The sequence below is a fragment of the Eleginops maclovinus genome, chromosome 13 (genome assembly GCF_036324505.1).
Source record: "Eleginops maclovinus isolate JMC-PN-2008 ecotype Puerto Natales chromosome 13, JC_Emac_rtc_rv5, whole genome shotgun sequence".
Classification (NCBI taxonomy): Eukaryota; Metazoa; Chordata; class Actinopteri; order Perciformes; family Eleginopidae; genus Eleginops; species Eleginops maclovinus.
The window spans coordinates 10,884,394-10,944,353 of NC_086361.1; the positions used below are offsets into that span (position 1 = coordinate 10,884,394).

The 59,960-nt window shown below is 39.7% G+C and overlaps 4 protein-coding genes across 7 annotated transcripts; all 4 read left to right on the plus strand.

The window, feature by feature from the left end:
* Positions 1 to 274: 274 nt before the first annotated feature.
* ciarta (circadian associated repressor of transcription a) lies at positions 275 to 4,745 on the plus strand. Its single transcript, XM_063899620.1, has 6 exons — positions 275 to 531; positions 1,722 to 1,991; positions 2,084 to 2,159; positions 2,269 to 2,347; positions 2,460 to 2,613; positions 2,853 to 4,745. The coding sequence occupies exons 2-6, from the start codon at positions 1,722 to 1,724 to the stop codon at positions 3,198 to 3,200; spliced, it is 927 nt and encodes a 308-aa protein (XP_063755690.1). The 5' UTR covers positions 275 to 531; the 3' UTR covers positions 3,201 to 4,745.
* An 824-nt stretch (positions 4,746 to 5,569) lies between these two features.
* rprd2a (regulation of nuclear pre-mRNA domain containing 2a) lies at positions 5,570 to 17,978 on the plus strand. 3 transcript variants are annotated; one of them, XR_010167125.1, is made up of 12 exons: positions 5,570 to 6,041; positions 8,762 to 8,891; positions 9,219 to 9,370; positions 9,811 to 9,863; positions 9,978 to 10,104; positions 10,246 to 10,421; positions 10,619 to 10,961; positions 11,824 to 12,081; positions 12,575 to 12,757; positions 12,877 to 14,863; positions 17,557 to 17,715; positions 17,830 to 17,978. XR_010167125.1 is itself a non-coding variant. In XM_063898986.1 (10 exons), the coding sequence occupies exons 1-10, from the start codon at positions 5,867 to 5,869 to the stop codon at positions 14,619 to 14,621; spliced, it is 3,342 nt and encodes a 1,113-aa protein (XP_063755056.1). In that variant the 5' UTR covers positions 5,570 to 5,866; the 3' UTR covers positions 14,622 to 15,510. The 3 variants fall into 3 exon arrangements, 1 of the variants encoding a protein (XP_063755056.1); XR_010167124.1 differs by having other exon boundaries at positions 17,813 to 17,972; XM_063898986.1 differs by lacking the exons at positions 17,557 to 17,715; positions 17,830 to 17,978 and having other exon boundaries at positions 12,877 to 15,510.
* Positions 17,979 to 20,103: 2,125 nt separating this feature from the next.
* Positions 20,104 to 46,333, plus strand: celf3a (cugbp, Elav-like family member 3a). 2 transcript variants are annotated; one of them, XM_063898989.1, is made up of 14 exons: positions 20,104 to 20,757; positions 21,580 to 21,732; positions 23,553 to 23,635; positions 32,847 to 32,895; positions 34,614 to 34,739; positions 35,985 to 36,064; positions 36,666 to 36,809; positions 38,003 to 38,147; positions 40,062 to 40,211; positions 40,454 to 40,513; positions 41,483 to 41,587; positions 42,254 to 42,397; positions 42,706 to 42,838; positions 45,245 to 46,333. In XM_063898989.1, exons 2-13 carry the CDS (start codon positions 21,588 to 21,590, stop codon positions 42,831 to 42,833), a joined length of 1,359 nt encoding a protein of 452 aa, XP_063755059.1. In that variant the 5' UTR covers positions 20,104 to 20,757; positions 21,580 to 21,587; the 3' UTR covers positions 42,834 to 42,838; positions 45,245 to 46,333. The 2 variants fall into 2 exon arrangements, with proteins under 2 accessions (XP_063755059.1, XP_063755057.1); XM_063898987.1 differs by having other exon boundaries at positions 34,611 to 34,739; positions 45,245 to 46,331.
* A 2,359-nt stretch (positions 46,334 to 48,692) lies between these two features.
* On the plus strand, positions 48,693 to 59,689 carry cers2a (ceramide synthase 2a). Its single transcript, XM_063898576.1, has 11 exons — positions 48,693 to 49,062; positions 52,853 to 53,026; positions 53,124 to 53,241; positions 53,457 to 53,575; positions 54,670 to 54,727; positions 55,039 to 55,089; positions 55,275 to 55,367; positions 56,184 to 56,312; positions 56,785 to 56,891; positions 57,733 to 57,886; positions 57,980 to 59,689. Exons 2-11 carry the CDS (start codon positions 52,854 to 52,856, stop codon positions 58,115 to 58,117), a joined length of 1,140 nt encoding a protein of 379 aa, XP_063754646.1. The 5' UTR covers positions 48,693 to 49,062; position 52,853; the 3' UTR covers positions 58,118 to 59,689.
* The last annotated feature ends 271 nt before the right edge of the window (positions 59,690 to 59,960 follow it).

Below are 59,960 nucleotides of genomic sequence, written 5' to 3' on the forward strand. Positions count from 1 at the left end.
ATGCAGGCCAAATGCTTTTGATTTGCATACTAAAAATTTCGTGCACATGCTGTATCTGCCGCGTGCTGGCTGTTTCGCTTGATTTCACCAGCAGCCACACCACCAACACGTGCGGCAGAGAGAAATACGGTGGGATCTACGCATATACCATCCAATCAGCACTGTGGATGCTGCTGATTGGTAAACCCCCTGAGCCGATGAGTGACAAGCGCGAGTCCCCTTCAGCCAATCGCGGCTCTCTGCGTGCCCTGCACGTGTAGCGTCCGTGTTGTTGTCCTCCGTGGCTACATTTTCTAACAGGTTGGGTATCTGACAAAGTAGACAGACAGGACCAAAGAGAAGAAGGAGCAGGTTGCAACTCACTGCGTGTAAACTGTATACGCATCTATCTCAACGAAGCTTTGACTTTGTTAAGGTTACATCGAAAAGGATTGGAATTGTTCAATTTGGACAAATCGCTAAACGTGCCTTCTCCAACGGAGCTGAATTATATTTATCGTTTTTTGAATCAACTTCTGCTCCGACCTTAAGGTAATTATTTGTTCTCACCGCAGCTGTTTTACAGAACATACTTTGTTTGTGAACAATCCATTCATATATTGGTAGACGTTAAAATATGATACTTTGCCACGTTTTTGTTGTAAAACATTTTTTCCAGAATCGAAGTACTTCTAAATTGTTATACGTTGTTATATAGGATAGGTAGCCACTTGGGTGTGTAATTAATAATATCTAGTTTCTAAATAGATAAGGATGTAAATGTTATACCATATATTCTTTAGTCCGTGTTGTTCGACGTTATACTTATGTTGTCTTAAATCATAAAATGAAATGAAGTCATGTCCTTAGACATTTTACAGTCATGACAAACATTCTGAAATCAAGACTAACAGTCATCTCAAACCATGTATCAGGCTCATATATCAGGCTATAGTTGTGTTATTGATTTTAAGGTTACATGAGGTAATCAGTGGAGGTAAGCATCTGTCCTCCGATGACAAGTGTGTCCTGAAACATAGAGTACGTGCACAGACACGGACACACGCCTATTTATTTAATTGGAGTGAATACCAGATTCAAATGGTGAAACTGCAAGCGTGGACAGGCTTAGTCCTACAGGATCACATCTGAAATCTGCCTTCTTTCTATATGATAATCCAACCAAATGCATCGTTCTCATCTCGATTATATTGTACTGAGACTTGGTGGGGAGACATCACAGCTCTTGGCAACAAACACCGTTTCTAAACAGTGATCCATGATACTGACAAAAGGCTTATGTTTGGGTTCCTTTTTTGGGATATCGAGATGGCAATAAAAATAACAACGTTATTATATTCCTATTATTGTGTATGGTTAATCTATTGTCAATAATGTAATTTCAGGATTTTAACAGATATTTCTACAGTGGTTTAGATTGGATTTTCCTTGTTTATCAGTAAATGTTTTAACATATTCTCAAAAGAACAAATACTAAGATATTTGTTACCTTTTATTTAGACAGTAGCACATTGTACACACATATTTGACAGAATAGTCACCATAAGGATGGACATTTCATAAAACATATTTTATTTGTTTCATTGGAAGACATCAACATGTTTCCTTCAGTATGAAGTTAACTGATAATGTAAAACTGTAACCCTATTTGATTTAGGCCAGTGCTAAAATTTTAACTGAATGAGTTTAATGTTGACATTGTTATCTTTCTGTCTCCACAGATGAATTCCTTGGGTAGTTCTTCCAAATGGCCATCTTATGATTCGCTGTCCTCTACCTCGAGCATGCTCTTCAGTGAGAGTGAGCAGACTGAAGATGAAGCAGATGTCTTTTCAGAGGGAGAAGGGGACAGTGGTGGAACAAAGTCCCTCTCAGGGGATGAAGGAATCCCACGCTGCCCCGATGAAACTAAGCACCCTGTCTCTTCTCCTGCTGATGCCATGTTAGGCTCATCTTCCGCAACACCAGGGGACTTGGCCTTCGCTCAGAAAGTGAGAACGCTTCAAATGATTTAAATTTCTTTTTTTCATTGTTTTTTCATCAACTGGAGTAGTAAAGCTAATCTTTCTTCTTATTCTTTCAGGTCGCGGATTTGCAGAGGTTTATCTGTCCTTTGCTTGAGCTTCTGCATGGACTTAAAACTGGAAGATTTGACAAAGGTATGTGTTTGTGCAGTATTACACTTCATGACCATAACCTCCAAGTTTTATTGTTATTACAGTTCCATATATGTTTTGACATTTGGATGTACTATTTTTATTGTGGCAGGTCTTTCAAGTTTCCAGCAGAGTGTTGCAATAGACAGGTTGCAGAGAATACTTGGAATTCTACAGAGGCCAGAAATGGGGTAAGACTAGCCGCAAGTCTAATATCATCATTGTAATAACAATCGGGACACTGTCATCCTCATACGGAAAGAGTCTTTTCATTAATGTTCCCGAACTATTTTTGTCCTGCAGTGAGAAATACCTACAAAACCTGCTGCAGATAGAGATGATGCTGAAAATATGGTTCCCTCGGGTGAAATTTCAGTCCACAGTTATACCGAGCCATACCACCACGCCCACGGTCCGACCACACTGGCGACAGAATCAGCTCCACATGCCCGTTAAGGTGAGCTTCACATTAGATGTCACCTTTTGTTACCATATGACAGTGCATATTGAAATATATTACAACCCAAAGAATAAAGCAAGTAATAAATGAAAAAACAATTAATGGTTTGTTAAATATTAGGTTTTATATCGTACCTCAAAGAACTCAGCCAAACTTGAGGTTAAATGATCTGTAGTTTTCCTTTGAGACTTCGGTTTATAATGGTTCTTATTTTTGGTTTTCCTTTTCTGTTCCAGAAGAGAAAGCTGAGCTGGTCAGACCCCGAAGACTGCAGCGAATTCCCAACTAAGCGCATGCACATTCAACATGAGAGCTGCCTGGCTGCGACCCCACTTAACACCGCTTCCATGTGCCTTCCTGGATCACCCAAAAAACAGAGAGGTCCAGAGGACGCAACACATGAACCCTGTGATGAACAACAGTGTACATTCAACAGTTGCAATTTAAGCAGAATAAGAGTAAACGAAAATCCAAGGCAGTCTGAGGTTTCTCTTCCCTCCTCTTGTGAAAGCCCTGCTACGCAGGACAGCTCCGTGTCCTCAAGCGACATCTTGACCACAGCTGACTCTACTTGGCTAGCCTGAGCTGACCTTGCTGCCACATGGAGGTGCAAATGCATGCCAGCCAGGGTGACAGCATAGGGTGGACTTCATTACATTAGGATAAAGTTTGGCACAGAGCCAGTGTTTAATGGCTGTAAGACATGTAAACACAGAAGAGGAGGAATAGAAATGCACTTATTAACCACTGAATGTGTCCAGTGCAATTTTGGAATTAATGCACTCTAATCTCTAATCCAAGCAAATGTGTATCTTCTGTCTGTGAAGAGTATCATTTTTGTATTCATGTACCTTTACTAATATGTTGGAAACGCTTTAAACACTGGTTAAAAACAGGAATAACTTATCACTTTGCGTAAGTGTATAAATACAGAGGATTATTGCAGGTAAAGTTTAAAGCTGAATTTTTCTTAAGGGACTTGTGATGTTCATCATTCACTTGTTTCTGACATTTTATAGACTAAGTTAATCAACAGTCAATTTAGAAAAATAATTGGCAGCTTAATTTGTCATTTAAAATAGTGCAATTTAAACTAAATTAATAAAGAATTTAGGAAGGTTAAAAATATAATTTGCCAGTTTATTGAATGTAACATGTGGTGGAGCAAAGACATGTAGCCGCTCCAAAAAACGTGCCAAACCAAACCATTTTGCGTCATCATATCATATCATATCATCGTATCGCACCTTACTTCACTACTTTATTTATTAGCTGTAAACACACATACATTTAAAAATATATATATTTCTTTGTCAATATAAAGATATTGAAAACATGGTAAAAGATTAAAATACTGCTGAGGAAATACCAAAACGATAATAAATACTACTACTCATAATTTGTTTTGTTAAAATGTTGAAAACATTTTGTTACATGAATTTTAAGCCATCTTTTTTATATTATAAAGCAGAGGTAATATATTTGATCCTGTGTACATTTGGAATAAATGTAATTGCATCTTGGATGATAAAGAGGAAATGTAGACCTTTCTTCAAATCAAATAGTTGCCGTCATGTTTATACAACAAAACAACTTCCATTCCTGAACTCTTTCTTTGTTTGAAAGCATTTGGCCATTTGCAGCCCCATATTATAAATCAGATATCATTCATGTTGAATGGTGTTTCATTTCTGGTGGTTTGACACCAGTCAGCCTTACTTATGTGATAGACACAAACATAACAAGACATTTGCCTGACATTTCATTATCAATCCTACAAAGAGTCAAATGTGGTGCTGTGTAGATGCAAAGATTATTTTCTGAGTTATGTTATTTAAAATTGAAATGCTGTGGAGAGTTTCAGTCCAGTGATAGGGTCTTTGTTTTTCTAAATAGTAGAAAAAAGTAAAAAATGTATTTTCTCAGTTGTATGTCTTCAAGTTATCTTTGTTTTGGGTGTTTCTTTGTTTAAAAAAATAAATAAACTGACATTATTGATGATTGATTGATAAATGCACACCTTTTTATATATTAAATTAATGATAATCATCAAAATTCAGTGTCTGTGGATTTTTGGGAATTACCCAAGATTTTTTGATGTCAGTTGAAATAAATGTGTCATGCTTTAACATTGATTCATTATTTGCCAGCTGTTGTGTTGGCAGGTGTTTTTTATTTTGTAATTTCCTTTTCTTATATTGCATGAGTTAGATGCAAATTTATTCAAACAGTTAATAATACGTTTTTCTAATTTATCAGTTCATTGATTTTGGTAAACTCTATAATTATTTTTGGTGGAACACACTGAAAATCTTGAAACGGTATCCTGCAAATAAAGATTTATACACAGGATAAATTCATCGTATAAAGTCGTCTTGTAAAATATGATGCATTTGTACAGATTCAAATACCCAATAGCATTTAAATATTTAAAATAAGTTTCCTATTTCGGCACAATTATCAATAAATCAGAACTATACATAATAAAATGTTATACTTTGATAGGATAATCCTCCATGCTAAGTGATATTACTTTTGTTTTTTTGTACATTTTTGTAAAAAGCAATACATAATTGGTGAGTGGGTATATTATCATTAATATAGCTAGTTTTAAAGTAAAAGTGTAGAAATCGTGCTCATGCATTTAGTTTTTTTTTTACACATTCTACACATATTTCTCATACTTTCTCTTGTTAAAGTCTCTGACTGGAGTAAATTGTTGCATCAAGACCATCCATCCACAGCTTGAGACAAGGCATTTTTAATACCTCACTATTCACTCTTTTAACAACTACAGGAAATTAAGATACACACAGAAAACAAACATATTTTATGACACATTACGCACAAACAATATCTTACGAACGTGTATTCAGCAGGTGGCGCTATCAGATATTACCTTCCGTGGCACTTGGTGGCGCCATAATGATATGGTGTTTGCGGAAGTGTCCTTCATCCCTCCACCAGCGAGGAGTAAACAGAGCTCCAGGATGTTTCAGCCTTAAATGTTAGGTTTTATAAACTAATAACGCGTATACAGAGACGCACAAAGATAAAACATATATTCAGAAGTTCTCTGGAAACAGCATACCGAGCATTTAGTGTTCTATAACATTTCAGAAGCAGCTAATAATGTTCTGAAAGCGATGTTGTGTGCTACGTTAAGATAGCATGCTAAGCTAAGTGCTAGCCCCGGCTAAAGTCAGTTGGCTTTTTGGAATGGTAGTGAGCAGCGCGAGCTCCTCCAGACATGGCAGCGGGCGCACGAGCCTCTTCTGGCGGCTCTTTCGAGTCCACGATGGGGAAGAGGTTTCAGAGCGTGTCCAACACCATGGACTCAATCCAGGGACTGTCAACGTGGTGCATCGACAACAAGAAGTATCACAGCCTGATTGTGCGACACTGGATGAAGTGTTTGAAGAAATGTGAGTAGCTATTCTATGTTGTACTGTGATGTTGATGTGTTGTTGTTATTGTTGTTGTTTACTGTCCGCAACATTGATATGGAAACTTTCATCAACGGTGGAGGAAGTACTCGGTTCTCATACTTAAGTTAAAGTAGAAGTACCAGCGTGTAGGAATACTCTGTAAAAGTCCTGAAATCAAAATGTTAATGAAGTAAAAGTACAAACGTATTAGCATCAGAATATACTTAAGGTACCAAATGTGAAAGTACTCATTCTGCACATTGGCCGATTTCAGAATAATACATATGACATGTTTTTATCACGATTATAGATGCATTAAAGTTTTATTAAAGCTGGTAAATGTGCAGCTAATTTTAATTTCCTTGTATGCTGCAGAGTAGCTTGTTCCAGGTGTAACTATAGTCTTATTGAAGTTTTCATTTTACATCATTTATTTAAAATCTGTAAGTAAAATACATGTGCAGACTAGACCTGTGTGCTCAAAACATTTGCACACGTTTCACACATTCTTATTTCAGTGTTTTACTGTGGTCCTTCATAGATATTTTCCCAAACAAAGTCATGACTCTTTAAGTAAACTTAAATTCACTTTGGTTAGTCAGCCCTTTTTTCTTTGGTTCAATGATCACCTCTTTTGAAAATGTGGATAAATAGCTTTGTAGGGAATTGACGTGCAATGTTATAGTCGGGGGTAAAAAAACAAATGAAACCCCTCTTCTGATGTTTGATTTATGTGACAGTTGCACAGGGAGTGATGGATTTTGTAAATCTGTTAATTATACACAGTATTCACTAATCCACTCAAATGTAAAGATTGTATAGTATAAAAATGCACTTTCTGTTTCTTCAGCGGGGGGAAATATGATTTTCATAGTCACTAATAGAGCAGTCAAAATGGCCAGTTTTACATTTACAAATTACCAGCCAAATCCTGTCTTTTCAGAGGATAAGTAATGGAAACTGTACAAAAAATGTCCTTTAATTACTTTTTTAAGAGCCAGAAAAGACATCAGTTATGCTGTGTGAAAATAATGCATTGACTCCCCAACATCATGGCAATATACAGCTTCTCTACTTTGTACCCTGAGTGACATTCACATGTGATCTCTCTGTTGAGTTTAAGTCCTGAAGCAATCTCCGTGTGTGTTGCTGCGTCTGTTTGTTGGTGTGTCTCTGTGACACTCCAGCTTTCTGTGCTTCTTAATTTGATGCTTGCTAGCCTTTGGTGACGTAGCTATTTTTCGAATTGAGCATATGTCAAAGATTTATTTTTTGAGCCTTTGCTGATATATCTGACAGTATGTGACTTTACACCTTGACTTTTCTGAGTTAGTCCTTTACAAATTGGATCCAAAACGCTGGGTGCTGCTGGGATATACATTGTTAAAGAATTATCTTTAAGAATATAAGTGGAAAGGGTAAAACTGAGATGTTAACCAGTCTTAAAAAGACCAAAACACATCTGGCTATGCTGCTAAGAAATATCTTTGGGTTGGTTGACAAATCACGTCATAGATGTTGCCTTTGTCTCACTTGTTTTTACAGTGAACAATAGAAATCACTCCTTTTTTTCTTCTTCCATTTAGCTTTTTTTACGTGTTGCTGTTCTAATGTTCCAAAACCATGTCTATCATTTTCACACCCACAATGTTTTCAGATGAGCAAATTTGGTTTGGATGACATCTATGCAAGGGTTGGCTGGTTGGCTGTACAAACGTTTAAATAGATTTTTGGCCTGCTGCTATATTTGTCCGTCTTTCTATTAGCCTACTGGTTTTTGCCGTGTTTTGAAATGTTTTTTGCCTGGCAATACTTATTGATGTTGTTTTTAAAAAAAACGAGTGACGCTGTGGGTAGTTGAGTAAGTTTACATATTTGAAGGTTTACGACAGCTTTCATAAATCCTAGTTTGTAGTTAAAAAAGTTTTAACTGCTAAGTTTGTGCTTTGGGGAAGAAATTGTAATTATTTTGTCTCCTGTCATTGTGAATTTAAGCCAGTCAATGGAAACTGTGTGTGTAGCAAATTGCCTTTTACCCCCCCAGGTCACAGTTAATGTTTAAAGTGGCCCTGATAATAATGTATTTATTTCAAACGATCTAGTTTTTCCATAGATCTTGTACGTTGTATGTCTTCTGTTGCACTAAATGCATAGTTTGGATCTTTTTAGTAGGGTTATTCAGCATTTGAATGGCTTTATTCATTTAGATACTTTTTCCAAAGTAATCTAAGTTAACACAGAATACTGGGTACAATGCTTAATTTTTCTTAAATGGTTTATGCGGTTGTAATTCTTAATTCTCAGTAGATTAAAGAAAAGGTAAACGTTTAAATAAAACTCTTTGGTGTCCAAACAGAACTTGGAAATCACGCTTGCACTGGTTTGTAAAAATGTCAAATCACACTGAATCCTTTGTGTGCTCTCTTACATAATTGATAGATTCTTTTCATGAATGATTATACAACACAAATCCAAAAGGACAAGGAAAAGTAAAAACACTTATTTCCAAAATAGTTCCACTCCCAAGATTTTTAGAAGAAAACACGAACAAGCACAAGACATTCATCGTGAAAAAAACAACAACAAAAGCCTGATGTTCAAAAACACATCATCACAAACTTAGACATTCTCCAAATAAGGTACTTTTTTAGACCCCTCAAAAGACCCTGTGCTCTTCCTCTCAAACTAACAGTATTGTCTCTCTCTCCTCCCAACAGCTGACACCTCACAGAGGCTCAACCTTTTTTACGTCGCTAACGATGTCATTCAGAACTGTAAAAGGAAAAATGCCATCGTTTACCGTACGGCATTCGCTGAGATGCTCCCTGAGGCATTCTTGCTGGTCAAGTAAGTGGTTTTTAGAGATGTGTTTTCATCAATTATTATATATTATTATGTTTTTCTGTATGTCAGACAGCCCTGATGTCATGTAAAGATGAATAGCAGTGATCATTTATTTTATTATGTTGACCTATTATTTAACTCCGTCTTTTCCATCTCATTGTGTCTTCAACTTTTGTTTCTCACTTCCTTATTTGTGCTTTGTCCTCGTTTTGTTGTTTTATTCATTCAAAGAAAAGCCTCACATATAAAGCACAAGTGTCATTTCAACAACACAAAGTAAATCTCTGCGCTCCCTTATATTTATTCTGTCCTTCTTTTTCATTTCTCCAGCAGTGAAGGTGACCTGAAGGTGATTCAATCCGTGGAGAGGATCCTGTCCATCTGGGAGGAGAGGGGGGTGTATGCAGGGACCCTCATCACTGAGCTCAGGAGCAACTTAGTCAAAGAGGAATCCCCTCCTGAGACTCCCGTGGAGCAAAAAAGTAAGAGCCTAATTTAGCTTTTTTATTTAAAGAAAACCTGACCACAGCACCAATCTTGCAAGGTTTGACTCACATTTTTAAATGTATACACATGATTTGAATCCACTGTGGTCACATTATGTTCAAATAATGCTAAATTAACTTTTTACACTCGGTACCTAACTGTCTTTACTGCATTTATTCAGTAAAATCTTTTAGGGATCTTTTTATAAATATATGTTTATCCTTTCCTGTTGCACCTCTGTAGGCCGGGAGGCACATCTTGTTGTTTAATGAATGCAAGTTTGTAATAAAATGACAATGTACTGCATGTTTTTAACATTTCTGACTTCAAAACACTTTTATATTGTATTTTGTTATTCAAATACTTATTTGTGCACATCTCTGTACTCAATATTTTGCTCATCTCAACGTGTTCTTTTTTTCTTTTTTTTTTACAGCTCCAGTTGAGTCTAAAGCAGATCTACAGTCCAAGATTGTTGCTGAGTTTGTGGTGAGCAACACATAAAAGTTTTAAGCTAAACTAAACTCAAGCATTGTTATTATACAAAGTAATGCTTGTAGCTCCCTTTAATATGTTGTGGGCTGCCTGCTCTCTCTGCTTTAGCCACAGGCACTATTTGACGATCTGTCCAAGTACAAGAAGTCTCTGGAGGAGTTGGACCTGAGAGAGAAACAGCTGGCAGCGATGAGGGTCGACATCTGCAGTTCTGATGCCCTCAAGAGACTCAAAGGTGCCAGCTCTGCTCATCTTTTTCCTCTTGTACCGTCTGTCCTACTGCAACACACAGATGGCCCTTGGTTTTTAAGATAAACACTTGTTTGTCTTGCTTGCATTCCCTTAAGAATCACCCTTACATACTTGATTTTTACAGATAAGGCAGGAGGAAAAAAATTCTCCAAGGACTTTGAAGAAGGAAGTGCGCAACTGCAGGATTTTGTCAAGTTCTTTGACCAACAAATCAAAGTAGGACCTCCTCTCATGCAGTCCCTCAGCAATGCAGATATCTTCTACGAGATGCAGTACAAGGAGGTCAAGATTGTTGCTAATGTAAGTGACAGTGTATTGTGTGTCAGATATCTGTTGTATTGGTTACAGGATCACAACCCTTGCCTCACTCCTACTATTAAGTTTACATAAATGCAATTTAGGAAAATGGATTTAATTCAAATTATGCTAGCAGTATTTGTTAGCCCATTTTTGTTTTACTTTACATTTATTAAAACTCTATTACTTCTCCTCTCAAGGCCTACCAGACGTTCGCCAACCGGGTGTCCCACCTGAAGCGTAAACTGGACTCCCTGAAGGCCAACCTGCCAGACATGGACGAGTCTCCCATCCCCTCGCCTTCCGCAGACGCTCCCTCTCCAACGGGCTCGGAGTCCCCTTTTCATGATCTGGAGATGGCCCACCCCGATCCAGATCTTGACGGCTGTGCGATGGAGGATGAAGCAGAGCCGCCGGCCCCGAGCCCACTGTCCTCACCGGGAGGATCCCCAAAACAAATGGAGACCGTCGGGCAGAGTGACAACCGTGAGGTGGAGGACATGGAGCTCTCCGAAGAAGAAATGGACAGCGGCGGCATTATAGGTAAGGAGTGGGCTGCTGATGAGGGACTTAATGACTGACGGCTCACTGGGGGCTTTTTAAATCCAAGATCTATAAAAGTCTCTGGCAGTAATATGCAGGACATGTGTTAAAAAAAGTGAGGTCCCCGAATCATGCAGAGATCCCACCAAACTCCTGTCACAGCTTTCATATGTCAACAGAGACCATCCAAGAAGAATGTATTCCAATCTGTCTTCCAGCCAGTTTGGCTAGGACACTTCCCCCCGTAGAGCCATCTAATTCAATTAAGATACATTTTTACAACGACAGAAAGTCTGCAGTTTTACTGTTATTTATGTCTTGGTGAATGTCCAGGACATAAATGAGCTATGTTTATACCAAACTAAACTCTGATAGGAGAGATATTATTCTCACCAGTATATACATGCACTTAAGATTATATACGCCATTTGCAGAGATGTTATTGCTATACTGTTGTGTGGTATTAACCATTTGATTCTGCTTTCAATGCCCCACTCGTACTGAGCTGGAAGTGGATATTAAGAGCCCTACATTATTTTAACATGTTGTGTAATATCTATAGCCAGTGTAAGATTATTTCTCTTTCTTAATTCTGCGTGATAAGAGATGTTTCTACTTCATCAAATATTTTTTATTAAAAAACATTCATGGATAACCTGTGAAATGCAATTAGTTTTTCACAAAAAGGTGGACTACGTTCACATAAAATGTCTGCGCATGTTAAAAGAACAATGACGGACTTGATTGTGTTTCCGCTTAAAAAAATAACTTGACATAATTGTCCTTATTTATTATACAAAGTGCATATCTGACCACATCAAAACTCTCTCTCTCTCCCTCTCTGTTGTATCTCTCTCTTCAGTGGAGGACCAGATTGAAAACACCATCCAGCCAAAGGTGTCCACTTTAAAATCGGAGGCAGCAGTCGTTCCAGAGCAGCCTCTCACACAGGTCCCGCCCCCTGCAGTTACTCCTTCTGCAGTTACTCCTCCTGCAGCTGCTCCTGCAGCCGCCCCGGCAGCAGTGGCTCCTGTAGTGTCTCGTGCAGCAGTGGAAAGTGTGGATATGGGTAAAATTGGCTCCATCCTCAACAGTTTGAATGCAGTGATGAAGAACACAGGTGAGTGCTGGTGGCACTGAACAACATAAAAACCATTTCAAGTAAAATGTTGGTAAAGATGCAATGATTGATTGGCCACCTTTCCAAAGCGATTGTCACCGGTTTTAATAAAAAGATTTACTGGACAAATTAACACACATTTGCTGCATTTTTGACATTGCACACACAGCGGAACAGGCAGTTATTCTACATAAACACAATGTCGCCAATGTGGGAGTACTTCACTGTGAGTGAAGAAGAAATAAAGCTTGCACTTTGCAACTCCTGCAAGTCTATAATAGGCCATTGAGGAGCAACATAAACACAGCTGGCCACAAGTCAGCATCAGCTGCCATCAGTTGTAAAAAGTTGTAATTCAGAGTATGTATTGTGTCATGTATCAAATATTTCCTCCTTTATTAAAAAAAAAGGTCCCAGAATCTTATGTTATATTTAAGGGCTTTCCCGGTTAAAACACATGGTGTTTAATTGAGTCTCCCCCTCTGTCTTATAGGACCTTTAGTGGAGAGTCCTCATGCAGCCGCCCCTGCTGCCTCCTCATTGAAGAGTCCACTGACTGCCCCTGTGGCCTCTCAGGAAGCCAGTTCTATGGTGAACCTCCTCTCTAAGGTGGACATGAGTCCTGCAGACATCCTCGGTGCTCTCTCCAAAGTCCAGGGTAGAGGCAGCCTCGGGGGTGAGAATAAGAAGTCCTTTGTTTAGTCTGAAAATAAAAACCTGTTTTATTTTATATCACAAATTCAAAGAGGTATGTCTGCTTAAAGTGCATTTCTGTATTGTCCCCTCTTCACTCAGGCATCACTTCTCTTCTGAGCAGCCCAAATGTCTCTTCAGTCTCGTCGAGTACAGGCAAGATCCCTCCGTCATCCGTGTCAGCAGTACCCTCTCAGAGCCCGTCTCTCCCGCCTGTTGCACCTGTGCCTTCTTCACACAGTGCCACTGAAAGGCTGAGTACGAGCTCCCAAGCCCCGCCCCGGACTTCAAATGCAGCATCTTCTCTGGTCCAGGCTCTCCATCGAGACATGGATCTGACTACAGAGTCATCACCCGCCTTGTCCTCTGATAGCTTGGAGTCTAAAATCCACAGCTTCCTGCAGGGGAACCCTGCTTTCAATGCGTTTGGCATTAGTCTTCCCACAAACCCTGTGCCAGCAGGGGACAACCTCAGCCCCGTAACTGGGACAGACAACCAGGGCGGGACCCCAGTGCGGGATGAGGGCGGCGGCACCCCAACTCAAGACGAGATAATGGACAAGCCTGTAGTGGTCCCGTTCACCTCCAACTCAAATCAGTCATCAATTGGAGAAACAGTTACCATGACTTCTGTAGCATACCCGAACAGCAGTCAGCACAACAATCCCCAACAGCAGGCCCCCCTGCAGCCGGGGGGGGCTATTCAGAACGGGCAGGCATACCAGCCCTATCCTTACGGCCAACACAACATTTCGGAGCATGGCATGACTGCACCTGCTCACTACCAGCAGATGTCTGCACGGACAGGAGGGCCGGTGCCTGGAGTAAGACCCCCAGGTGGTGCCGGTAGCACACAAACAATGAAAGGCTTTCAGGGGGGGGGTGAAAGGGGTTGGTATGGAGATACTTACCTAGGGGGGAACTGCCAGCAACCCAGAGGCTACAATGTAACGGCGCCTGGCGACCACAACTCCTCTGGACTTTATCCGTACCAAACAGAGACATTTCAGGATCCTCAACAGGTGGCCTCTCAGCAGGGCGCCGCCTCGGCCCCTGGTTACTTCAGAGGTACCCTTCCTCCTGTCCCAAAGCTCCCTCCCCCTCCTCGAGTCTTAGACGCCCCTCCTTCTGGGAACAGCATTATGATGATGCCTCCAGAGCAGCAGCCGGGTCCCGGCTCTGGTACGGGGGAGGCAATCGGTGACAGTCTCATCAGTGGGATGATCGTCCATGACCATCAACACAAATCCATGTTCCATCCTGATGATTCGCTCTATGAACGCGACAGACCTCGCCAGCCTCACCCTGAAGACTTTCATCCTCACCCTGAAGACTTCCATCCTCACCCAGACAGACCTCTTCCTTCTCATCCTGAGGATTACCCCCCTCACCTAGATGACCTGGGTTACCAAGATGACCCCCGCCATCATGATCATCATGATGCCCATTTCTTTCAAGAAGACCGTTTTCCCCAACCAGAAGATCCTTATCACAGGCCAGGTAACCCTCTGCAGCACTACCCAAGAGTTCGGGGGCCCTCCGCTCCCACTCTCTCGCCCTCAGAGGACCCTTACTACCATGGGCACAGCCCCCGTCCTCCGAACTACGCTCCCAGAAGACCACCGCCATCACATCGTTTTGAAATTTGTCATCCTGGTCCACGGCCTCCACATCGACTTCCTCACCCAGCACACCACCCACACCCCAGAGGACCCCCACATGCACCATTTCCCCGGTTCCAGGGCCCCGGTCCAAGGTTAAGAGGCAAACGACCTGGTCCAAGAGGAGGCGGACCTCCTGGTCCAATGTTCCCCCCGAAAAGACCCTTTCCACCCCCGAGGTACTGAGTGGACATGAAGCTCTGAGCTCTTCAAATCACTGATGATGGAGGCAGGGGCAGAGGGCCACTCCTGTGAAGATCTGGAGGATGAAAGTGCAGATACTGAGGTGGTCACCAGGACGATTCAGCTGATACCAGACGAAAAAGAGTGAGGGGCCAAGAATAAAGGAGGAGAACGAGAGACACCGAGAGGTTCTGAGGGGGCTGCTGAGCAGAAGAGTGAAGACAGAAGATGAAAGAAAATAAGAGGTGGATATATATATATATAATTCACTTTTTGTGTTTTTGTATGAAGCATTGCATTTAATATTTAGTAGAGTGTCATTTGAGTGTGTGCATGGTATGCGTGTGTGCATGCGCTCAAGTGTCAGTTAACTCGTACCGGACGTTGAACTCGACGATAGTTATTTTTGCTAAAAGAGAAACAAAAGAATGTAGCCGGTGCAATGTTTCTATTATTTAGTGTTTCAGTGAGCAGTTTCGACTGCTTCTTTTCATATCAGCAGTTTCAAGTAGCTTTTGGTATGAATTACATTTAAATTAAATCCCTCTGGGTAGGAAATACAGATTGTATGTTATAGAATTTATGTTCCTTCTACGATTCTCGTTAGCATATTTTAGACAAAACATTTTTGCATTGTTTCTACACCGAATGTTATATATTTGTGAAACGATGCTTTCTCCAGCTGTGCGTTAGATACCTGCGGCGATAGTTTTACGTCGTGTTAGGTTCCTGAAGGAGAGCTTCTATACTCAAACGAAGAGAGAGCTGTGAGTTTTTTTTCTCCATCCAACTCCAACTCGCAGAAGAAGTGCATTTTTGGAGGGGATGAAGAAAATCGTCTTCAGTTTCGTTTTACTTGTACTGACTAATAAAAATCTGAGTTTGAAAAATGTGTGTTGTTCTTATCCTTTGATCCATGGACTGCTGCACCACTGCTCTTACCTATTAGTCATCGTCCATACGCAACATCGGAGTGCGTCAGTGCTTTTTGTAGATCTATGCTGTGCTGTTGAGGGGAAAATGTACTCACTGTTTTGACACTCATGGGGAATAACATTATAGGGACGGGCTTGATCCACTGTTAGTTTTCTATTAGGTCTTAAAAAGGTTGCGGTTACCACGCAAAATTAATCCAGAGAGGCAAAAGACTACAAATCAGCCTAACGTCCACTACCTGCATCCAAATGGTAACACGTTGATCATAAGGCATTTCATTCAAATGCTGCCATTTTGTAAAGAAAAGTTAACATTACCATATGCTGCAAACAAAGTCTGCTCTAGTTAAATAAGTCAGTATTGTTTAAAATAAGCCTTTAAATGATTGCCACAAAAAAGAAAAAGAACACTTAGTGTGTCCGCAACGAGGTTAATTCAACCTGTGTGGACCTTCCTTTTTGGTTGGTCGGGCCACAGATAACTGAACCGACCATAAAAGTCTGCACAAGTTACATGTAGACATTTACAGGTTACAGAGAAGACTCATTTTGCAATCAGTATTTTATTCATAAAGTGTGCCATTAGTAGTACAATCTAACTTTTAGATTGGTGAAATTTGACTAAGACTGTTGTTTCAGTGGAATCTATTAAGCTCAACTCATTCTTCACTGATTACAGAAGGATTATATTAATTATGTTATTTCTTTTGAGTGTTCTTTTTAAGCTCGTTGCATTTTGAAATGATCAATTGTAGTTTGTCTTTAAAACTATGAACCTGCTTTTCTAGTGGGAAGTTAACCAAATCTGATAAAATGAGGTGTAACTGCCTCTGTTGAGCATTCAACCTGTCTATTTGGTTTTAAATCCTTCCCTGTATCTTCCCTGGTGGTGTGACGAACGCATCTCCAGTCGAGGTTTTTGTTGTTTCTCTCAGTGCACAGTAGAGGGCTTTCTGTTCCTGCCTCTTTAAAGTAACCCTTCAGTCTGAGAAGTTTGCAAGACAAAGTGATAATTAGTAAGATGGATTAGGCAATTATCTAACGAGCATTAAAGTCCTACTTGGTTAATTAATTTGCAAAAATAATCAAATGTTAAATGGACATTTTGGACTTGAACACCTTACTTCCTTGTTGGATAATTAATCACTCATTTAACTGATGCTCTTAGAACAAACCAATTCGTAGGACTTTCTCAACAGAGAATGTTTGGATTATCGAAGCTTTTTAAACTGTGCTAAATCACTCATTTTGAAGAAAGAAAAACTGAGATAACAGATCAGATTTTACAGTTCGTAATACTGAATTTCGATGTAGTAAAAAAAAAAGAATGGTAGTTAACCATTCTTTTTTTTTTGTAGACTAGAAACGAGACGCGGAAATTTCACATTTCACCGATAATTGCTTTAACTACGTGATTCATTATTTTGGGTGAGAATGACCTTTGTTAAGACCTGCACTCCAATCGTTAAGCTTTCGTTCAGGGAAATTAGCATCGATTTTTTCAAAACACTCGTGCAACTTTGCACCCGGTTCTAAAAATATCAAAAACGATCTAAAAGTTGATTTGAACTCTTTTCACATTTTGTGCGTAGTGAAGTATAGTGCGAATGTATATTGCAGAACGTATTTTTACAAGGCAGGACACGGTGATGAGTCAGATCAATGTTACTAATAATAAATAGTGCTGTAAATGTGGGTGAATCGTCGCCAGATGTCAGTAGACCTTTCCAGGATCACTATCACTTTATCAGCCTGCTTCGTGACGAAGACCAGCCATAGTAAAAAAAAAAAAAAAATCTGGATATTTTTATACTCTTTAACTGAGATTGGTGACATCGTTTATTGTTCCTAACGTGTTGTTATTTGCCATGATAATTCAGATTTGTGTTTAATAATGTATCCTGTGTTTGAAATAATGTTTACTTTCTTAGACAAATCTAATTTCCCTTGATTTCTAACCTATTTCCTGTTCCTTCCCTCCCTCCTCCTGTCGTCCCCCTCAGGGATCCAGAGCTTCACTTTGATGTGTCTGATGTGATGGGAACCTTATCCACATGTTAACTGATGATGAAGAGGAGGAGGGGGTTTGATGTTGTGGTGGCTCTCATTGAATCCTGCACAGCTCCTGGCTCTTCTGTTCTGACATGAATACTGTGCACTGAGTAAGCCTCCAGTTTAAAACATCACACACTGAGTGCCACCAGCAGCAAATCAAATCAATACAAAGGTGAGAGGTATAACATGTTGACATTTTTTCAGTTTCTCATTATGTTTAGGGGGAATCTCAGGAGAAGGGGGAGGATGAACAGAGGCCGATGTGGGTAAGTACAGCCAGAGTTATTAGATACTTTTAAAACTATATATTTGCCCCCTCATATCAATGGTTTGAACAACCTCAAGGGGTTTATACACCTGCAATATGTACACATTTTTATTAAATAAAGAATTATTGTTCCTTTTTAAATAAAACAAGTCTGTGTTGTCTGTTTATTTTCACAGTTATCAGCTTTTCTATTTCCTTTCAGGACAATTTCTCTTAAAATGTTGAAAAAAGCTAAAAAAAACAAACATTTTGCAAGACATTTCTGAAAGGAATTAATTTGTTCAAAGTATTTCATTTGAAATGGTCCTGCAATGTGCTTTATATTCTTGTTTCAAAGTACAGGTTGAAGATCTAACTCGCTGCCCCACAACTTAATAAAGACTAGCTGCACCTCAACCATTAAACAAAACATGCTGCCAACACATTATCTGTATATTACTTTCACCAAATGCACAGCACGAAAGGCCATTTAAATCCCATGATAAACAATCTTCTGAAATGTCTTCTATTTGATGCAACATAAACACGACCGCTGGCCGCGCTTATGTTTGCAGCTTGTCACCAGATGTCGTTGTTGGTTACACTCTGCAAGTGACACAAAATCTCATTCAAATCTTTTCGTAGCGCAGCTTTCTCAACCATTAATTTATTTTTTGGTTGAAGTCAGAGGAATTGCTGCCCGCACGGTAGGCTTATATTGGGGTTGAAGGGCGGAAGGCAGGATTTAGTGACTGATGGCAGATGGCGGTGTTAACATTAGAGACAAGCCGAGGAGATACTCCGCTGTTGTAAATAAAGGATTTAACGATTCAATCCGGGGTCAGGGGTTTGCTGTGTTTTTCAAAATAAACACGATAATATTACTGACGCCACTCAAAACCAAATCGTGACTGCTTTGAAGTGTCATCGTGTGCGCAAGTGGGGTGTGTGCAGCCTCCTGCGTGTCATGTGGGCTCATTGTTTACATGCTGTCGAGATTTCACTCAGGGCGTGTGTGTGCATTTTGCGATGTAAAACCACGGTCCCTGAATTTAAAAACTCACGAATTAAATGTATCGGGTTTTTTTCAATAGGACAACAAACATTGTACACTCTCAGGATAATGTGTCACGAATGGAGTTAGACCCATTTCAGCACCATGGCCAGCTCCACGCCGAGAACAAAAGGCGGATTTGCATCCCTTGATGTCAGGGACCGTCTGCGTTTTACGTGTCTACATTAATAACGAAGAATATGACAAAGCCCTCAGAAAAAGAATCCTCATGCCTTCTTTACAGGACTATCATTAAGCCTCTTCAAATATGACTGCCTAAAGTCTATCATTATCCAACTTAAAGCATATTTTCTATGCCATCCAAAAATGCTTTTAAGGCTTTGTTTTAGTTTGCATCTGTGTATTAGCAGGTTTAAGTCTTGTAAAACAATGCATACTTGTCTGACATGACTATGTTGATTTAATATTAATCTTATGCCACAAATCAATGGATCCAGCTTGTTAAATGTTTGCTATGTCATGATATTAGATAGAATATCTTCAGGTTTGGACCCCCAACCAAACAAAAAAACAAATATAAATACAAATTAGTTTGGGGAATGTGATTGGCAATTAACTGTACACCTTTTTGACATTTAATATATTCCACAAATAATCCAACAATCCAAATTGAAAAATGAATGTTGGGAATACAGTGCTTTAGAATACAGCCACCCATTAAACAAGTTTACAGTTCATTTCATGAACTTACAGTGTAGAACAATAGTTTGTTCAATGGGACAAGGGAATACAAAAATTAAGGTTTAACACAGGGAATTACCTGGTCGAATATACAGTTACCTACTCCTTTTTTAAAGGTGATTTCTTGCCTTATATTTATATTACAGCCAAAGATAGACAAGAAAGGAGAAGGAGAAATAGGGAATGACATGAAGCAAAGGGTAAGTACATCTCCCAGGTACCATGTTAGCAAACAACAGGTTCCAATTGTAATAGCATAAGATATAATAATATAACATACATTTATTGATATCTATAGTCAACGTTAGGGTAGGCAGGGTAATGACAGAAATAAATAGATAAACATCTATAGTGAATTTGTATTTATTATGGTGTAGCTACAGTACATCATTTTTAATAATCTTGTATTTGAAGACATTTGTTTTGGATTAGGGGCACAAAAAAAGAAAAAAAAAGAAGCAGTGCACAGTTTTGAAGTCTGATAGAGATACACAAAGCCAGTAATTACACTTATCTTATAACGTATACACGCAAATAAGAATTACATGGCAGCCATGACTGTGTTACATGTCTTCTCATTACCTCCGGCTGACACAGGGCTGGTAATTTTGCGACGGTCTCTGGCGGCAGACATCACGGCTCGTTCAGCCCGGGGGGAGGAGGGATTGAGCTGAGATGGACAGGGAGGGAGACACCGGCTTACGACGTCAAATAAGTACACACACACATACACACACTCACACAGGGAGCGGGAGAGGAGAGGACAGCCGACCGGACTGCCAATTCCCCACGGTCTACTGAAGGGAGCCTAAATTCATCATTCACAACACTCTTCATTCACCAAAGACAGACATTTGTTTATTTTTGTATCAGATTTATTTGGAAGGGGGAAAAAACCGGAGCATCTTTCAGGGAAAAAACAACAAGCAGATCTGGAAAAAGACGCTCATGCCGAATAAAGGACCGTCGCTGGATGTTACTTGTGTTGTTATAGGGGGGGTACAGGCCTAACTTGTTACAGGATTTAAAGACGCTCGTACAGACAAATGAACTGAATTATTGAGATTCAATAACTAAACAACAGCGGGGGGACGAAGAAAGACATCCACGGATCACGCCGAGTCTTTGCCACGATAAGCACCACAGGTATGATTTTTATTTCTTGAAACTCTGTTGTGATTCGTTTTGAGTGAAATGTGTAAAATCATGTTCGGGTCATTGTTGTTGTAACCCGTGTCTCGACAAAGAGAGCGCAGGTCTCCAGCTGTGATGACAGACACTGTCATGTTTCTCTAGGGGCTTCAATATGAGGCGGCCTAGACAGAATATCAGCACTGTGCACTATTATTTACTACGATACCACATGTATTTATAATCATGGCTATGTCAGGCCAGCATAGCTATACAGCTATCAATCATGATTATTGCATCCCTAATGTCTATCTACTTCCAAGAATATGGAAGTTATGAGATTCTAATCTCATTTTCTGTAGCTTTCATTTTGTATGTTATGCAAAAAAGTAGCAGTTTCTTCAGCTGTTCAAATAAAATGTGTAATTGCAATAAATCACTATATTCCTATAGAAGTTGTACTTACAGCTCGTACAATTTAAATATTAGTCAACATACAGACTGTAGTGCCTTTATGATATATATACTATAGAAGTAAGATTTTTACCAATTAATATCTTATTATCTTACACTATATTGTAATGTTCATTATGATAATAATGTTAAAACTCACAAAATGTCTTAGCACATTAGGACTACTATGTCTCACAGGGTGTAGAAACTGTTATTTCAGCCCACCCCCCTCCCTATTTCCACTGAATGCTCCCATCTGCACCTCCATCCCCGGCCTCCTGTTTGCACCTCCTGTGCAGTGTGAATTTAAGCCCGCAGGCCCCTGTCTGCTCCTCCTGACCGCCTCCTCTGCTGTGTGTGTGTGTGTGTTGTATTCCTCCCCAGACTTCTCAATGAAGGAGCCTGACGCAATCAAGCTCTTCATCGGGCAAATCCCCCGAAACCTGGAGGAGAAAGACCTGAAGCCCATCTTCGAGCAGTTTGGAAAGATCTATGAGTTGACGGTGATAAAGGACAAATACACAGGGATGCACAAAGGTGAGGGATAAAGTGCCAATTACTCCCAATTGACAACATTTTCCGGGGGATTATATTGCTAATTTAGTTTTAATCATAGTGAGAAGGCATGTTTTTGAAATAGTACTCTCATATGTCCTCAGGTTTTTATTCTCAGTAAATATCAGAGGTTAAAGCTATTCACTTAGACATTGTCCCCCCTGGAGCCTTTTTAATGACCCCCTCTGAGGCCAAAACCTGATGTTAAGCACCATTGATCGATATAAAAAAGCTTAATTGGTTAGAAGTTTGATACATCATGTTTCGCTGACTGACTTAAATATTTTAGACATAACGTTTCTTAAATGTTTTATCTTTTAGACATGGACTGACTCAAGTATTGATCAGCCTGGACTTCTTTTTAATGAGGCAATGATTCAATGATTTTGAACTGCATTCGGAATAATTTCATTAACCTCAATGATAACCTTTTTATTTTGTCCTGGCATAATTATCCTATGTAAAATGGATATTTTTTAAAATATTTTGTGTTAATCAGTCTAATAAGGTGATTTCCAGAGTTTCCAAAGACAAAACAAGAGGTAAACTCTTTTATAAAGACCAAAAACACAATAAGAATAATATGTTATTATATGTTTACACACCCAAACCACGATTGTCAAGACCAGTTTGCAGTTCAGTGTCCTGAATAAACAGCTTTTACATTATTGGCCAAAACACCCTTCAAAATATAAACAAACAGGAACTAACTCTGTAACAACATTTGAAATGTGTAAACATTGTTGAGCATGGTGTAAAAGACACAGGAGATAATGGCGAGGTTTCCGTTCACGCCTACCTCTGGATGCTACAATTAAAAACGTCAGGAAATAAAAAGAAGCTATTTTAGATTGTTAAATTAAAAATGTTGCGCAGCGCTCTCCATCTTCTTTCTTTAAAATTATGAAAGCAAGTTGTGTGAGATCAATCTTAAAGTATTTTGTCGGTGCATAATAAGCCTCACATGGTGATATCAGTCTATTTGATTGAGAGAGTGTAATCCACTAGTGCTACTGCGTGTCACATGGTGAACAAGTAGAGCCTCAACACACTCAAAATCCTGCTTGACAGATGGGCTGAAGCTGGTCAAAGTGATCCACGCTGAACAATGATCCTTACTGTCATTTCTAATGCAAATGTGAGTGCAGAAAACAAAGGCTTTTATAAATCCACATAAACCATCAGCCATTTGGGAGACGTATAGGCCAGGTGCTATCAGCCTTCTTACACCTATAACACCTATTCTGCATTCATTTACATATTCATGATTTGTGGGAGCCCTAAAGGTTAATGAAGGCCTTTCTCTATTATGTGGTACTGCATACATTTGGCCTCACCAGCGTGATATTAAATAACCATTAGGACTGCTCGTGTCTGAATAGTCTCCAGGTATTATTATTTAATAATCCCATAGATCTCCAGTGCTATTGGGGGAGCTCCTTTACAAAATGTTTGTTGTTTTTATTTAAATTTAGTCTCCGTTTCATGCATCTTTAAATACATCTTTAATAATGATGGCCTCATTTAAGGAAGGAGGATTTTTTTCAGAAAACACATGTTGACCCAGAACTGTATTAAAGATAAATCCAAAGCACATATATCAACTGGCAGATTAATAATAGGACAATAAACTGCAGCAGCATGTTTGTGCCTGCAGGCATTCAGGGCGAATGGCCAATTAAGATTTAACTTACAATAACATTGCACTGCCTAATCTAGATATATATATAGCATATGAAACTGACATTAAAAATACATGGATTATACTCTCTGATCTTCTTACACTTTGTCTTTGTTTCCAGGATGTGCCTTCCTGACATATTGTGCACGTGAGTCCGCCCTCAAAGCCCAGAATGCATTGCACGAGCAGAAGACACTACCCGGGGTGAGTGTGTCTTTTTGAGATCCTCAAATGTGTTTCAATACATTAATATTTCTATACACATAGGGAAGCAGAACAACTGGCATGCTAGGCTATCTGAACCCACCACACAGACACAGGCGGACACACAGTGACACGAGAAAATTAACCGAGTTTGACATGCAAGCCTGACTTCCCCCTTTAGCTGATATGCTCCAATAAAGGTCAGAGGCTGCTCTCTCTCTTATGTTTCATATGTGATGCATCCAGACATATCCATCCAGTTGAGGCATGAGTCATCTCGCAACATGTCACGGGTCGAAAGAGACAGCTATGAGGCTCGCTGCTGAAGTGACTTTGCCAGCTCTTATTCTCTCTGATGTTTCTCTTCCTTTCTGTGTCTCCGTCTTTCTCCCCCCCTTCCTCCCCCTCCTCCACTGACTTCTTTCCATCCATCTCTCCCTCTGAATTCTAATCAAAGTTAAACCTAGCTTTATTAGCATAGCCAGGCAGCAGGTGTGCTGCCAAATGACATTTCCAGAGCTAAATATGACATGACAGCCACGTCTCTATAATAACCGACTATATGAGAGACAAGACGACAAGGCAAGGAATTACTGAGACAGAGTGTGCTCCCAGACTCGCTGCTGCTTCCTCTTTTACTAACAAGGCTTCACCCCTGTTTCCTTTTGGTTATTTTTGTTGAAATTATTCACTTCTTCATTTTTTCCATGCCCCAATTACAGATCATGACCATTGCTTCTGAGGAAAGAAGCAGGTGAACAGTGTAGGACTGCATTTTAAGATTATTTTTAGTGCAGATTCATTCATTCTTTTTTGTGATTTGGGCAAATTGCTTGTTTTTGACCTAAGAACAGTCCCAAAGATGTTTAATTTAATATCATAGTAGACAAAGAAAACCACCAAATATTCACATAGCTGGAAATAGCAACCAGTAAAAGAAAATTAAGATTTGAGTATTTTTAAAGCAAAATGCCATTGTGAGCTGCTTTTTTTATTTCACACGTGATAGTTAACTTATTAAATTTGAGTTTGCCGAACAAAAAAATGATAGCCAAATAACACAACGAATTGATCAAACTCTAAAGTAAGAATAAAGCACCAACCCTCATAATTTGAGATCCCTGATACAAAAAAGAATCCGATTTTTTCCGTGATGAGTAAAGGATTAATCAGGAACGAAATTGAATATTGACTTATTGATTATCTTAGCAGAACATTGTTGTAATAGCAGGCAGGGGGTTATTGGGGGACACTGAGTCAGTTTGAAGGAGCAGGCTGGTATTGGGGTGGCAACAGAAGAAATCCTATTGTTAGCGTGACAGTAGCGTGACCTTCTTGACCTCTTGCAGGGGATCAGCAAGGGCAAATGTCTTGCGGCTAAAGCCCTGTCCATCCTGTGTTTCCTCCCCTGCAGCTCTCCTCCTCACAACCTCTTACCTCTAAGCCGTGTGGAACAAGCTAAACCCTCCTGTGCTCTCTCAATCCTTCCCTGCCCTCCCCCCTCCATTGCCAAAAGAGGGAGAGAAGAAAAAGACAAAAAACATATTATTAGCTCCATACACGCCCACACGCACAAGAACGACTCGCTACCAGCTGTGGTGTAATTGTCATCTAATTGCACCTGCACTGGCAAAGAATAATTAACTTTGGCATCTCATGGTCAGAGTGATACAAAAGAAATAACATGAAAGCAATTATTGGACTGAGGGGAGAACGCTGGATTAAAAAGCACACCTGAATAAAAGAAAAACTGAAAGATGTCATTAACACTCGGCACATTTCTCCTCTCTGGAAAGTAAGAGTCTTTCTCTAGGCTTTTTTTCTTTTTAATCCTTGCTGTTTTTACTGATTTTCTTTCTCTTGGATAACAATGGGAAAGAAGAAAGAAAAAGAAAGAAGTCAGGCAGGGCGAGCAGATGGTTGTTTCGGAGTGGCACCTGGCCTTGTGTTTAATTTCAGGTGAGAGAGTCCGTCCCTAAGTGGGAGGGGGAGGAAGAGTGTCAAAAGCACATTCAGCCGAAAGCAAAGAAAGAAAGTGAGAGAATAGTGGAGTTGGAGAAGGGGAGAGAAAGAAAATGAGCGGCAATAAAACAAATTCACTCAGAGGGGAAGGGCGAACATGGAGGACGAAGGTACTCGCGTTGAATCCTACTTGGACATCTTGTACTCTTGTCCCCTCTGTTTGTATCGCCTTATCTCTGCGTCAGCTGTCGTGAAGCTCATAGAGACAATAACATCCCATCATACCAGATTAAAAATAAGCCATTTTACACAGAAACCTGTACCACAAAGCGTATATATAAAAAAAAAACGCAAATCAATACTTAAATCATTCAGTTTATGCCATTATTGGCCTTAAAGATGAATCAGTAATAAGTGTCCAAGTTAAAAAACAGTGACATTTACTAGTTTTAGTTTGTTAGAAGTTAAAGTGTTCTAGTTTTTAGCTAACATATTTAGTTTTTGTACTGATAACAATTTTAGGGTGACAAAATCATCAATTGTGATAACAATCATTTGGTTGGACAAAAAGTATGAATTATTATTACTTATTTGATTTCTTAAAGATAAAAAAACGATACTGCACTGTCTGTCTAAATATTCAGCGAGCAGCATGCTAATCTAGCTTAAGATAAAGACTGTTAATAATTAACATACTGATTTCTAAACATACTTATCATTTTAGAACATCTTGTTTGTCTAAGAGCCAGGCTAGCTGTTCCCCCCGTTTCCAGTCTTTGTGTTTAGCTAAGCTAACAGGCAGCAGCATTATATTTAGCGTACAAACATGGGAGAGGTATCCATCTTCCCATCTAACTCTGGGCAAGAAAGCAAATTAGCATATTTTCAAACATTCTCCTTTGATCCAATAGGGGGGAAATAGTCAGTTGCATCCCTGAAGCTCATATCTGCTTCAGTAGATACACAATATTTTGCCCTTCATCAACACCACTTGAATTAATATTTGCAACAATACCTCCCTGTTACATTTTAAATGCAATAAGTATTTAATAGTGTGACTGTGCCCAAGTGAGAAAGTAGCTGTTTGGTGTATATTTGCATGTTCAGCGGGGGAAGGGAGGGCAGGTGTTCGCACTAACACGGTTTAATGAAGAGTGCGTGTGCTTTTGTGCGCGGATGTGTGTAAATGTCTGTTTGCTTTTGTGTGCATTTGTTTCCATGGAGAGTACACATCCGAAAAGATATGGATGGATGGAAGTTGTTGGGTTTATTATAGGCTGCTCTCAGGTTTCTTCATTCATTATCTGCCCTGTGTGTGTGTGTGTGTGTGTGTGTGTGTGTGTGTGTGTGTGTGTGTGTGTGTGTGTGTGTGTGTGTGTGTGTGTGTGTGTGTGTGTGTGTGTGTGTGTGTGTGTGTGTGTGTGTGTGTGAGAAAGAGAGAGAGAGTAAAACCTGAGCTGCGAGGCCTTCTGTGTTTAAGCTGCTCGTACGAGAGGAAAGAGCCCTCTTTGAGTGGAACATCTGACTAAGCCTGACATTTACTCAGCCATAAGGACTCAGACGGAGCAGACAGAGGGGTTTTATCAATAGTCGGAAATAAATGCATATGCTAAATATAGCCTGGGCTTTTTACGCAGGATATGAGATGGGAAGTTGTAGTGCCAGAACGCTGTGTCCTTAATGTGAGCAAACGTTCTCTGGCATGAACAGTTGCATTGTGATGTCTCTTATACACCCGTAATCGTTTATTTATTCTTTCATTTCAGATAAATGACATTTAATGTGTGACAGGGCAAACAACCACAAAGTAGACGCCGACATCTGGTTCACTGAGGTCCTTAAACATGCAGTGATGATGTGAACAGGAGCATGTTACTTCATGTATCTGACAACAAGCAGATAAAGCAATGCTTCCATATGTAGCTCCGTCCTGATGTCAGTGAGTTACGGGCGTGATGATGATGATAGCAATTAGTGTGCCTCGGAGCGAATGTGTTCACTTGATGAATCTATCCAGAGTTAAGTGTGCATTCATGCGTCCAATCATTTACATATGCATGCATATCAATGCACGGCGGGCCCGATGCAGGACAGGCGGTGCTGACTGACAACAAAAAAAGGGCCCGTCCTCTGTACGTCACTCTGGGGCGACTTTAATGATGAATGCAGATTGGATTTATAGAGGTGGTAAATGGGTGTGAATTAGAAAGAAATTGGATAAATGAAGGAGGGAGGCAAGGGTGGGGGGGACAATAAGAGAGGGTGGGGGGAAGGGAGGAAGAGATGAATGAAAGTTTGAGATAATGAACAGTGGGTGGCAGTAAGCGTGGAGGGGGTTGGAGGTGCATTGAGGCAGTGTGTTTATCAGCTTAAATACAGACATCTGTTACTGAGAAATGGTGTGTTTTGGGGGGGTTGGGGTGTGTGTGCATGCGTGGTAAGCAAACACACACAGAAGTGTCTGATGTCACAAAACTCATTAGGCACTTTGAACTCCATATACACCGGACTACGGCGGAGTTACAGTGTGTAAACTATGCCCAAATTAAGAAAGTAGGACATGGACCCTATCTGTACACACACACACACACACACACACACACACACACACACACACACACACACACACACACACACACACACACACACACACACACACAAATCTGTCCGCCGTGATTCAGTTCTTTTTCCCTTCTGCTCCACTGAGTCAAGTCAAACAACACTTGACATGAATATTTAACAGTCAGAAGAGACAAAACAATTGAGAGGCAACTTTGGTGTTTTTAGAAATGTACTCTTTGATATTCAGTCTCTCCACTTTGAAGGTTTTTTGTTGGCTGTCTGACGAAAAAAAGGCTGAATGTCAGCTTCCAGGGCTGTCAGCTTTGCCTTGATGCTGGACAGACTAGTGAAGCCTGTAGAAGGAGAGGAGACAGCGCCGGGGAGCAGCTTTGACACTGAAGACTGGATCATTGATTAAATATTATTGAACTGTACAAGCGTAGTGCTGTCAGTCTCTTTGTGTTTGATTGATTTAGTGGCTGGCTGTATTTAAGAGAAGGTAGACTTTCTCTCTGCTCGCCTTGCCTTCCCCTGTGTGTGTGCATCAGCGAGTGGACACATTAACAGACTCAGATTTTTATTTTTATTTTCCTCCCTGCCTCTGTCGCTTTGTTACAACTCTTTGTTATCCGTTTTTTTTCCCCCTTCTCTTTTTCTTTCGTGTTAATATACCAATTTCCACCTGTACCCGCTCCTTTCCCCTGGGTGAATTCACAAGTGCGTCCCAGTGTATAAGTGCATTTGCGCTGAGGAGGTGGATGGAGTAGCAAGGGAGAAAAAAAGCAGCAGAGACGGGAGAGGAGCAGAGCATGGAGGGGAGGGGTGGGGGAGGAGGGAGGTGGCAGGTTGATTACGGTCGCAGGTCTCGTTGCCTGGAGACGACGGGGACGAGGGATGCCAGGTTGCTAGGCGACCGGCACGATGCAATGACCAGCGCTGTGTGATGGAGCGGAGGGGAGGCAAAGACGGAAAATTGTCTTTGTGCCCCCCCTTCCCCGCTCCCTGCCTCCACCTCCAACTCCCCGCTGGAGATTTACCATTCAGCGTGGCGGCTTTTCAGCAAAATGGATCGAGATTGGAGAGAAAACAGGCGACAGAAAATGTGTCACTCTCACAAAGCATCCGCCTGCTTTAGACTTAACGACAGTGGCTGCGTTGAGCTGAAAGTCAAGAGATTATCATCTGCTCTGCTGGTCATAATAGAGAAAAACATCATCATCAATATGCTTTACTCACTCCAAATGTAAACAATCCTCTCTACCCAAAACTCATTGCTGTGCAAATGCATTTACACAGGAGCGAGCCACTCCCCGGTGCCTCTGGACATTATTGGGGGTCATTCCTAATGGCAAAGGGGTCGAGCTGTGATTTGATTGGATAATCTATGGATTTAATATCTCATAATCCTAGCAAAATCCCCTGCGGCATCACAGAGCGAAAAAAGATTAATGTGTGTAGATGTTGCTGTGAGCGACAGGAGCAGAAGTGTGTGTGTGTGTGTGTGTGTGTGTGTGTGTGTGTGTGTGTGTGTGTGTGTGTGTGTGTGTGTGTGTGTGTGTGTGTGTGTGTGTGTGTGTGTGTGTGTGTGTGTGTGTGTGTGTGTGTGTGTGTGTGTGTGTGTGTGTGTGTGTGTGTGTGTGTGTGTGTGTAATATAGATATATAATATCTTTGTGTTTAAATGGAGCACAAGGGGGAGAAGCAAATCAAAAAGCATAAACAGACAGGTAAAATTGGTTGTTGATCAGGCATGTTTTTGCCTGTGTTGTTGTGCACAGTGTGGGACCGTTTTTGTAAACAAGTCTAAGAGAGAAAGGGGAGGGTGGGGAGCAACAGGGGGAGGAGGGGAATGAGAGCAAATTACTGTAAAGTGTACGTTAGTGGTTTAGGCTTAAAGGCAGATATTTTTCTCCCTGTTTCTGCATCTGCTGTCGAGGCAGCGCCAACATGCAACAGGCTCGAGCGCACCCTCCGTCATCCTTTTCTTTTTTTTGTTCGGTGTCTTTCATTTTTCCTGTCCTCCTTGTCTCCCTGCCTCCCTCCCTCCCTCTCACATCTAATCCCTCTATCTCTCGACCTAGAAGCACCCTTTGTCCTCCTCATTTGTTTTTCGCCGGTCTCTTTCCGCACGTCATTCAGGACAACCTTGTTTACCTGATGTAGGGTTCTTCTGATCACCGGGGTTGTCATGACGATGGCCATGCGAGTATGGTCTCCGTCAGAGAAGTGGGGCCTGGTTGCCGTGCCGATCTGAAGTGGGTCAGCCTCGATGGCCTCCACTTCTCACTGTTTTCCCTCTTGTAGATTATAATTCCGATCTCCTGAGCCATCTGCTGCGCCTCTCCTTATCACTGTTTGTCTTCCTGCTCTGCAATATGGGCTACAGCATTTCTTACTGGCATCATTTAAACATGTTATCCATCAAAGACGTCACATTCAAGTACTGCTGCCAGGTCGTAGCATCATCCCTTAAGGCAGCTGAATGTGTGATTTTGAACAAAAGTGAGCAGCTAACAGTATGTGCTATGGGGATATAGTGGAGTAATGGCGCCCAAAGCAGAGAATGACTTTGTCACACATTGTCTCCATGACTCACGCTCCTAGTGTGTGTTGTGATCACACAGCATTACGTGGTGCTGGTAGGTTATGGTGTTAAATTAACATGTCACCACCACAGAAACAATTCAGGTCAAGTCAATGAAACTTGCTTTGATTCTCTTTGAAACCTTTGGCCCTCCCCACCCATTTAAAGAGACCGGAAGAGTGACAACATACAAATCATTGTAAAAGCTACAGTGCAGTAGTCGGTAGTTTGCCAGCACTTCAATTTAAACTATCAAACTTTAGCTATCTAAATTAAGATTTACTTAATGTTTAAGATTGCTAGTGTAAGCAGGGTAGCGAGGAAGCTAGTAATTACGTTAGATGCTCCAGTTGAAATTCAGTAGTTTTTTTTACACATTTTAGAAAGGAGTCATAGAAATATTATACTTTACTGTGTATGTTATAGAGCTTATTATAGAGAGTAAACTAAATCTATTGAATACTATGAATTGAGTGTTCCAATTTTTCGAATCAATGTTGCCAAGAGTTGCCTTGATTAAATAATGAACGCAGGTCTAATCTTATGACAGAAAAACTGTTTAATTTCTTACCTCAACATTTCTAAAATCCTGTCTATGACATACAAGTACAGAAACAGTTATGAAAAGTGAAAGTAAGAATATAATATATATATTTTTTCAGTGAATCCTAAAGGCAGTAAAAGAGTGAACTGAAATGTATTTTTATAATGGTATTTAAAAGTTCATAAACATGCGGGCCCTGTCAGAAACATGTAATAAACGAGGAGCGGGCGCCCACATTTCTCGACTGATTGGAGGAGGGTTTGAGACTTTGCTCCTCCTCCTCGTGCTTTATCATCCTCTTAATTGGTGCAATCAATTGGGGGCTCTCGGTGAAGGGACCTCTGCAGCAGGTGTTGGTGGTATTTCAGCCGGTGGTTTGGGACAATGGCGGTCACAGTGTTTGTGCATTCGGGTCCTGGCGGCAGAGCGCGACCGTGGCGAGGATCAATAGTGTCTCCTGGTGACCGATCACAGCGGATCAATCAGTGACACAGGATCAGTGACTGGCTGAAATGTCACCAGCTCCATAATTAAGACCTTCATTAAGCTAGAGTTAACAGAGTGTCATTCTGTTGCTCTCACCCCGACTCCTCACCGACATCATCCTCCCTCCTCCTCCTCCCATCCACACTCATCCCCCACCTCCATCCTTTACTCCATATGTTCCTTCCCTTCCCCTCAATCCCACCCATCTTTCTCTCTTTTACCCCCTCTTGTTCGTTCTTTTCTTTATTTCTCTCAATGACTCTTTTCTCCCTGTTCTATACATCATAAGACGAGGCACCAAAGCACTGATGTGTGCACAATTCCTGATAGAGGGAAGGATAATAATTATGGTGAAGTAACATAGAGAAAGAAATGGCATTTCAGCAGCTTGTCTTTTGATGAATTATGAAAAGGTCACCTAATCCCCCCCGCGTCGCGTGTGCCCCCTTTTGTTCTTTGTCATTCTTTCATTCTTTGTTTTTTTTCACATTTTATTCTTTCATTCCTAACCCCGATCTCTGTCTCTGTGAAGGCTCAGAGTCTGTCGCTATTCTGATGCTGCGTTCTCCTGTAATCCAGATTAGCCGGCGAGTGTTCTTAATCTTATCACTTCCCCAATCCTGCGTGGGTGTGTGCTTTTCCTGGTTCTGTGTGATAGGGGGAGAGGGAACGATAGACGGCAGGATTAGAGCAGATTCTGAGAGAGACTCTGAGAGAGAGACTGTGCGACGCTGTGAGTGTAACATCACACACTGGTGTCAACCGTCAGCTACTTGAGTAGAGTTGGTAAAAAATAGAAATTAATGAGGGATCGTAGGAGGCTGGAGCTCTGTTCAAATTCACTAACATGCATACATGCACGCATCTGTCACGTCATATTAAATAGCATTTCAACATGGGTTACATGGATGTCATCTTGCTGTTTACAAGACAGTAGTGGCCGCATCGTTATTTAGTAGGACGCTTTGGGTACACACATTCCATTGATTTATCCTTCCTGTTTTCTTGTGTCAATGATCACTACCCTTGTCTGGTATTTAAAACTGACGGAGCCACATGACCTCTGTCTTTACAGATGAACCGCCCAATCCAAGTGAAGCCTGCAGACAGCGAGAGCAGAGGGGGTAAGAAACACCTCGACCCTGTACACAACAAACACTGTCTATCTTAAGGACTTTCAAATCCACATTTTTGGCAAAAAGTAAACTTCATAGATTTCTAGATTTCTTAAAAAGACAAAATCCGATGTTGATCGAGGATTTAACAACAAGCAATCAATTGCATAGAGAATATGCTGCCTTTAATCATCCCGATACTGTGATTCAAAATCCACCTATAGATTGAATTTCCTGTTAAAATGAATATTTGGTTGGGGTCATACTACACCTATACATTACACACTGTGCACAATCTCAACGGCTTCAAAGTTGCAGGTTTAAATTGCAACAAGTGTGCGACACTGCTGCATCTGACTTCATAAAAGTCAATGAAGGTCCTTCTTCCCCAATCAATCAGTCCACTAATCACATTTCAACATTGGTGAGCACACTGTTATACATTTGAACAGTTTCTAAAGGCTTAAAGCTTCACATGTTTGTGCATTTCGCTCAGTTAAAACAACATAATAGCATACCATTGTCTAATGACAGATTTTGGTTTCAGCAAGCTATACCAATCAATTTGAAAACATGGGACACAGCAGGCACTCCATCACACAATAAAGTGCATGATGGCTGCCTCAGTTTCACGGTCCTGTATTGGTATCGGTATTGTCAATGCTGTCACACTGTCAAGGCTTAGCCTACTGGTATAATTGAATAGAACAGAGCCATTGTTAATGTTATTTGTAACACCTGAGCTTTTCCTACTGTGACCATTCCAAATGTGTACTGCAAGAAAGGCCTATTGAACACTTTTCAACATTTAGAGTGCTCATTTGTTTGTGGTTGACTATTTTGAGAAACATATTTTTCAGTTGTTTACTTTAATTTCACTTTTGTACGACAGTGAGCATGCAGCCCCTTGAATTTAGCTTGATAATCCATACAGTTAGCATAATGGTCGGTTTTATTTGTGTTGCTTTAGACTTACATGTTGGCAGCTTTTTACAAGAGACATTACTGATAAAGATGAATTTTTAAAATACAACTTGTAAATGTAAAGCTTCACGGCAGCCAGCTCTCAAATCCAGCACAATGACGCACCATGCCGGCTCATTTTACTAATCAAATTACATTTCCAACCAGAATCTCATGTAATAATGTAATAAAACAACGGACCACGACATGCTCGCTGTGACTGATTCTGTGCCTCAAGCTCTAGGTCGTTTACAGTTGATATTCATACCAAAACCAGAATGAAATGGTGAGAAAGGGCAATATTTAAAGAAAAATACAAGTTGTGACCTATAAAACCTTGCATTCTTTGCAGGATTGTCTGCATCTCTGCAACGTGCCTGTGATTTGTAGCAAATGTGCAAAAACGTGCAGAAAGGCTGGTCTGATCCTTCACAGACGGAGCAGCTTCTCTGACAACACAGAGGGTGACAAACATTTGAGTCACAGCCAGATGCTGTTTGCTATCTGTGATGTTCATGTTACTGCACTCTGGTGGCGCTGAGAAGCATAGCAGGCTTATCCTTCCTGCTTTGTAGCTGTTATCAAACTGCTGACCTTTATTATTCATGTACGGTGACATGGCACCTCTCCTTTTCTAACTGCCTGCCTCACCTCTACCACAACACATCTGGTTTTACTCCTCCCTTCTGTAACCACACTCACATTATCCGCACATTTTCCTGTTTTTCTCCTTCCAATCCCGGCGATCTCCTTCCCCTTAGAAGACAGGAAGCTGTTTGTGGGCATGCTGGGAAAACAGCAGACGGACACCGATGTGAAGAAGATGTTTGAGCCGTTTGGCAGCATAGAGGAGTGCACGGTGCTCCGCGGGCCAGACGGCACCAGCAAAGGTAACCTCCTGGCTCCTTTGTGGACATGCAGAAACACAAAACACAAACAAAGTTTCTAAAGAATCTTAAAAAGCCTCAATTGTTATTCAAATGTTTAAAAAAAATTATTTAATCATACTTTCAAGATCTTGAAAAAATAAATAATTAGGAACTAGTATTTTATCAATTCTTTCTTCTGACATTGCAATTTAAAGTCTTAATATTATTGGCAAAACATTGTTTTTATATAATTCAATGAATGCCTCATGCAGATCAGGATAGCAGAATCAACATCGCTCATGATTTGGATGTTCTGCTCTAGTGTACACCAAAAAAACTCAAGTTTTATAACACTGCCAAATTTGTTACTGTTACTCTGGTCTTAAATTTAATTAAGAATGGCATTAAATGACTCTTTATTTTAACTTGTTTAATCTTTAAAATACCTGTAGCCTACAATATAAAAACAAACAATAAACAACTTAAAACACAAATAATAGGAAAAATGAAGCATACACGATAACATGCTAACATCTAGAAAATTATATTTATAGTTTATGTGAAATGAATCAGAATGTCTCCACATTATAAAAAATGTAAACTTTTACTAAAATCGTATTTGTGTTGATAAAGCTTTATCCTCCTCTGTTTTCAAACACTTCATTATATTGACTCTGTGTTTGTATAGTATCCAGCCCTGAGAACTAAGCCTTCAGCACTTTCCCTATCCTGTGAATGCAGATTAATAATGTCACTAACAACAATGCTAATGATACTTGCCATTTAAATCAAAGTCCAGCGACAGTTCAAACACAGATGCTATATTTTTCTGCGTTTGTTGCTTGAGGCATGACTAATGGTGCAATAGGTTTTATGGGTCATGGCTAATGATCCGTTTGGTGGTTTACGGACTGTGATTGATGAAGCAATGAATGTTTTGTGGACCATGTTTAATGATGCCACAGTAACTGATGAAGCGCTGGATGTAAGACGGCTCCTAATGTATTTTTAAAGGGAAGTCGTTTCTGTCAAGTGTGTGTGTGTGTGTGTGTGTGTGTGTGTGTGTGTGTGTGTGTGTGTGTGTGTGTGTGTGTGTGTGTGTGTGTGTGTGTGTGTGTGTGTGTGTGTGTGTGTGTGTGTGTGTGTGTGTGTGTGTGTGTGTGTGTGTGTGTGTGTGTGTGAGAGAGTCAGTCAGTCAGTCAGTCAGTCAGTCACTGACCGTCTGTCTGTGTGAGGCCATGTTTAATGGTGTGTCATTTCATGTAGGGTGTGCATTTGTAAAGTACCAGAGCAACGCAGAGGCCCAGGCCGCCATCAACACACTGCATGGGAGTCGTACTTTACCAGTGAGTCCCCCTCCTACACACACACACACACACACACACACACACACACACACACACAGAAACAAGTGGTCACACCCATACTCAAAAACAGTAAACACTTTTAGATGCTCCAAATCCAGTCATACGGCCACTCAACGTGATGACTCAGCTTATAGTCACCACTGCTCTTTCTGTCCCCCTCCTACAAACACGCAACAGCAGACAAATGTTTTTTGAAATAAGGTCATCTTTTTTCTGCTGTGGGTAATTTTCAGTGTGGTTTATAAATACAGTCTATAGTTTTGGTGGAGGTTGCATAATATAGACTGCTGCGATAATGAGTCGACTCATCGAAACATAAAAAAATCACAAGAAAATGAATCTGAAACTACTTTGAAAGATTATGCTGTACTCAACATCTCAATTATGGCATTTTTTTATGATGTTCTTTTTTTTCACACTATTACATACCGTATGCAATTCAGAATTGATAATAAAGAGAAAAATTACCGGCAACAAATGGTCAACTTAAACCAGGGATGTTGTCACTAAATGAATTTGGATCCTGAATCCACCAGGACATCGAAAGTTTTGTTGAAAACTGTCTTTTTTCCTCCCGCAGGGTGCGTCTTCCAGCCTGGTGGTGAAGTTTGCTGATTCAGAGAAGGAGCGAGGGCTCCGGCGAATGCAGCAGGTGGCCTCTCAGCTGGGAGTCATCAGCCCCATGACCCTGCACCTCGGGGCCTACAATGCCTACACACAGGCCGTGAGTAAAATCCCCTCCTACACTCACACACAGACACACACAAACACACTATAGACACAATTCTTATGAAAACTCAAACTCAAATTTTTTTTTAACCTAACTATGTTGCTAACAGGTAAACATCATTTTAGAAATGATCCAAAATGAAATACAGAGTATATAAGGTTATGTTTCTGTGTTTCAAAATCTACTAAATGTTTGGCTAAAGCAAACCTTACTCAGCATGTACCATGAGATTGTAATAAAATAGTTTAAATGTCATTAAAGATGATGTTTAATGGGAAAAATTCAAAAAATGAAGGGTAAAGCCACGGTACTTCTCTCGTCATTAATGGACCGTTTACAGAAAATGGTTTTAGATTTGGCTCATTTACGGCTGTTTATTCTGTGATACTTAAATAGGCATGACAATATCTTTAATAGATGTGTTAATTTACAGTAGTGATATAGTTTGACTTCAGTAAAATGTGAAACTAAAACATAAAACTGATTTCTCAAAAAATGTGCAGGTACACTTAAAACAGGCAGGATTTAATATGATAATTTCCCCCTTACAGCCCAGACACAGAGCACAGTACATAATGTTAAAACCAATTATGAACAGATTCGTCCACAATAGCTGATTATGAAGGTCATTAAACAGGTCTGCAAAAACAGAGCGAGGACAGTTTGTCCGTGCATGTGAAGTTGCAGCGAGCAGAGACGTGTCAAATATATTGACTACAGCTTCAGCCATTGCTATTATATAAAACATGCTTAATGTTTATGATTAGTCATTATGGAAAGAAGATATATATTGGACATTGCAATAATTCATTTTCTGCAATATAATTTGTCATATAAATTCAGGAATTCTCCCTTCTCTAAAGAAATCAATTGCTAAATCTGGGACGTTTAGCCTATTTAGAATTTGTTTGCATGTTTACCAAATTTAGAAAACTTTATCGTGGGAGAAATTCAGTTTTGGGAGAGTTGCTCCATTTTAGAATTACTTAAATGAAAAGGTAAAAACAAAACTGAATAAGAAGATAAAATAATGTACATTTCTTATAGAAACATTCAAACTTAATGTCAAAGCCTCCTGGTGTAGTTTCTCTACTTTGCTAGCCCGATGTTACATCCAGGAAACTCTTAAACAAAGACAGATTCCTCTAAACATACTGTAAAATCTAACCCCCCCCCCCCCCCTCCAGTTGATGCAGCAGCAGGCCCTGGTGGCGCAGTCGGCCTACCTTTCTCCTGTTGCCACGGTGGCGGCGGTTCAGATGCAGCAGCTCGCCGCCCTCAACCCCAACAGCATCATTGCCACGCCGATCGCATCCATCACCCCCTCCTCAGGTAATGAGAGGCAGAGACGTCTGGCCCCGGCCGGCCCTGTGATTAGATTTCCTCTTGAAATATGAGGACAGATACAAAAGGAGAGGTGGACCTAAAAGGACAAAATAACAAACATCTATTTCATAGTTTTCTTCTTTTTCAATCTGTCAAGATGTTATCTTTTACATTTAAGGCAGAGAAGACATTAAATGGAGAGTAAGTCAGGCTACTTCCATCCTGCAAGCATTAGTGCTCAATAGTTATGAACCTTTTTCATTGTTCCTAAATGTGGTGGATGTCAGGTCCTTAACTGACCCGCATTAAATAATATCCCAACATGAATATGCTCAGCAACGTTTCTCCTTCTAGATCAACAGGCTTTATAAAGTGATGATGTCACAGATTTTTCAATCACTTTCATGAATCAGAAATTCAAAATAGAAATATTCAAAGTTGTCCTTGTTGTAGTTCAAGGTGTCATGTTCACAGTTCTACAGATGCCTCTTTATATGGTGGTCTATGAGAAAAACACCTTTTGTGCTGCAAAGAGATTTTTTCTCCAATATCACATAGTAAGAAAATAGGCTGAGTAGCTGTGGTAATTATACTTCCATTAATCCAATATGACTATTCAGAATGAGGTCACATTGCAAAAATCAGACCTGTATAGGATATAGTATGAAAGTGACCCAAGTGCCATTTTTGCCTGCAGTGTGAACATAGCTTTAGTACCTGAGTCCTGCAAGACCTTTGTCTATGTTGAGTTTGAAAAACAACCCCCGCATATTTATTTAGAATAATATAAGACTGACTTAAACAGCAACTTTAAACTAATTACACTGTAAACAGCAAAGTCCAGACATTAATGTCCCCCTTATGATGAAATGTAATAACTTTGGTGATCCCTAAGCTAATTAATCTAGTGCCATCACTAGCTCAAAACTTTAATTTGTCCAATACTTTGATTCATGACCAAATACCAGCAAATAGAATCAGCCTTAGCAGTAATTTGTGTTTAGTGCTAATCAGCACATGTGAGCATGTTCAACTCATAATGGTGACTGTGTTGAGTTGTAGCCACTCATTTTGTGTGTCTTTTTACATTGCTGCCACCTGTAGATCAGGGGAATATCTTGAAACAGTTGACAGGAGTATTGCCTTTCCTTGCGTGCATCATTAAAATATAAATTCTCCATAGCACTGCTATATCTCACTCACTCCACAGGGTCCCTGTAAAATCAGCAGATTAGCATTGTCATTGTGAGTATTTAGTATGCTGATGATAGCATGTAGCTCAAATCACCGCTGTGCCAAAGGGCAGCATGCATGACACAACTGCTCGCCTGGCGGTGAACTCTTTTTGGAGCACATTTTGGTTATATATATGTTAACATTCTATGTATAATTACATATATTTCATGTTATTTTTTTAAATCAAAATCTGAAATTCTGGGCTTTTCTTGGGTTGCAGGCACCGCTTCAACCTCCCTTAGATTACTTTCTAAAAATGGCTCAACGCCAGGATGCCTATGTGTTTATGATTATATTATTTCATCTCGTTCAACATTAATTGAAAGAAAGCCTAAGATTGCTGTTTGGTATACCCTTAGACTAATATTAAGACATTTATTAGTTTATCACCAAAACTACTATATCTCTAAACTGCAATTTTTTACCAAATCCCACGCAGGCTTTTTTATTTGATATCCTTTAATTTCTTCACTGCCTTTATTCAAAGGCCCCCTGGGAAGTGCCGCCTCACACTTCCAGACTAAAAGATTAAATCACCCAAAATGGAAATCAAGTAGTTTCATGTTGATTGGGAAGTTTAATAATTCACTCGTCCTTATCTCCTCTAGGTTAAGCTTTAAATTCTGCTTTCATGCCGTAGATTGAGTTTGTTAGGATAAAAAGAAATGCCTGACATGTCTGCAGGTACCAGCACTCCACCCTCCATGGCCGGCACACCGGTTCCTTCTATGCCTCCACCCCTCACCGTGAACAGCTACGCCTCTTTGCCAGCTCCACCCAACGGCCAATCAGCAACTGAAGCCCTGTACACCAACGGGGTTCATGCATACCAAGGTAGAGCCAACACATCCTTCACAGCAGATAGTAAAGAACAACATGAACTCTTCCTCCACAGGCTTACTGTTGTGATGTGCATCCACGAGGATCTAATCAAGGGGAAATTTAATTTAAGCACTCAATGTTATTTGGAACTCTAAATGTTAATTGGAGCATGCTGATGTGCCCCACATTTGCATTCAGGATTGTTTTGTTGTGTGTGTAAAGCAGCTGGTGACGATGTGTTTACTCTGCCACAGCTCAGAGTCCGGTGCTGGACCCTCTGCAGCAAGCTTATACCGGCATGCAGCACTACACAGGTGAGCCTCACTGTCACTTTGTTTAAGATGTGTCCCAGATTACGCCATATGGAATGACACAAATTGCCATTTATTTCTCAAAATGTATTGCTATATACTTTTCGTCCTGCTACCACAAAAAAGCTGCACATACTGCATCAAGCATCATGTTTGTAGGAGAAACAAGAAAATATATATTTTTAAATCTCACGAATATATGACCACTCCACCTTTTTAGTTTTAGTACTTAGACATTACCTTCACATTATTTTAACAGTATATTTTCATCTACACAACAGACATGCTGGAGACTTGAAGTGTGAAGATAACATGAGAAAACACTGGTTTGCTGTGGGGTCAGAGTTGAAAGCAATATTGGGTTTTGAATTACATACATTATTGGTGTTATAGCTAGGCAATCTGATAAGAGACAAGGTTAACTGTGGACTGATGATTTTGTTGGGGTATTTGAATAAGAAATACTGACAAGAATACTCAGTGAGAATTCAACTAACTGAATTTTTAGGTAAATGGTACAAATTGTCTGCTTGTAAAACCCTTTAAAGATACACCAAGAGAGCCATTAATTAAAGACAGGGACATTTTGAGTTGTATTGATATTTTGTGTACATAATTGGCACAGTGTATGTGTTTACCTAATGAAAAACAACCTTCCAGTCCATGTAACCAGAATGCAAAACATTGTTATGTAACATAATGGTATGCAGCTACAGAGCCTTTGCACTCTCGACTCAACAACACTGCATGTGTAAAGTAGAAATGTACATCCACAGTAAAAACATGCACATATATTACACAGTTTAAACTCGCAGCTCTATGGAATGAGTCACAATCAACAAAATAAATGCAAAGCATCTCCTGGTTTTAGCAGACCTGTAGGTCTGATGTTGTTTTGAGGAAACTGATTAGTTTGCAGTCTCTCTCCTACCTTGCCACTGCTCTCTGCTCACCTGTTCCTCCTCCCGTCAGCCGCCTACCCAGCTGCCTACAGCCTGGTAGGACAGCCGTTCCCCCACCAGCCCACCCTGGTGGCTCAGCAGCAGCCACAGCCGCAGCAGCTGCAGCAGCGAGAAGGTAAACTCAGATAATCGTGTCTTAGAGAGGAACAGTCATGTGGTTTTGAATGTTTCAGCCCATTTACCACAAACCACACACACTTACTTTACACAACAGATACCACAATTAAAACACTGCTGCTGTAATACTAGATATCAGCAAGGAAACATATAAATTCATTTAGCAAAACGTTGTACCATAACTGCTTTGTTTTAAATGTGAATATGATTATGCTTACTGTATATTGTTGTGTCATGCTCATTTCCATCATATGATACGAAGGGATTGTGTTAAAAACACAAAGGATCAATATTATTATCAAACTAAAATAAATAATTAAGTAAATTAATGAAAATTTACCAAGATGAGAAATAATACATACAGTATGTTGTACTAAATAAAAGAGACATAAACAATTTAAATCCAAAAATACAAACATAAATCAGATAAAGGAGGAGTTTCACTGCTTTTGAAATGTGATGTAATGTCCTTCTCTGCTCTACTATTCTGCATTTTGTGTGTTAGTCTTCTTTTTCTTAGTGACCTGTCCAGGAAAGCATCTCTTGTCTTAGAAAGCACTTCCCAGTTTAAACGAATTGCTGCACATCATGTTACTGGCAGTAACTCCACACTGACCGTCTAACCTTGTCATCTCTGTGTCGTTGTGTCTCTATTTGTGTCCAGGTCCGGAGGGCTGCAACATCTTCATCTACCACCTGCCGCAGGAGTTCACTGACTCTGAGATCCTGCAGATGTTCCTGCCCTTCGGAAACGTCATCTCTGCAAAGGTCTTTGTTGACCGTGCCACCAACCAGAGTAAATGCTTTGGTGAGTGTGATGGCTGTTGTGGATTTCAGAGACCAGTTTTCACCATACATGTCGTTATAGCTTTATTTACTTTTTTCCCCATTTAATTTAAAGAAATAGAATAGAAGCACTTTGTAGTCATCCATTATCTACACAAACCGATCAAGAATCTGGAAAGAAAGAAGGCAACCAATTAGAACAATACCATTCGAGTTCTGAACATTTTACCTAGCAAACATTTTTTAAACTGTGATATTTTTACTTTGTTTGTTAAATGATGCTGCTATTGATACATGTTTGATTCTTTCATTCTGCCTCTTCCTCTCCAGGTTTTGTGAGTTTTGATAACCCCTCCAGTGCCCAGACTGCTATCCAGGCCATGAACGGCTTCCAGATCGGCATGAAGAGACTGAAGGTGCAGCTGAAGAGGCCCAAGGATGCCAACAGGCCTTACTGAAGGAGGTGAGTTATTGTCTATTGACATACTTGAGGCGATGGGGCGGGATTGACAGACAGCTGAAATGTGTGTGGAAGTTAAAGAGACAGAGTGGATGTAATTGGGGGGCTCAGCTCTTAAACGGCTGTCTTTCATGTGGAACTGAAGAAGTCAATAACCCTACAGTAGATTAACTTTAATGAGGCGGCAGCTCTCATCAGTCTGAAATACATTGTGTTAAAGAGGTTGCTTCTTTTGTTGCTCAGCATGTAGAGGGACACTTTGATTGAGGAGCAGATTTTTTCCTTGGGTTCAGATGTTTTGCCTAACCAGTGTTCTGTCGCAGGGTTAAATGCCAACTACTGTTCGTCATTAATTTTTTGTTTTTTACTTTTCATTTATTGTTTTTGTGCTGTGCCATATGCCATTTTTCCTGAACAAAACCATCACACCACTCTCAAGACTGTCCCGTCCATACATATATCGTGGAGACGTGCGTCGCTATGGCTACGGTTGCCTAGCAACCGCTAAAACCTCCCCCCCTCTTCCTTCTCACTGCGTTGTAAGTTAATTGGCCTGTGTTGGTTGCTGTGGCGATATTGCCTGTGATGGTTGCCATTAGCAATTTTTATTTTGGGCCGTTGCCTTGATTCACCATGCTCAAACTGCATGGCGGGTTACTGTGGCGACCATGAACTGTGTTTGGTGCGTTGTGAGTTTCCTCTTATTATTTTGTCCTGGTTTTTTTCCTTGCAAACACTGATCAATAACTATCACTTTACCTCAGCATCTGTAAGCAACTGATGATCATGACAAGCGTTTTTTTTTCTTCCCTCAATGCCTCAATGCTAAGAGCTAAATCAACCTGCTGTCCATCAAATATGGATACATACTATTTATTCCCTTTTTTGTTTTCGATTAGTTTACTTTTTGTCTGTCATGATTATCATTCTTACACATTCCCTCTGTTTAGTTGGTTGGTGTGGTAGTTTTCGGTGAGTGCGGGGTTTTTGTTTGGTTGTAACTCAATTCCAAGTGACTTTGTGCCTGAACTTTGTTTGGTTTCGTGAGACTGGAACTGTACTGATCGTGCCCCTGTAAATGGTTTACCACGTGGTATTTGTGCGTGTATGTTAAGCAACAAGAAGGTGCGTGCATTTATATTTGTGTGAGTATTTTGTATTGACTAGATGTGGAAAAATATTCATGTGTAATTGACTGTGTGGGTGTGTGTGTGTGTGTGTGCAGTGTGTGTGTGTTGTACCAGCTGAGACACTAACCCTACTTTAGAAGGTTTTGGGTAAAGCTGTTTGGTTCCTGTGACACGTGCTGCTGGCTGAGGAACTGCATTCCTCTGTAGGAATTCTGGGTTTCCAAAAACATTAACATATTAATAAACATTATAAGGACTAACATACATAACAGAAATAAGGCCTCATGGTTTTCAAATATACATTAAAATGTTCATTTAGAACACAAAATGTTGTTAATCACAGGGTATCTGCAGGTCGTTTACCATGTTTGAAAAAGTAGTAAAATAATTCAACAAAACTGAAGGCCTAAAGAATAAATGTTTTCTAATAGATTATCTCTATATTTCTTCTTCTAGGAAATAACATTTGTAAACTAACTCATCATCTCTTTTTGGTACCACATTAAACAAAAACAGAGTAACAACAAATCAATACATTTCATTTCAAAATAAAACATTCCCCCCTTATAAATATGGACGTTTCATTTAAGCTATAAGCATTAGTATTTGTTATGGCTGCATTATGTGCCTGATGGGAATAGCCTAGGTTTCCTATTTTTGTTCATGTACTCTAACATTGAGTTTCTTTGGAAATGGCATTATCTTGAATCAGAAATAAAATAGTAAATAAGGCAAGTTTGAACAAAGTCTGAGGGTTTGTAATAAATGCTAGTTAAAACTTTTTAAATGTAGTCAATAATAAATTAATTCATCTGCAGATGCCCTGTTCATATAACATAAAAAGTGCTGGATGGTTGGATTTAATTAACCGAGAAATGACAGTTTAGTGATTGACATGATTCTGAATGTCATTAGAATAAAACGTTTTTTTCTAATTCCAACAGTTTTCCCCCAAAAATGGAGGGTCATCCCCACCAGAATTCCTACTGTGCATGTTCTGAATTCATTTGCCTGCCAAAAGAGATGACAAACTTCTTTCTAAGAACGTGCATACACTTGCAGCAGTTTGACTGTCACTATTAGAGTTGCATGGACAATAGTTGATTACTGAGACTTCCCTGAGGCATCAGTGCAAGCAGTGTGTATTGCAGACATCACTCCACTTCCAAAGTCCTAAATGTGTGTGTGGGTGTTTGATGATGATTTGTGAGATTTCTGTTTCTAATTCTCTTCTTTTTCTCCTTCTTCTTTTCTCTCTTCTCTTCCTCTTTACCTGCAGGTAAAACCTAAGAGTTCAATCAAGAAAACCACTTGGGATGTCCCAGCCTTTTTTGGTTGTTTGACCAACCGTATAGCACAGGAGCAACACTTCACGAAAGCAGTATCACGTGTATGCGCTTACAAATACAACAGCAGTAATATCGGCGACAGAATAAGTCTACAGAATCCGCATCCTCAATATCAGAAGTGCTCCAGATTTCCTATCATTCCACAGCTGGATCCATTTATTTTATGTACATACTCTATTGTTGGCAACAAGATCTACATGTTAAGAAAAAGCATATCATGATGTTATTCTTCTGAACAGGGTTCTACTGTATAGTGTGAGTTGTGGTCCATGGCGTTAACAGAAGGCCAGTCTGCAGTTGGAGGCAAAAGAAAATACTATTCTGTATGATTACCATTGGTAATATTGTTATGTAGAGTTAGTTTTATTATTTATACGTAAATTAAAAAAAACAGGGGGTTATTACACTGGAAGAGATTTGGATTTCCTTTCACTGTATATACATTGGTTTGGAGTTTAAAGACTTCACAAGTTAAGATTCTCTGCTGCCACTACTTTTCAAATTATCAAAGCGGAAGGAATGGCTGGGAATTTTTCTATCTTGATTTTTTACGTTTAATTTATTTGGTAATCAATTTGATGAGGTTGGATGGGTGGAGATGTGAAAATTTCTTTTTTAACTTAAGAAGAAGATAAAAAAAAGAGGATTCCTGTGGTCTTCAAGACAATGAACACACTTATTATAGAGTTTTTAATTACATAAATGTACCTATGGAAGTAAAAAAAAACAACATAATGTTTCTTTATTTATTCTCTACAATCGCTGTTTTAAAACATATGTCTTTAAAAGAAAATAAAGTACAATTTAGAAGAAAAAAAACATGTGACCCGGTTAACTGTCTGCTTTTTGACGTGATATTTACCAAAAGGTTCCTTCTTTTCTCGGTGTGATGATTCAAAAATGGCTCTTATTTTGTTTATTTTGCTTGAACAGACGACAGACTGGACTACGGTTGTATCAGTGTTAGATCAGTAATGAGATATCCAGGGGAGTGTGCTGCTCTCTATAGGCCTGAAGAAGAATTGAGATAGTTAAAAAAAAACACACATCTGGCCCCCAGTGTTGAACCGAATTTAGCTAAGACTTAAAAGGAAGGGGAAACAAATACATATACTCTATAGTGTTTTATTGTTGCTGCATTTGAGTTCATTCCTTCAAGTAATCTGTAAATGCAAGCCTACAGGTAATGTCCATTATAATTGCACAGTCATGTTAGGTCATTGATAATCCCACGTCAGCCATGATTTATTGATGACATGCATAAATATCTAGGTCAGGTAAGAAGAGGATGGAAAGGCTGAGTTGTGTGTAACCACAGCTGGGGTATGCAGTGAGGACGTCTGCCACAGCATTTTGGGTTTGGTCAGATGAGTCCAAACACGCCCTCGGCCTCCTCCTGCATGCCTTGGGTGTATGAGCTGTGATTAGTGACACTAACAGAGAGCAGAATGAGGGATACCATCTGTTGTGTTTACGCTGTAGCTCCAATCTGAGGAGAAAACCTCCTGCAAAAGACTTTAACTTGAGGATCCTATAATTTATAAAGGGACATATTAGTGAAGTACATAATCTGACAGTTCTTGGAAAGCATTTAATGTGTGGGGAAAACAATCTTTGGATATCACCACACACAACAAAGTACAAGTTTTCACTGAACAATGGTTGAAAATTGCCACCTAGGTATTTTTATTTAATGATGTACGATATGCAGAGTCCATCACATGGAAATCGACCTTTAAGACATCATAAATTTGTTGATGAAAAAAAGAAAGACAAATATGAAGAGCAGGCTCAATAAAGTTTTAAAAGCTGTACATGCACAAAGCACAAGCTTGCCTCACAACCATTAAGCATGTGTTGTTTTTTAAATGCTGCATCTATTCTGATGGGCAAGTCTATTTGCCTTGGTTGCCAGCTTTGATTAAGTAGCTAGTCCATTTAAATTCATATTTATTTGGTCTGGGCAAGTCCAAAAAAAGAACATGCTTGTTTTGACATCAACAGCTCCTTTCAGGAAATGCCCCAGACGGCTAAAAAAGAACTTGCCTGTGCCTTGCCTGTTTCAACTTGCCTTTAAAAAGACAGAACTACAGCTAAAACTTTAGAGGTTTTGAATAAGTCTAATAAGGAATAGCTCACACATATTTCACAGTTAATCAAATTTATTTGGTGTATTTCAATGAATTATATCAGCACCCATGCTGTACTTGAAATAATTATGCGATGACATTAAGATTTTTGAGAGGATTAAATGGCGTTTAGGTTGCTACCTGAAGTGCGAGTCTGATGCTACCAGCAAAAGCCATGACACTTTTAAGTATTTGCAAAATATTTACACCATACTACATTATGACTTGACATGTATACTAAAGAACATGCCACTATTTGTAGGACCTCCTGTTTTTGCATTTACGTCCTTTCTTTCAATCACCATTGAAAAATATTTTATCTATAGACATATTGCATAAATGACTGTACTCATCTAAATGATACAGATATGTAAGAACATTTATCCAATTCAATAATAAATAATTGAGATAAATAAACCACAATGAAATAATACTATTTTAAAAAGCACGTTATTTTTCATTGAAGAGTTCACCATACAATTAATCTTTTAAAACATTTTTTGCATTTTAAAGTTTGAATCTTTATATATTTTTATATACAAATTCAGTGGAATTGGGGGTCATTATTATTTTGCATTTATGTATGTACATTTTTAATTCTAGATTTTGATATTATGATTAATTTTATACAATGGGCTATAGTCTTTCAAGCCCAGAAAGTATCCTAATGTAACCATTTTAAATATATGGGTTAATTATTATTGATTATCATTGCATTGCAATGATTAGATTTTGTTTACAATATTTAAGAATCTGGAGAAATATAGGTTAGTTTGATATATATTGTGTAAAATGTGCTTTTAACTACTTTAATCTGATCGGTAATCAGTGGGGTAAAGCAATTAAGTAGATTTACTCAAGTACTAAAGTACAATTTTGAGGTACATGCATTTTACTGGAGTATTTTATGCTACTTTGTACCTCAACCCCACTACAAATCAGAGGTAAATAGTGTACGTTTATTCCACTACATTCATTTATTACTTTTAGTTACTTACATATTTTGATTAATTTAGTGACATTTTATCAACACTTAAATAACAGCAGGATTTTAACCTGTAACAGAGTATTCCCACTCTGGTAGTTTGCTGCTTCCTCTATGCATATGATGAGTACTTCTGCCATTGGTGCCGGTAGCATAGAACGTCAACCTGCGGCACTAACCACTCCTCATACAGAGCAGAGGCTCACGTCACTTTAAATACCCGCCCCCCCCCCCTCCCTGGGACATACTACCATAATACCCACTATCTCACCAATGCAACTACCCGGCTAAACGGAAACAAGCCGAAGCCCACCATACTACTTTTATCAGACGCAAAAGTGAAAAGATAAACATTTTGGGCATCGTTGGACCAGCTTAAAAATCACGTCTAGAGTTTTGTGCTGAAAGTGCGACACAGTTTTTTTTAGGAGAATGTGGCAAATCTCAGGTTAGAAGGAGAGGTAAAAAAAAAAAAAGCCGGATTGAAGCTTATCAAAAACCAAACAAGTATATTTTCATGGCGAGATCTACATGAAATCCTCTCCGATAAAACAGGACCTGAGGACGTGCAGCAGCTGCGGTAGAGAGGAGACATTTTAAGACCATATTACCTGCCTGATACAACCCGAGAAAGGTAAGTTCGCTGCACCGTTAGCTAACATTTCCTTGTGGAACAGTTAAAGTTGTAAAACTCGATACAGGCTACTTTAAAGCTCCAAACCAAAGACTTCTGACAGACACACAGTTGGCTGCTTTCTTTTTTAAACAGAAACAGGATATTCATCGAACCTGGGAGGTTTAGATAGATTTTTTAAGGAGTATTCGCACCAAACTTTAGGCTCTTCCGTTACCTGAAGCCCTCACGGATTCAGCCGTTGGCAGCCGTTAAAGGAACCTTCTCAAAGTTTAGCTAACAGGCCTAAGCTTGTCGTGGATGTTTGTTTAGGAACAGTCTGATAACAGAAGGTCGTAAAAGCCTTCAATGCTAAACAACAAAGCACAAAGTCTACACCTGAGGAAATACAGTTTCTTTCAAACGTCGTTAATATCGTTTGTGGTGAGAATTATAAATGCGCAGGAAAAGTTTTCTAACGTAAACTGTCACTTAGAATAGGCTCCCCTGCCATCTCTTATTAAACGGGTGATACCAAGTGATAAGTACATTTTACGCTCTGTAGAGAGTATAACATTTGCTAGATCGGTGTTGCTAAACTTGAGGAAAGCTCCATCTCATTGAATCCGTCCCGCTATGTCCGGGAGACTCCCCGCTTGCGCCATGCATGCAGCGGACTCAGCCACTCCCTGCGAGGGTTTACGCAAACAGCGTAGAGATCTGTTCGACTGACACAAGCTGCTCAACTTTAAATAATCATACAACCATTATCACTTTTCAAAACAAAGTTACTAATGACCTTTAATAGAGGGAATGAAATTGGAAGACAAACAATGATGTAGAAATGCAAACATTTAAAAATTGTTGAGAAAGAGTTACAAATGAAAAAGTTAAATAAAACAATGTAAAATACTACAAAACCTCAGATCATTTTTGTGACTTAACAGATGTATCACAAACGATGTGAAAACACCTTATTTTCATTTTTTAAAAAGGGGGTTTATGGAGGATAAGGAGCTTGTCAGTCTGTTCTCAGGCCAGTTGTTTTAGAGTGAGGCAACCGCCCTGAAGTTGAAATGATAGAGGCCTCCAGCTGCACTTTAGACTGAGGGACATTGGCTGTCTCACATTGTTTGAGTTATTTGATGTGTCTTTTGTGTCCCGAGGCAAGTCAAATTAGCCTTATCTGTAATTCTCCAAGGAATTTACAGCTAGTGCATTGTCAAACAGCCTAACAACCTAAGGTTTGCATTGAAGAAAAAAACCCATAAAAACCTTTTTAAAGGGGGGTTCCCCTGATTTCTCCACTTGCAGTTCAGTTAACTCTTCATCAGGAGAACACTTTTTGTGATGTTTTGTAATGTCCTGTGATCGGTGCCTCTTCAAAGAGGTTTCCGCAGTCATTGTTACCATTGTGCCTCATTTTCAAACATTATGAAACGTGCATTGTTTACCGCTGCGTCTAATCCAAAATCCCTTTTGCCGGTTCATTTTAGGATCTTGAGCCATTACCACCACCTGTAGTCAAATGAAGTGTTGTGTATAACATCACCTTATGCTCAAAATTACTCATAGTAACTTCTTACAGGACACTGGGGGGGGTCTGTTGAGTTAATAAAAAGGCATTTAGGATGCAGGAGGGGTCCTATAAAAGATGCTATTGAGTTGCTTTATGGGAAGTGTAGGAGCTGGTGTATTTTGGAGCTTTAACCATACACGTAACATTGCAGCAACTGGATACTCGTAAGGTCCGCAATGGTTTTGGCAGTAGAAAGGATGATTAAGACACAACTAATTTGATTGACAGATGGTTCCTCCTGCCCTTTTTCAAACTGTTTACAATGACTGCTTCTAAACGCATTCTGTGTAACAAACATCTTCGGCGTATGGTAAATGTGTCTCTTGTGAGTCAATCAACCTAATAGAAGTGTAAGCCTTAACTAAAAATGAATTATTATACTAAGAACTTGGATCAGAGGAGATGTGTATTCACTAGCTAGTGGCAATTGATGATACTATTAGTACATTTTGTTGAAATGCCAAAGCACAGCTGGAAGTAATACAAAACACATTTACAAACATATATAAAATATTCACACATGGTAAGCACATGCCTGTTTTAGATGGGAACATAATAAATGGAGTCAAGAATCTGCTGGATCTACTTGTTGACATTTCATACTGTCTGACTGATACGTCAACATATCTTCGCTAACAAAATGAAATGCAAGTTTACTTTGGCCTGCAGCAGTTGCAACCTGTTATTCTGCCAGCTATTGATCTTCTTCTGCCAGTTAACTCTTGAGGGAATCCTACCGCAGGCAGACTAAACTAGTATCTGGCATGTTTGAAGTAGTATTTACACCAGGTGTATCTCAGTGACAGTTTGTGGAGTAAGAAACATTTTGTCAGGGTTGAAGGATGACATGAGCGGAGCAGACCCACACTGATTAACTCTCAAATAAGGGATACGTTATTTCACTGCTGTCGTTTCAAGGTGAGGAGATCCTATTGAAGTGAAACTCCTCTGCTAACAAAGGCAGCCTGCTTGAGTTACTGTGCATTCATTCTGAGCTTTTAAACGGGTTGAAGTCCAGCCACACACACCCCCTTTTATTAAGGGATCTGGCAGGAAATATGTGACACCCTAAATGTCCCTCCTTAAATGATTTGCCTCAGGAAGAGGACTCCAGAAACCAAGGCGGAGCAGTACCATGATGTAATTTGATGATTAGATCTAATATCAGCTGGTCTGAAGTTGTAAAAGTTGTATTGTGGACAAAACAACCTATGATAACGACACTGGTGTCAGCTCTGGTCACTCGGCACCCTAATAACAAAGCAGCACTTATGGCTGTACTCGGCCACTGAGGGGCTTTGAACTAAATGAAAACATTTGCTGATTAGCAAAAGTACAGCTTAAGACCTCTCAGGACGTCTGGAGAACGTCGGCTGATTTCCCTCACCAGATTTTAAAGCTACTCACTGATAATGTACTGGAGAGAAGAAGCATTCTGTGTTCATGCTCCATACACCCGGATCAAACATCTTACATTTTATTCACCTCATTATACTAATGTCACCTCCGCGCCTTTTATTTATTACTTGTTTTATGGCCTTTGTGTAATACATTTTGTCCTGTTATCTTTGTTATGTTTTGTGTAAAGCACAGTAAATTGTCTTCTTGTTGAAAGGGTCTATACAAATAAGCAAGCCCTCTGTAGCTAGCATCGAGATTAATGTATCAAATATTTAAATCGGTATCATAAAATGGCAAAGTTCATAGGTCATAGATAATAACTAAATAAGTAGGTCATATATCAAGATATAATGTTCAAGAGATTATAGGGTGCATGGTGTGTTTAATTCAACTGTGTAATCTTCTTTTACCAATTAAGGTACCGCATGTGGGACAAATAAATGAAATGTATTAAATGACGTACTGCTACTCTTAAGGTGTTCTTTTTCTTTTGTAAAGTTCTGCATAATGCTGACTGATTAAACTATTAAGAAGAAAGCAAAATCATCCCTTTAATCATTTCTCTTCATCTGAAACAGGAAATGGCGCCTGTTGCAGATGCAGTGAAATTAATCACTTTCAATCAATACTCATTCCTCTCAGCGCTCTCTGTTTCCTTTCCTTCTTCTCAGGAAATGGTCACAGCTGAGTGAGTCTCCATATTTATTGAATACAAAATCTAAATGAAGATCACCAAGCAGACAGAACCCCCTTTTTATTACCAGTCTTACTTTCCTTCTGCATGTTAACAAAAAAACACAAATCCTTTTCTCTCTTTGTGTAAAACTTTAGGATGTTGTCTCGGCTGAGGGAGATGATATGGGCCGACTGGATTTGGTTTCCTGAAGGTCACGGTTGGGCTGACCTCACAGACCACGATGGCAAAGTTTACCCTAAAACACAGGACCTCTGGGCAACTATACCCATCGCTCTGTGCTTCCTGGTCATCAGACAGATATTTGAAAGGTGAGTCAACACTGGGGGTGACTATCGATGTCCTCTCACAGTGTCATTTGCCTGTTAATTAACCTGTCTGATTTGCATATATCTTTCCTCCTGACAGGACTGTAGCGACTCCTGTCGCCTCCCTTTTGGGAGTGACTGACAAGAAGCGTGTTCGTGCCTCTCCAAATCCCTTCCTGGAGTCCTATTTCTGTAGCACATCAAAGAATCCCGCACAGGTAATCTTCCTGGAAACACATTGTGTGTCCTCTGGCATTAGCACAGCTTGAGCCTGATTACCAAATTCAAAGATGTTTGAGGTGTACATGGAGGATGACAACAGGATAAAAATAGCACATATCTTCTCACCTAAGCCTTATGTGACCAGTCATTATTTTATACCTCCATGGATTAAAGACACTGTTCTTATTTCATTGTCATGCTTTGTTTTCAGAGCTCAATAGAGGTTTTAAGTAAACAGTCGGGCTGCTCAGAGCGACAGGTCCAGAGGTGGTTCAGGAGGCGGAGAAACCAGGACCGACCCTGCAAGCTCAAAAAGTTTCGGGAAGCAAGGTAGCTACACCTCACAATCACCAAATAAACCCTCAACCATTGTTCTGTCCTTCCTTCTCCTCCGTCTGTTTTAAAAGCCTGTTTTGAGTTATAAAGGTAAGTGTAAGACATTCTTTTTTAACCATTTTATTTCAGGATTTGTTTAAGTTGGAAATTAGGATTCTTTACACTGAAGTTACAACTATGTTTTCATAGTGCTTTATTTCTGCTATTCAGTGTGTCTTCAGTTCAGACAGGACATTGCAGAGTTCATGACCTGCTTAGACAAACACTGCACTATTTGAAGGGGCTCGCATGTTAGATATCAGGGGTGCTGAGATGATTAACAGCATAGAAAAATGCAAATGTAAAATCATGTGATTCATTTTTGAGGTTCAAACTCAAATAATATACAATAGGGAGAATGCACACATACTGTGTCAAAACCAAAGAAAAGAAAGGACCTGTGGTGCTGTCAAAGCAGAGTATGAAATAAACAGGGGAGTTATGTGTTTGCAAACTTGCAGGGGCTCCAATATCAAGTTTAACATTTATTTTTCATTTAAATAGCACTGTTAAAAACAAGTGCCTCACAAAGACAGACGGACTGACATACTGAATATGTGCAAGGATTTTCTTCTTAGATTAATAATGTAATAAGATTTAGGCACAGGAAATTAGATGAAAACAGAACCACCTTTTGGCTTTTATGTGACATGTTTAAATAATGTAAATGTGCAGTATCAGTGTCTCACTGATGTTCTGCTGTATTTATCACCCAGGTGTCATAGATAAGTGGACCTTGGAGCTGTGCAATGTGCAAGCTAATCATTTATCTGTTTATTTCATTGAACCGCAGTGACACACGTGCAGGGATTAGAGTTACGTTCTTTTAAATTATGTCCGTTTGTCATTTCCTTGTTATTTTAAGCAATTGATTAAGTCAACTTATAAGTAAAAGAGTTGTAATGGGTCTTTTCTCACCTCATCTTTGTCCCTTAGCGCCAAAAGCTCTGCCATTGTAGGAAAATTGTTTGTGTACCGGCGGGATTTATTGGCTGTAATTGGTGTTTAACTGAATGTGATTTCTGAGACTGCTGTGCATTTTCTTACAGTTGGAGATTTACCTTTTACCTTCTTGCTTTCTTTGCTGGCCTGGCGGCCCTTATTGATGTAAGTACTGTGTCAGATTGTGGTCACAGTTTTGGTTACGATAGGGGGAAAATGTGTCAGTTTGTGAAATCTAACATGGTATCAACTCTAGTCATCACTGGAAACTCTTGTTAATCTGCTAGCAACCTTTGCTTCTTCTTTGGAAAATAGAGGATCTGTAGGACATTTTAATAATGACATTGTAATTGTAGTGGAAGCCCCTGTTGGATGTCATATTTTTTCCTCTTGTTTGGTGTTTGTGCAGAGAGTGCTTGTGGTGTTGGTTAAGACACTTAAACCCTCATTAATATTGAATATCCATCTCTCCTCAGAAACCATGGCTGTATGATATGAAGCAGGTGTGGGAAGACTTCCCGAAAATGGTACGTCAGCATCATAAAGCTGTCATTCCCTCTTTCTTTAAGTTTAGATTAGATTTATTTTTAATGTAAACAAATCTATACTCCATTAAAGTATAATAAGAAGTGTAGAAGCTGTCTCCTGTTAATCAAATTGTCTGTGACATGTTATTTGAACAGATTTATTCTTTCTTCCTCTTTTCTTCCAGCCACTGTTGCCTTCAGAGTACTGGTACTACATGATCGAACTAGGCTTCTACCTCTCGCTGATTTTCAGTATAGCATCGGATGTCAAACGCAAGGTAAGTGAGCTGTCTCCTAAACTCAGTTATCCCCAATTGGTTGCTCTATGAAACCCCTCAGAAACCTTCTATTAGGAGAGATCGCTCCGAGTGATGAAGTAAAAGAGAAGGATCGTTTGTGTTGATACGATATTCTGAGGTTTGCATATTGATTTCCCCGTTAAGATATCCTGACTTTATGCGCTGCATCGAGTGGAGCTGCCATTAGAGATTAAAATCATCCATTACCCTTTGTCAGTTTGGTAAAGTGTGTGAGCAACAAACTCAAGTGTCTCTGAAGTCAGGGGGGATGTTGCATCAGAAGTTGCCCTGTGAGTTAATGTGTGACCGGAGCTCTGTTGAAAATCACACCATAAAGACAAAGATTGACATTTTCGTCTGCAGTCTAAATGTTGTTGTGAAGAACAGCAGACCTTTGAGCCTGCCGCCTCTGGGCCTGCTCCTGTTTTATAACTCCTGCTCACAAAATCAAGGAACTTATCTCATAAAACCAAACGCAACCATTTTTCGGACTATTCCCAAAGATCCCCTGTGTTGAAATCAAACTGTGGGGATTTATTTTGTAACTTTTTGTAAAGTTCCTTTTTTTTTTTGCTCCTGTGTATGAGATTATTTCTACAGCTATAAAGCATCCGATCTGCTGTGCGGAGAGTAAACCATTTGTAAATCAGACATCAATCCAACACACACACACACACACACACAGTCGATCAGTGACCAATCGTTACAGTGCGATCAATAAGTGTCCTAACGCTGTTGGGATTTGTTTTTTCACACCCTTTCTTTTTGTATTTTATTTTTCATTTTTTTCTGTAGGATTTCAAGGAGCAGATCATTCACCATGTCGCCACAATCTCCCTCATCAGTTTCTCCTGGCTGGTCAACTACATCCGGGCAGGGACTTTGATCATGTTAGTGCATGACTCCTCCGACTATTTTATGGAGGTATGACAGGTGCCATCAGTTTCTTTTTTTTCTTACAGATCTAACATACTACAAACTTTAATATGATGTGGATCTAAATTCATTATCTGAAATGATTGGTGTGCAAATACTTATTAAGATACACTCCAACATTTACTGCAAATACCACAAATATGAAAGTTTTAGTTTCATACTTAGCTGTCTCATTTTCAACTTCCTCTTAAAATAAATAAATATGAAAACATTATAGATCAACTCAGTAAAACAAAGTAAAGACCAGTTACCAAAATGAAGTCCACCTCAGATTATCCAATGACAATGGTTTAAATGTGTTTATATTAAGTTAAATTAGGGAATTTAAACTAAGTTATTACAGTGTCTTTGTATCAGTCATAAGTCAAGCAACATATACTCTGACCTCCCTCGGCTTTGTTGAATCTAGAGGAGAAAACTGAAAAAGGTGAAACTCTGGTCTCTCTGTTTTTTCCCCCAGGCTGCCAAAATGTTCAACTACGCAGGTTGGAGGAACACCTGCAACATCATGTTCACCACGTTTGCTGCAGTTTTCATCTTCACCCGCCTTGTAATCCTCCCCTTCTGGTAAAAACGATGTTGCATAATATTTACTGTAATTTAATGAGTCACTCAACATTCTTAGGGCTTTTTGTTTATGGGCGTTTCCATTTTGCATTGCTTGTCTCAGGTGATGAAAATGAATTTTGCCAACATTTCTAAGGTTTTCCTCCTACAGTCAATAAACCCTAATATTAATGACTTAATATTAAAGTACTTTAGAAGTACTTCTGATTCTGACGATAACATTTGTTATTTTTGCCACATACACAGCATTAAATGGTATGAAAAGAGTTTTTAACAAATGCAATATTTACTCCTCTTTAAGTATAGTCTGCTCATACCACAGTGCCAAGCTTCTTTGAGTAGTCATTAAGCCTCTTGTTAAAATAAACCATTGATTTTTGAGCCTTTATTTAGGCTGACGATTAAAAGAACTACAGAATGACAGCAGCATCATTGTTTCAATATAGCAGTTTCTGCTTCAACTACTGTAGATTGTAATGCTATTCATGTTATGCTACAACAAGCCTCCACTCAACACGTGGGAAAGTTCATACCATGACATCACTTGTTGCATGTCACCCGACCTCTCAAAAGAAACACATTAAGGAAATAAAAACCTTAAACCTTTTTAATTATGAATCACAGCCTTTTGAAAATGTTGGCATACAAGTTACAGGATGTTGGAAACACTTGATTCATTTGCAGAAATGTCAAGGATTTGTTGAACACCAGAGCAACAAATAAAGGGAGATGTAACAACAGACACATTGTGTACAGTGCTGGCCCCTCTCAATGGGCTTTTGATGGTGACTGTAGGTGGCTCTGACTGGACTCTCTGTTCTGCTTTTGTCCCCTCGTCCAGGATCATACACACGACGTGTGTGTACCCACTGTCCCTTTACCGCCCCTTCCTCGGATACTACTTCTTCAACGGGCTAATGTTTGTGCTGCAAGCTCTGCACATCTTCTGGGCCATTCTCATCTTGCGCATGGTCGTCAAATTCCTGCCCGGCAATGTATGAACCTCCACATCCAACTGCCCCCATAACACTTTCACCTCTAAGCCAGGTCCGAACTGACCAAATATTATGTCTTGTTTCACCCTATAGCACATTGTTGAGGATGAACGCAGCGATAAAGACGAGTCTGAGTCGGAAGATGAAGCCGGCGGTCACGAAAAGTTTCAGAACGGCCACGTGCAGAACGGCCACACCCCCCTCAACAACAACCACAGTAAGAGAGACTGATGGGACTGTGAGTGATTAGAGGAGGCCGTGTGAGGCGGGGCGATGGGCCCTGATTGGAAAGCCAAAGAACGGGAGCATGGCGTGTTCAAATGGGTAAAAGGCGGCAGCACACACACACATACACACTTTACCCTCCTTTCTGGATACCTGGTAGTCCAAAGTGGACAATTTTACTTCTCTGTGGATTACAATAAATTAAACGGGGAGAGCGGTGGAGAAGCACACTGATCTGCTTAGCACCTGTAGCAGAGTGATTCTCGTCCCTCGGAGCCCATCCTCCCTCTAGTGTCTTTTGCTTCTTACTAAGATTTTGTGCTGTTGACCCCGTTGCCACATACCAAATCTACCTGCTTGTAGTTTTGTTTTCTTCCTGGAAGTGATTTGAAGATATGCTGTGGTTAGGAGGAGGTTGCCTTCCTGCAAAGTCTGTTAAAATTCTTCCAAGTATTGCTACCCCTTAATCCTGACTGATTTCTTTGCTCTAAATAACCACACTGAATTCAGTGAAATGGTGAGGAGCGCTAAAGGTGAATGATGTCTTTCTATGGACCATAACCTGATTTAAGTCTTTTTACTGAGGTATCTGTTGATAATGAATGTGTGCAAGTTGCAGCTGCCAGTTTGGCACTTTGGTTTTTCTAAAATATGTATTTGCTCCAATAATTTAGAACTAAATAATTGGAGCTATATAATGTTTTTTAACAGTCTGAAAAAAGTGCGAGACGGTGCTACATCTGCCACGTGGTGAAATGTGCCTTGTTTGGATGTTTGTCTTAAATGCTTCGCCTTTTTTGGGAAGCAGAACGCACATAGATCGTTTTAAATGTTTGGTTTTGTTAATGCTTAATATCTTTTCAAGTTATATGATTTTATTTTGCTTTGTTTTATTTGTTTTCAGTCCAGTCAACAGTTTAAATTGGGGAGCAATTTGTCTGAGTGTAACCCAAACCAATCAGTAACTGTTTATGAATTCTTTATGGGCTGAAGAGTCGATAGCATTTCCATTCAGTGTTGTTTTTCTCATCCATCCAAAGATGCACTTTATGGCTCCCTCTAGTAGATCAGCCTTGACTAGATGTCTTGTAAACAAGCATAAGGGTAGTATTTCAATTCAAACCTGATTTCATTTTAGTGTATGATTTTTAAAATTTTGTTTCATATTTATTCTCACCCACCTAAAATCTTCCTCTTTATCAGTTGTTTTGTAAAAAAAAGAGAGAAAAAGAATAACTTGAATGAAATCTTAAGTAAAGAGGTAAAAATGAAACACCAAAGTATGGTTTACATTTTGTACTATCTTGTCATTTGCAAGTGCCTTCATCATTTCAAGTGTTAATTGTAAGTTGTTATCCCGTCTTATTTGTCTTTATTCCTGCTGTCTTTGTGCCCCATCACACCCAACACTCCGAACTGTACCGCCGCTCTGGGCCTCTAACTAACCTGCCTCAGCTCAGCAATCAGCTGCAGCTCGCTCTGAAGAGCTCTGCTTCCACAGGAAAGCTTTTGATTCTGCGTTGTGCTGCTGAGATGTAAGATCATATTGACTATGATGATAAAGATAATTGTGGATAACTATTGTGTCTCTTACTTTCTGTTTTAATCATCAGACATCCAAGGATTTTAACTTATATTGAAATCAGATTAACACCAAACTAACCCATGTAAACTGATCTTGACTTGTTTTCTCAAAAAGGTTGTTAAGATTAAACGTTGATTAGTTGATCAACAGAAAATGTAGATGGTAATAACCTGCTAAGTAATCTAAAGGCTCACATTTTAGGAAATGGGGATCTGCTTTTTTTCTAATCAATTTTTTAACTGAGAAAATAATAAATAAATAATG

Coding starts and splice junctions, on each gene's coding strand:
- ciarta (XM_063899620.1), top strand. CDS start 1,722: ATGAATTCCTTGGGTAGTTCTTCCAAATGGCCATCTTATGATTCGCTG. Junction 1,992..2,083: donor ACTTGGCCTTCGCTCAGAAA/GTGAGAACGCTT, acceptor TTATTCTTTCAG/GTCGCGGATTTGCAGAGGTT. Junction 2,614..2,852: donor AGCTCCACATGCCCGTTAAG/GTGAGCTTCACA, acceptor TTTCTGTTCCAG/AAGAGAAAGCTGAGCTGGTC.
- rprd2a (XM_063898986.1), top strand. CDS start 5,867: ATGGCAGCGGGCGCACGAGCCTCTTCTGGCGGCTCTTTCGAGTCCACG. Junction 8,892..9,218: donor GAGGCATTCTTGCTGGTCAA/GTAAGTGGTTTT, acceptor TCATTTCTCCAG/CAGTGAAGGTGACCTGAAGG. Junction 10,962..11,823: donor GGACAGCGGCGGCATTATAG/GTAAGGAGTGGG, acceptor CTCTCTCTTCAG/TGGAGGACCAGATTGAAAAC.
- celf3a (XM_063898987.1), top strand. CDS start 21,588: ATGAAGGAGCCTGACGCAATCAAGCTCTTCATCGGGCAAATCCCCCGA. Junction 34,740..35,984: donor GCCAGACGGCACCAGCAAAG/GTAACCTCCTGG, acceptor CATTTCATGTAG/GGTGTGCATTTGTAAAGTAC. Junction 36,065..36,665: donor ATGGGAGTCGTACTTTACCA/GTGAGTCCCCCT, acceptor TTCCTCCCGCAG/GGTGCGTCTTCCAGCCTGGT.
- cers2a (XM_063898576.1), top strand. CDS start 52,854: ATGTTGTCTCGGCTGAGGGAGATGATATGGGCCGACTGGATTTGGTTT. Junction 55,090..55,274: donor GGGAAGACTTCCCGAAAATG/GTACGTCAGCAT, acceptor CTTTTCTTCCAG/CCACTGTTGCCTTCAGAGTA. Junction 57,887..57,979: donor TCAAATTCCTGCCCGGCAAT/GTATGAACCTCC, acceptor TTCACCCTATAG/CACATTGTTGAGGATGAACG.